This window comes from Monodon monoceros, unplaced genomic scaffold, assembly GCF_005190385.1.
Source record: "Monodon monoceros isolate NGI ecotype Baffin Bay Population unplaced genomic scaffold, NGI_Narwhal_1 Super_Scaffold_17, whole genome shotgun sequence".
NCBI lineage: Eukaryota > Metazoa > Chordata > Mammalia > Artiodactyla > Monodontidae > Monodon > Monodon monoceros.
Genome location: NW_021703773.1, coordinates 9,135,473 through 9,207,561, shown reverse-complemented (window position 1 = coordinate 9,207,561; position 72,089 = coordinate 9,135,473). Strand labels below are relative to the sequence as shown.

Here is a 72,089-nt window from a genome sequence, read left to right as displayed (position 1 = left end):
AGATTAGGGCTTGTCATAACTCCCCCACAGAGGGTCATATGAGAAAAAAAAAGTTTGATGAGAGGGTCATACGAGAAGCAACATGTTTGAAAAATGCTTCACATGTACCCGGTCCATAAAAAGCCCCCAATAAATGTTCATTATTATTATCATCGAACTATATCATGAAGCATCATGGCTCAGAAGTTGCACTGGGCCAGGAGCCAGCACCTGTAGTGTGGTAATTAGGATGCAGACTAAGCTACTGTGGTGGGTTTGAAAATATGTCCACACATTTTTAGATACTCCTCCCTTCAAAAGGCGGAGCCTACTTCCCATTCTCTTTCATGAGAAGAGGTTGGGCTGGACTTGCGGACCCTTCTAAGAAGCTGAGTGAAGTGGAGGTGACAGTGGTTGATTTTGGAGACTGGGTCATAAAAATGCATTGTGGTTTCCTTCTCTCTCTCTCCCTCCCTGCCCCCTGCCCCCATCAGTCACTTGCTCTGGGGAAGCCAGGAGCCATGTCACAAGGACACTCACCTGTGAAGTCACATGGCAGGGAACTGAGGTCTCTGCTAGCAGCCGTGTGAGTGGAAGTGGATATTCTGGCTTTAGTCAAGCCTGGAATGACGGCAGGTTCTACCAATGTCCTGGCGGCAGCCTCTTGAGAGACCCTGAGGCAAAACCACACAGTTCAGCTGCGCTTGATTTCTTGACCCACGGGAGCTACGAGACAACCGATGTTTGCTGTTCTAAGCCACTGAGTCGGCGGGTAATTTGCTATTGAGCCATAGATAAACACTATAGTCACTGTCACAAAGAGACAGAGAAGTACAGAGACGGGACTTCCCTGGCGGTCCAGTGGTTAAGACTCTACGCTTCCAATGCAGGGGGCGTGGGTTCGATCCCTGGTGGGGGAACAAAGATCTCACATGCCATGCAGTGTGGGAAAAATTTAAAAAAGGACAGGGGCTCCAACCATCCAGTTTATTTCTGTCTCATGAATATTCCAAAGAAAGGAGGTAGGTTCCGCTTCACGAGGCCATCAGAGACCCGGGTTCCTTTCTCTCGCCGTTTGGCCACGTCCTAAGATATGTTCCTTGTTCATATGGGGAAGCTGACTTACCAGTTACACAGCTGATGTTTTAACCCCAAGGGAGGGGATGAAAGAGTGGAAAGACAGCATTTCCTTGCAGGAATTCAAGTTTTAACTTTTGTTCCCATTCCATTGGTGAGAGCTTAGTCACAGGGTCACACCTATTTGCAAAGAAGCCTGAAGAATGGAGGCTCCCGCTGGACAGTCGGGCTGAAGCTCGGGCAGGTCTGTGATAACAGGAGAAAGTGGAGGATGGAATGTGGTGGATGGAGGCCTAGGAACATCTCCACCCCCAGTCCCAGTGTTGGCACATTCTCTGTGGCTTGCAGTGACACTTTTCCAAGGCTCAGTTTTCTCATTTATAAAATGAAGGATTGGGGACTTCCCTGGCGGTCCGGTGGTTAAGACTCCACGCTTCCACTGTGGAGGGCTCAGGTTCAGTCCCTGTTTGGGGAACTAAGATCCTTCATGGTGCCGCCAAAATAAATAAATTAAAAAAAAAAAAGATTACTCCACATGATGTTTCTAACCTACTTTATTATTATTATTTTACTTTTCATTTTATGTTGGAGTATAGTTGATCAACAATGTTGTGTTAGTTTCAGGTGTACAGCAAAGTGATTCAGATACCCATAGACAGGTATCTATTAGTTTTCAAATTCTTTTCGCAATTAGCTAACCTACCTTAAAATTTTTTTTTGAATACAATGAAGGATTGGATAAGCTCGGTGGTTTTCAATTTTGTGTGTGTGTAGCAGAATGTTGTTTATTAAATAATTTAAAAAAACAGACACTGCATGGATTAGAGATATAAAAACAGAGCTGATCTGTTTGAATCATGTGGGGTTTCTGTCTCTGCTCTCCACTCCCCTCACCCCATCAGTGGCCCCATGGAAAGCTATTTCAAGCACTAGAGCTCTGTGAGGCAAGATCAGGCTCACCGAGTGAGAAGTTCTCCTGGCTTCCTTCCAGTTATGGTATTTTTGAGGCTCTGCGCACTCACCTGTGTTCCCTGCCCTGGGCTGGTGCACAGCTCTGTCTTGCTTGGCAGCTGGGGGCTCGTACCCAGCATGTATTGGTGGAGGAAGACGGAATGAGCCCTTGCCCTGGGTCTCCAGCCTCACCTCATTTCCTTTCATCCCTTTTCTGACCTTGCGACATATCTCTCCTTTCTCCTAAGGCAAGGGAGAGTCCCCCGTCCCTGGACCAGGGGTCTAGGTGCTCGCCGTGGAGCTCAGAAGGCGTGTTCCGAGGTGCCGGGACACTAGCGTAGGTGGCCTCGTGCTCCACCCCTTGGATGGGGACGTGGAAATTCTCAGAGCACACGGGCTCCCTCCCCAGGCTAATACTTTTGCTAACCCTCTTGTCTCTTCTGGGCTGCCACTGGCCTCACCTGGATTAGGAGCTCAGGCTCTATCAAGGTTATAGACCGAGAATGTGGACATGCTCAGCGCTGACCAAGTTTGTGAGTGACCCCCCAGGGACCAAAAGGGAACACCCCTCCCCACTCTGATTTTTCCCTACCCCAGTTATCCTCAGAATTCTCAAGAATACAGACTGCCATAGGGAAAGTTACCTAGGGGGAAGAGAGTTCCTTTTTTTTTTTTTTTTTTTGCGGTACGCGGGCCTCTCACTATTGTGCCCTCTCCCGCTGCGGAGCACAGGCTCCGGACGCGCAGGCTCAGCGGTCACGTCTCACGGGCCCAGCCACTCCGCGGCATGTGGGATCCCTCCCGGACCGGGGCACGAATCCGTGTCCCCTGCATCGGCAGGCGGACTCTCAACCACTGCGCCACCAGGGAAACCCTAGTTCTCAATTTTTAAAACGAAAGTAGAGATTAGTCCTGACATTTTTAACCAGTATTCATGGCATGTCAAGGGGCTTTGATCAGTTTCCTATTGCTGTTGTAACAAATCACCACGAACTTAATGGCTTGAACAATGGAAATGTATTATCTTACAGTTTTGTTAGATCAGAAGTCTGACATCAGTTTGGCTGAGCTAAAATCAAGCTCGGTCAGCGAGGCTGCCTTCCTCTCCGGAGGGTCTAGGAGAGAATCCATTTGCTTGCCTTTTCCAGCTTCTAGAAGTGCCCGCATTCCTTACCCCATGGCTCTTATCCTTGTCTTCAAAGGCAGCAGTGGGTACCAGTCCTCACGTCAAATCTCTCACCCCAGTTTGCATATGTTCTCTGCTTTTAAGGACTCATGTGACTGGGCCCATTGGATAATCCAGTGAAATCTCCTCACTGAGAGGTTGCAGTTTTCATCACATCTGCAAAATCCCCTTTGTCATGTGAGGTAACATGTTCACAGGTTCTGGGGTTTAGGGAATGAACAGGGCTCTTCCCTAAACTTTTCGATCTTTTGCTCCTTCCTTTATCTGACACAAAAGTTCTGAGGACAGAAACCTACGACAAACAGCGTTTATCTTTCCTCATAACCTGGTCCACTCTTTCTCTGTTCAGGCTTCCTTTTCCTTAAGGGACGTTTCTTTTTTCCGTGTTTTCTTTTTTAAAATTGATTTACCATATTATAAGTTTCAGGTGTACAACATAGGGATTCATAATTTTTAAAGGCTATATTCCATTTATAGTTGTAATAAAATATTGGCTATATTCCCTGTGCTATACAATATATCCTTGTAGCTTATTTATTTTATACATGGTAGTTTGTACCTCTTAATCCCCTACCCTTACCATGTCCCTCCCCGTTCCCTCTCCCCACTGGTAACCACTAATTTGTTCTCTATATCTGTGAGTCTGTTTCTGTTTTGTTCTATTCACTAGTTTGTTTCATTTTGTATTTATTTAATTTATTTATTTTTTATGTTTCATTTTTTAGATTCCACATATAAGTGATATCACACAGCATTAGTCTTTCTCTGTCTGACTTATTTCATTTAGCAGAATACCCTCCAAGTCCATCTATGCTGTTGCAAATTTCATTCTTTTTCAATGGCTGAGTAATATTCCATTGTATATACGTGCCACATCTTCTTTATCCATTCATCTGTGGATGGACACTTAGGTTGCTTCCATGTCCTGGCTATTGTAAATAATGCTGCTATGAACATTGGGGTGCACGTGTCTTTTTGAATTACTTTTTTGTATTTTCAGGTAAATACCCAGGATTGGGATTGCTGGATCATATGTAGTTCTACTTTTAGTTTTTTGAGGAACCTCCATACTGTTTTCCATGGTGGCGGTACCACTTTACATTCCCACCCACAGTGCACGAGGGTTCCCTTTTCTAAGGGGTCTGTTTGGAGCGATGGCCCTTGGGTGCGTGTGGAGCCCCCTCCAGCCAGCGATATTTGTAGCTGTCTGTCTGGCTTCTGGCTCCATCTGCTACCTTGGGGCCCGGGAGCAGCAGTTTTCTCTTTGCTGTTGCTCGCTCCCTGTGGAACTTCTCAGCTGGAATGAGTTACAGGGTGAAGGACTGGGCTAACATTCCTCCCTCTCCTGGAGTTGTCAAAGGCCCTGGGGCCTGCCCGGAGGGTTTGAGTCAACATCAGGAGACCAGGGCAGGCAGGCAGAGAGGATGATGAGACAGACTTGAGTTGCAGCTCCCCAGGAGCATGAGGCTTAGCCAGCTGGAAGCACAGGCTGCAGCTAACAAGAGAATATTTATTCTTGTTCATTTTCAAGTCCTTGGCGTGGGTCCAACTGGTCCACTGCCCAAGAACTGGATGCAGGAGGAAGGCTTTTTTTCAAAGCATCTTTTTTTTAAAAAAGATTATTTATTTGGTTGCACTGGGTCTTAGTTGTGGCAGCAGGCTCCTTAGTTGTGGCATGCGAACTCTTAGTTGCGGCATGCATGTAGGATCTAGTTCCCTGACCAGGGATCGAACCTGAGCCCCCTGCATTGGGAGAATGGAGTCTTATCCACTGTGCCACTAGGGAAGTCCCAGGAGTCTGGACTTTTAATGCCGGTTTTGGAAGGTGGGAGCGAGACCCACCTGTGACAGGTGTCACCCTCATTCCCCTTGGAGGGTAGGAGGACTGATTCCATCTGTGTGATCACCAGGCTGTGCTCTTTCCTTCTCTCCCTTGACCCCCAAGACACACACACACCCTTAAATGGTGGAGGTGGAGGGAGGTACAGCAGTGTGATGGCTACACACACAGATTCTGGAGCCAGAGCTCTCATGTTTGAATCTGAGCTCCTCCGCTTACTATTTGTGTGTCTTTGGGAACATTTCTTAACCTCAGTTTCCCTGTTTCTAAGCAATGACAGTGACACCACTTCACAGGGTTTTAAATGAGGATCAAATGACTTAATATCTGTAAAAACAGAAGAGTGCCAGGGCAGAGCCATAATATGGCTTTGTTAAATAATAATAATAAATGTATATATATATATATATATATATATATATATATATATGAATGATCTGCTCTATGAGGATAATCTGGAAAGCTGTTCTTTGGTCAGATAGACTTTGGTAGCTATACATCTGTACTAGAAGTTAGAATTAAGTTCTCAAGTTATTCAGTTTGCAAGAAGTCTGAGGGATTTAGCCGAGGCACATTCAGACTACAAAAATAGGTCTGCGGCTGTGGGTTATATTAGTAGTGATATACTTACTAGGAAAAAGGAGGTGACAGCTCTGTTGTAGCCTACATTGGTCAGATCATAGCTATAGTCAGTCCTTCTAAGAGCCTGAGTTATTTCTGTGTTCTTCTTAGTTATACATAAGTTGCCTATGGTTCTGACAGGAAATCAATGCAATCTGTCAGGTTGGCCAAAAGGTTCGTTCAGTTTTTTCCGTAAGATGGCTCTAATAGCACTTAGTTGTCTTTAACGTCATTCAAAACAATTTTGTTAGATTGTATCGTGACAGTTGTCATATCAGTGTACATTTAATAAAAGACTTATCAAAATTGGTGAATTTTTCTGTAGCCATTTTAATATTGAAGATGGAAGAAAAAAGGCAACATTTTTGGCACATTATGCTTTATTATTTCAAGAAAGCTAAAAACGCAACCGAAATGCAAAAAAAGATTTGTGCGGTGTATGGAGAAGGTGCTGTGATTGATCGAATGTATCGAAAAGTGGTTGGTGAAGTTTCGTGCTGGAGATTTTTCGCTGGTTGATGCTCCACGGTCAGGTAGACCAGCTGAAGTTGACAGCGATCAAATCGAGACCTTCATTGAGAACGATCAACGTTATACCACGCAGGAGATAGCCAACATACTCATAATATCTAAATCAAGCACTGAAAATCATTTACACCAGCTTGGTTATATGAATTGCTTTGATGTTTGGGTTCCACGTAAGTTAAGTGGGAAAAAAACCTTCTTGACCCTATTTCCTCGTGCGATTCTCTACTGAAACGTAATGAAACATTCCGTTTTTAAAACAAATTGTGACGGGCGATGAAAAGTGGATATTGTACAATAATGTGGAATGGAAGAGATCATCGGGGCAGGCGAAATGAACCACCACCAACCACACCAAAGGCTGGTCTTCATCCAAAAAAGGTGATGTTGTGTCTATGGTGGGATTGGAAGGGAGTCCTCTATTATGAGCTCCTTCCGGAAAACCAAGCGATTAATTCCAACAAGTACTGCTCCCAATTAGACCAACTGAAAGCAGCACTTGAATTAGGCACTTGAAAAGCATCCAGAATTAGTCAACAGAAAACACATAATCTTCCATCAGGATAATGCAAGACTGTGTGTTTCTTTGATGACCAGGCAAAAACTGTTACAGTTTGGCTGGGAAGTTCTGATTCATCTGCTGTACTGACCACACATTGCACCTTCGCATTTCCATTTACTTCGGTCTTTACAAAAATCTCTTAATGGAAAAAATTTCCATTCCCTGGAAGACTGTAAAAGGCACTTGGAACAGTTCTTTGCTCAAAAAGATAAGAAGTTTTGGGAAGATGAAATTATGAAGTTGCCTGAAAAATTGCAGAAGGTAGTGAAACTAAAGCGTGAATACGTTGTTCAATAAAGTTCTTGGTAAAAATGAAAAATGGGTCTTTTATTTTTAGTTAAAAACCGAAGGCACTTTTGGCCAGCCCAATAGAATCAACATTCATAGCGAAGCCCTCACTCTTTCCCTTATATAAAATTGTCTCTCGATGATAATAAAAAGGTGAGGCCCCAGCCAACAGATCAGGTCTTGCCTGAAACATTGAGACCAGTTCTAATTTTGGTTGCCACAATTAGAAAGGGGTACCAATACTGGCAAGGCTGGGGAGGAAACTTGAAATATGACAAATTCGGACTCTTAGAGACAAGCATAGCTGTTAGGCTGAAGGTGAGGGGACACAGGAGAGTCACAAGAGCTGACTTCAAACCATGGGAAGGGCTGCCATGAGAGATGTAGCAAGATAAAGAACACATTAAGTACTGAGTGTGCTCAGAGCTTTTCATCGCATACCCAATTAAATGCCCACAGCAACCCTGCGGAAGTAGACAGACTATTGCATGTAACCAGGGGGAGAGAGGTAAAGTGACCGTTGCCAGTGCCCTGATGGATATGTGCCAGGGCCAGGGATCCTAGGCCGTCAGATCTTTTGGCCTCATCTCACCACCACTGTAACGTGATCGCAGGATGCAAGTGTAATATTAGAGCTTTCTAATACTGTGTGTGGGAGTTATGCAGTGATTCCCGACCATCAAAGATGGCCAAGCAGGGACTTCCCTGGTGGTGTAGTGGTTAAGAATCCACCTGCCAATGCAGGGGACATGGGTTCGAGCCCTGGTCCAGGATGATCCCACATGCTGCCAAGCAGCTGAGCCCATGCGCCACAGCTACTGAAGCCCACACACCTGGAGCCCGTGCTCCGCAACAAGAGAAGCCACCGCAATGAGAAGCCCACACACCACAACGAAGAGTAGCCCCCGCTCACCACAACTAGAGAAAGCCCGTGCGCAGCAACGAAGACCCAATGCAGCCAAAAATAAACAAAGAAATAAATATATTTTTAAAAAAAGATGGCCAAACAAATTAATGCTTGATAACTATCGTCAAGTGATTTATTGAAAAGGCGATTTATTTATGTCCTGTTGGAGAGTGGAAATCGTTAATCTGTGAAGGTGACTTCTGGCTTTGAGATTCTGAGTTTCTGTACTTTGGGGTAGAATATACACTTTACATATATTAAGTGATTTTTTTCCCCCTGTATTTTTCACTTCCTCTTACATCCCATCCCCTTCTCCCACTCATGCGGATATTCTGTTCTGGGAACATACCTCTTTTGTTTTATTTATTTTATTTATTTGGCTGCACTGCGCGACATGCAGGATCTTAGTTCCCGGGCGGGGTTAGAACCCGTGCCCCCTGCAGTGGAGGTGGGGAGTCTTAACTACTGGACCGCCAGGGAAGACAACCCACCCTTTTCAAAAAGAGGGGTGTGGTGGCTGGCTGTTTGACAGTTGGGATGTAAGATCATACTATTCTCTCTGGTGGCTGAGTTTATTTTTTTACTAAATTTACTAAGGAGATTATGTTACACTCCTCAGAGGAAAACTTGGAAAGATTAGAAGAGGATGCGATCACATCACCTCTCCTCCCCTCCCCTCCAGTTTCTTGGTACCAGGCAAAACCCAAACCCATGAATGTGGGATTTAGGGCTGGGATTGATTTAAGATGAATATTCTGCTCTTCTCCTAGCATGGGGGACTTGATATAGAAATCAGGTTGACTTTTTGAAAATAAGTTATATTTCTTACACACCTGAGCTTGTGAAGAGACCTATTTTAAGCTTGGGAGATGCAGGGTGTGCTCTGAGTCCTAACACAGTTTGCAAATCTGAATTTTTTGGTCCTCTGCTTCCCCCGTGTGGACATAAATGGAAATAAATTCAAGATACCCCTTGCCCCAGGAGTGTGAAAATTGGACTGGGGAGAAACCTCCCCTAGGAACTGGTGGAGGTGTGAAGGCCGGTGAGGGCTTACGACCCTAGGAGGGAGTCAGGAACTGTTCTCAGGGGACAGGTTCCGACCTCGTACAAGCTGTCAGTGATTCAAGAGGCTTGCTTCGTATTCACCATTTTTATTTTTCCTGGAGACACTTGGATCCAGTAAGCGAGGGATTATCTGTAGGCTCCCAGTCATGCACCTCTGCAGTTCTGGGCCACGACCAGCACCCGTGGGTGCCGCGCCAAGCCTCCCACGCCTCTTCTTCCCGGGTTTGGAGTAACAAGTCTGTGGGTTTCTCCCTTAGCTTTTCACACCCTCTCTTCACCGTCTGTCCCTGAGCTACCACCTCCACACAACTCGACACCATCACGTTTGTGCTCGCCGCATCCCTGATTCCTGGCAGAGGTACGGGGCAGAGATGGTCCTTTTGTTCTGATACGAGGACAAGGGGAGCACTTGAGCACAAAGAGGGGCTATGAATCGCCGGGACCCCCCTGGCTGGGATCCAGGACTGTCTTCTACCTGTAGCCTACCTGCCTCCTTCCCTGGCCAGCTCCCTCCTGGGTGACTGTCACGCTGCCCAGCCTCACCCCATCCCCCCTCGATAGACAGCAGCTGTGGCCTGGGGCCACGTCCCAGCCCTCTCAGGAGAGAACGGGTTCGCTGGGCCGCCTCCAACCTGTCCCCTGGGCCTCCACTCTCCAGCTGGGATCCAGGGACCCACAGGCCTGGCCTGACCTCCCTCCCTCCCTCTGCCCCCTCACGCCTCCAGTCGCTTCCGCAGCCTGCGGTCCAGGGCCAGGAGCTGCCTCAAGAAGCCCCTATTGGGGATGATGCCTCGGTGGTCCTTGACTTTTTTGATGGCCTCCACGAGGGTGAGGCTGTGGTACAGCATGAGGTAGGCCAGCACCAGAGTGGCCGAGCGGCTCACGCCCACAGCACAGTGCACCAGGATCCTCCCTGTGAACACAGACACGAGATATTGCTGGGGACCTCGCGGCGGGCTGGAGGAGGCTGGGGAGAGGGCCCCGCGGACAGGTGGGGAGGTAGACAGGTAAGCAGAGGTGCATGGACGCACAGACTGCTGACGGTAAGAACCCAGGTCCTGGCCAAGGGTGGAGCCTGGACGGGATGAGATGGAGAGCCTTTAGCAGCGCAGCATCCATAAGCCCAAAAGGGGCTCGAAGGGAGAGGCTCATCACTAACGCAAAACCGAGCTTTGCACCGAGCTGGGCTTCCTTCTGTGTGTGCTGAGTGCGTCCACGGAAAACCCTTTATGTCTAACTGGGTCCTTCCTCAATCTCCCAGTCACTTTGGAGTGGATGATTAATATATTTTTTTCCTATTATAAATTAAAAAAAAATTTTTTTTGGCCATGTTCTTTGGCATGTGGGATCTTAGTTCCCTGACGAGGGATCAAACCCACGCCCCCTGCATTGGAAGTGTGGAGTCTTAACCACTGGACTGCCAGGGAAGTCCCAATATATTTTATATATATATATATATATATATATATATTTTTTTTTCCCTGATCACTAAAGCAAGACAGGTTCAAGGTAGAAATCATTAGAAAGTATAGAAATATATAAAGAAGCCAACAATTGAAAAATATATCACCCATAATCTCACCACCCAGGTGCAACTTTCCACTCTCTCAACATTTGGGATTATTTCCTTCTTTTTATGGACTGCTTTGAAAAGACGGTTGAGAGAATAATTTCCTTTCCTGAGCATTTTATCACATCATTCAAGTCTCTCTCTCTCTCCACACCCAGACCCCTGGGCTGTTCTCTAACCCATTGTCTGTTGGTCCTTCCCTCCTCCTTGCTCCCCTCTTACCTCCTGGCTGGCTCAGTGCCCGGTGGATGAAGTCGGCGGCCGCCTGGAAGTGGACGCTCATATCGAAGGCTGGCGAGTCGTGGGCCTCGACACCCAGGTAGCGGATGCCCAGCCCCACGTAGGCCTCGGGTGTCCCTCGCCACCTGCTGTGAGAGGCGTTGAGGACGTGGCTGATGCCCAGGCGACGGAGCTCCCGGTGGTTGTTGGCTATTTCCCTGCATTGAGGAGTGGAGGTTAGGGGGGCGCGGAGCTGGGCGGTGGGGCCCCGACCTCTGCCCGGCCAATGTCGTTGTCTCCAGGCCTCCACCTCACTTCCTGAGGACCCGAGATAGGCAATGAGCCAGAGTCTCATCCTGGAGCAAAGGTGGGGAGTCCTGGGGAGATTTTGCCTGGAGGAGAGGAGACTGAGAGATGGGCAAACAACAGCCGTGATAACATATTGAAAGAATGCTCTGAGACAGAAGGACTTTACTTGATCCGAGAAAAGGACTGACAGGGTTTGTGCTTCATGTAAGGAAGTACCTACCAACGGTGGAATCTAGCCGGAGAAAGATTGGGGCGCCTTGGGAGAGAGGGACTTTCTTCACACCAGGGTATTCAAGTAGAGAGAGGAAGCCAATGGATAGGGGCTGGACGTGGCAGAGCGAATCTGAACATTGGATGGGTTGTTGGACTAGCTCACATTTAATGTCCTGCTAACCATTTTTTTTTTCTTTTTTTTTTTTTTTTAAATTTAATTTTAATCTTAATTTTTTGGCCACGCTGCACTGCATATGGGATCTTAGCTCCCTCACCAGGGGTTGAACACGAGCCCCTTGCAGCAGAAGCGTGGAGTCTTAACTACTGGACCCCCGGGGAAGTCCCGCCCCCCCGTTACTTGAGACTCTCTCTGATGCCCAGAATCTTCTTGTGTTTTGCCAGTTACTCCACGCTCATGGTTACCCTGTGGTGGAGGTCACCTTCAGATGTTCCTGTGGCCCGTACCCCTCAGCTCAGCCAACATGATCATATCAAACGTCCTGTCCAGCGCCAACTCCTCAAGCAGAAAGAGCCCTGAACTTGAACCTCCAAGTCCTGGCTCTGCTACTTACGACCCGTGTGACCTTGGGCCAGTCCCAACTTCTCTGAGCTTCCGATGCCTCCTCTGTAACCTGGGGATAGTGGTACCTACCTCACAAGGCTGTCGTGAAGATCAAGAGAGAAAAGGCATGTGAAAAACTCCTTGTAGCCTCTAAAGCCCTTGGGAGAGACAAGTGGGGCCTCCTCTTCCTTTGACGCCCTTCTCTCCATCGACCCCACGCACCTGAGTGAGCCTCTGCACACTCTGTGGCTTGGCTTGGTCAACCTTTCACCTCACTAACCACTGTTCCTGGCCCCAGTGATGGCCTTTGCTCAGGGCACAATAGGTGGAAGGTCAGAGAAGTCATCTAAATGTCCAGCCCTTAGCACTGGCACGCAGTCATACATTTTACTAAATGAACGATATGATTACTTGAACAGAGCCTGTCTGTCCAGAGTTGAGTCTATCAATAATCCCGTCCAAACTCCCCCAAACCCTCCTCCACTCTGCCCAGGCACCCCGTCCCCTCCATCCTCCACGTGGAACCAACAGCACAACTCAGTGCCTCTCTGCCACTCTTCTGCTTTCTTTTTGCACATACACACACACACACACACACACACACACACACTCAGCTGTGGTACATACTGGTCTCCGAGGTAGAGGCCTGGCCAGACCTCGTCGGCGTGGTTACAGGCCGTCTTGCCCGTGTAGAGAAGCCTCTCCAACTCAAAGACGTTGAGGAAGGGATGCTGGACAGCTGGTATCTCTTCCAGGGCCCCTCTCGTGCGAACAGGAGACCTCGAGCCACTCCGGGAGAAGCGGGCCATAAATGTCACTGAGGCCCAGAGCCAGTTGCCGGGGCACATCTTAGAGGCGGCAGGAACCGTGGCAGCCACGGGGGTGGCTGATGAGGGGTCAGTCTCCAGGTAGCTGCTGCTGGGAGAGGCAGGGATGTGAGACACACCAGAGTGAGTCTGGAGCAGCTACTTCCCTTCCTGCCAGCTGGGCTGGCCCCTGGGGAGAAGATTCTCCAGGGACGAAGGTGAAGTCTGGCCCCCTGGTGTGGGAAGTGCTCCGGATGGTCTTCTTTGAGCTGCGGCAGCTCCTTTTCCCTGCTCTTTGGCTCTGCCGGGCAAGGAGGTGGGAGAGTCACATGTTCCTGTTTACGGGAGAGGGAGCTGCCGGCTGCTGGGTGTCTGCCCCGCCACTCCACCCCAGCTGCCAGCGCAGACGTAAACACGCACGCAAACATTTGGTATTTGGGTGGCAGGGCCCGCTGCCGGAGCCCTTGCCAGCCAGGATCTGGGTCTCGTCTGCCTGAGGCTACAGGCGGAGAGGCTGGGGGGCTGGCAGGGGGCTTGGGGGTGGCTTTGGACCCATTCAGAGCGAATTAGCATGAAGACAGTGCATCAGGGCTGTGACACAGCACGCCTGCCTCCTCAGTGCCAGAGGGACGGGCTGCTTTAACCCGTTCCTGCCCTCCCTCTGCCTCAGCGATGAGCCTGCTCTGGGAAGTCTATGGTGGGGATGGGAGGAGTAGGGAATAGTAATAAAGACGAAGTGTCGGTGTTTGAAAACTACTTGCTGAAGGCCCTTGCTGATGGAGGGAAGCGCCAACCTATGTGCGCAACAGGCAAAGCATCCTCCTTTGATCAGCAGACAGATATCATTGATTAAACGTCATCTCTCTGGGTCCAGGCAGGGCTGGAGCATCGTGTGTGTGTGTGTGTGTGTGTGTGTGTGTGTGTGTCTGTCTGTCTGTCTGTGTGTCTGTGTGTATGAGTGGGTGGGCAGAGGAGGAGGGAGGAAAGGGAAGAAATTAGGGATCCTTCCAGGCCCAGGGGCTCAGAGTCTGGAATTAGCATCTGTGTTGCTGGTGGAGTTCAAGTGGCCCTACTTAGCACATGGGGTCCTCAATGAGGGGCCTTAGCGGAGGTGCCTCTGACTCTCTGTGGACAGCTGGGCCTCTTGAAAGTGGGACCATGTGTTGAGCTGCAGAGCTGGGAAGGGCCAGCCTTTGAGACTTGCCCCGAGAACTTCAGGGCAAGAGCCACGCCCACTCCCCCCTTCCTCCCCTTCCTCCTCCTCCCCTTCTTCCTCCTCCTCCTCCTCCTCCTCCACTTCCTCCTCCTCTTCCACTTCCCCCCTCCTCCTCCCCTTCCTCCTTCTCCTCTTCCATTTCCTCCTCCCCTTCCTCCTCCTCCTCTTCCATTTCCTCCTCCCCTTCCTCCTTCTCCTCCTCTTCCTCCTCCTCCTATCCCTCTTCCTCCTCCTCTTCCTACCCCTCCTCCTCCTCCTCCTCCTTTCCCCCTCCCCCTCCACCCTTCTCCTCTCACACTGTGATCCTGACCCTCTGAAAACGTGGGCTGGTCTGAAGGATCCCCCTCCCACTCCCTGTCCTCTTCTGCCCCAGGGACTGAATGGAAAGTCCACAGTGAGAGGCCATCTTTGTCCTGCCCCCAGCCCGCTTCCCCACCCACGCTCTCAGCCAGGGCCCAGCTCTCCCCATCCCCCCATCCCCCGGGCCAGAAGAGATCTAGCGCTCACAGGGCAAAAGGAGCAGAGGTCTTAGGATCAGGACTGGTGAGGGGAGATGGGATCTTGGGGTGTTTAGGGAGAGAGGTGGTTTTCCCTGGCGGGTCAGAAGGAGCACAGAAACAGAGCACGAGAGCCGTCACCACCACCACAGCTATCAGCTTCAACGTCATCACCACCGTCATCTACTTTTCCTCCGCAGGCCTGAAGACCCCACCATCTGGTTCCCAAACAACCTTTCCTGGAAACAGATTCTGCCGCCTGTGGGAAGCTGAACGGTGCAAAGAGAGCGGGAAGCAGACCAGGTGTAGCAGGAGCTCCGTGTGACTCTATTTCTCCCCATTCCGTCACGGGGTGCCCCCCTGGGCACCCTCCAAGCCCATCCGCAGGCTTCTGGGGGCCCTGGTCCGCCTCCCCCCTCCCTCCCTCTGCTGTCGCGGTTGTAACAGGTTCGTGGCTGTCGCCCAGCCCTCGCCAGCCCAGACAGCCTGGCGCGGAGGGCGGAGGGAGGGAGCCCAGGCGGGCCCCGCAGGTTCGCTCCCAGGCCCCTTGCCCTCGCCTCGGCCCCCAGCCCCGGTCCCCGCGCCTCGCCCACCCGCCCCGGCCCCGCTACCTCGGGAGGCGGCGCGGGTCTCAGTCCCGGAGGCAGATCGCCGGCTCAGACAGCCCCACGGCCATGACTCTGCCGCCACCGCCGCCTCGGCTGCCAGCGCCAGACCGGCTGATGGATTAGCATCTATTTTTAAGCCATGACACGCACGTCGAAGCAGGGCTGGTATCAGTGTGCGTGTGTGTCAGCGACACGCAGGGACACAGCCTCACACCCGGTGGCCCGAGTGGACACGCGGCGTGGGCCACGCAGCCCGCACCCCCTGCGGCCCCGCCTCGCAGACATGCTAGTGTGTTTGTGTATTTTCGGAGCTGCGCCAATGACAGGCACTTTGCCTAAAGCTGACATTATGTAAGTCGTCCCAGACTGTGTCTTGAGCACACACGCTCCTCCCCAGGCAGCGTTAATTAATTACACAGACACGAGGATGATTCCCACTTACTTGTACATTTCTCCTTCTCCGAGAACACCGTGGTACAGAGAACTATTGTTCGTAACCCTGATCAGTATTTACTATATACCACGTGCTTCACATATCTTAGCTCATCTTATCCTCACCACAAGTCTGTGACCGAGGTGATATTGTTATTGTACCCATTTTAGGGAGGAGGAGACGACGAGGCCCAGAGAGGCTAAGTGATCTGCCCAGGGCACGCTAGGCATCGCCAGAGCTGAGCTTCACACCCTGGCTGCCTGGCTGGGAAGTTCAAGTCCTTAAGGGCTTTCTGAACAAGTGTCCCCCGCACAATGGAGAGGGCACAGTGGATTTCTATCCGGAAAGCCATTTCGGGCAGCTCAGCTCCTAGTGAATTTCCCTTTCCTCCACTCCTGAAGAAATTCATGTGCTGCTTTTTGGGGATATTTAGCTTCACTTGCCTTTCTACCGTAAGCACCCTGTAGGCTCCAGTATTGTAAACACTTGGAAGGCAAGGACAGTGTTGTGGTTCCCGGTGCCCAGCTCACTGTGTGATGGGGAGGTGGGGGCAGTAATGAATGTTATCAGGTGACACTTTGAGAACCAAGAAGACTCGGACTCCAGGAGAGCTGCCTGACAGGAGGAAGCCAGGAAGAAGATGAGGTCATGCTGGACCTGGCTTAGGATGGGTAGGTGGTATCTACTGTAGCTGAAATCAGGATGGACTACATTCCCAGAGGGATGGTAGATCAGGCTTTGAAATCCAAGTCAGAGAAAGTGACATAATCCCCAGTTCAGTTCCATCACAGGGTGTCATCGAAGAGTAATTCCCCCCTCCACCCAACCTTTTTCTCTTTAGAGAAGCAAACACAATTCCTCTCTATTTTCCCTGCGCCTTCTTGGTATGGCAATTTACCTGAAGACATGAAATCCTCATCATTTAAAACAAAAAACCCTTCTGGGGTTCCCTGGTGGCGCAGTGGCTAAGAATCCGCCTGCCAAGGCGGGGGACACGGGTTCGAGCCCTGGTCCAGGAAGATCCCACATGCCGCTGAGCAACTAAGCCTGTGCACCACAACTACTGAGCCTGTGCCCTAGAGCCGGCGAGCCACAACTACTGAGCCCGTGTGCCACAACTACTGAAGCCAGCGCGCCTAGAGCCCGTGCTCCGCAACAAGAGAAGCCACTGCGATGAGAAGCCCCCACACTGCAATGAAAAGTAGCCCCCACTCGCCGAAACTAGAGAAAGCCCACGCACAGTAACAAAGACCCAATGCAGCCAAAAATAAATAAAATAAAATAAATTAATAAACAAACAAAAACCCTCCTGGGAAATTTGAAATGTAACCACGGAAGCCCAAGTTCATAGGGTTTTTAAAAATGTATTCTTGTTATTAAAAAAAATTTCTTTTAGTCAATAGGCAGTTTCTCTAAGACTTAAAAAAATCTATCTTTGTTGGAATAATATATCTTTACATATAATTCTATTTTAAGTGTAACTCATAAACTATAGCCAGATTAAAAATTAATCTATATTTTAATCAGTGACTCTCTTTTTATATTTATTGTGTTTACTAGTATTTAAAAAAATGATTTCCACATCTTCTTTTGTGTTTTCTATCTGTTGTGCTTTCTCTTTCTTCTTTTGTCCTTTTCTTTCTTTGGGTGAATTTATCTAGTGTTCTTTATCCATGTTACTGAGCTCTGTTGATTTGAAAGTTAACGTCTACATTTAATTGGTACTTTTATGCTCTCCCTGAATAAGACGAGGATTTTTATTTTAATTTCCCTCAGAAACACTTTCTTTCCCATTTTCTTTATTATTATTATCCACTACTTTGAAACCAGCTTTAAAAAAATTTCTTTGTTTTAGTCATCAATCACATAAGGCGCGTAATTTAAAGAAACAATGCATTCTGCAATACTTATACAAAAATAGCGACCTTCTACTTATTGTCTTCCATCCATATCCCAAGGAAACATGTTGAACAATTTCAGGTATTAAAATTTTTATACCTCTCAATATGTTTATGTTGCTACTTCTTAATTTTTCAGTTTTAGGAATTATCTGTTAATTTCTCACTATGAATGCTGAGGGTTTATTTCTCTTCTATTTCATACCTCCAAGATATATATAAACATTCCCTCTTTATGCATTTTTTATATGTACAGCTATATCATAATTTTGTTATGTAAGTATTCAGTATTTAAGATATTACAACTATATAATCCTTATTCACAGTTGAATCGTGTTGTTTGTTATGATTACTTCTTTTTCTTACATGACTTTGTTTTCCCTTCAGTTAATAATTATTTTTTTGTGTTTCATTGCTTAATTTTCAATGGATGTGTCACTAATTCAGCCCCACACTTTTCCCCAATTGCCTAAATTTCCTGTCAGTAAACATTTCAGTTATTTTCTCAGTATCGTTTTTTTCCATAAGTCTTTTCTGGAGCCTTCTGACTTATCCCCATCTGGATAGGTTGCTCTCAACATTAGTGAAGAGCTGTTACCCTGGGATCGATCTCCTTTTACTCTCATGCTGGGAATTCCCTTTGCTTCTGGAAGCCCTGTTTCCTGGGCATCCTCTGTTCTTCGTATGATACCACCATACTCAAATATCCCTGATATTGCCCCAGTCAAGAAAGGCTCTGTTTTACTTCTTTAGAGAATAAGGTTTATTTCTACAGGGAAGGAGCCTGATTGCAGTGATTGGAGGTCTGTGGAGTTTAATTTATTTTAATTAAATTAATTAAATTTAAACAGACTTCCAATGCAGTCTATGTTTTTATTTATTTATATTTTTTTAAACATCTTTATTGGAGTATAACTGCTTTATAATGATGTGTTAGTTTCTGCTTTATAACAAAGTGAATCAGCTATACATACACATATATCCCCATATTCCCTCCCTCTTGTGTCTCCCTCCCACCCTCCCTATCCCACCCCTCTAGGTGATCACAAAGAACCTAGCTCATCTCCCTGTGCTATGCAGCTGCTTCCCACTAGCTATCTATTTTACATTTGGTAGTGTATATATGTCCATGCCACTCTCTCACTTCGTCCCAGCTTACCCTTCCCCCTCCCTGTGTCCTCAAGTCCATTCTCTACGTCTGAGTCTTTATTCCTGTCCTGCCCCTAGGTTCTTCAGAACTAGTTTTGTTTTGTTCTTTTTTTAGATTCCATATATATCTGTTAGCATACGGTATTTGTTTTTCTCTTTCTGACTTACTTCACTCTGTATGACAGACTCTAGGTCCATCCACCTCACTACAAATAACTCAATTTTGTTTCCTTTTATGGCTGAGTAATATTCCATTGTATATATGTGCCACACCTTCTTTATCCATTCATCTGTCGATGGACACTTAGGTTGCTTCCATGTCCTGGCTATTGTAAATAGAGCTGCAATGAACATTGTGGTACATGACTCTTTTTGAATTACGGTTTTCTCTGGGTATATGCCCAGAAGTGGGATTGCTGGGTCATATGGTAGTTCTGTTTTTAGTTTTTCAAGGAACCTCCATACTGTTCTCCATAGTGTATCAATTTACATTCCCACCAACAGTGCAAGAGTGTTCCCTTTTCTCCACACCCTCTCCAGCATTTATTGTTTGTAGATTTTTTGATGATGGGCATTCTGACTGGTGTGAGGTGATACCTCATTGTAGTTTTGATTTGCATTTCTTTAATGATTAGTGATGTTGAGCATCCTTTCATGTGTTTGTTGGCAATCTGTATGTCTTCTCTGGAGAAATGTCTATTTTGGTCTTCTGCCCATTTTGGATTAGGGTGTTTGTTTTTTTGATATTGAGCTGCATGAGCTGCTTATAAATTTTGGAGATTAATCCTTTGTCAGTTGCTTCATTTGCAAATATTTTCTCCCATTCTGAGGGTTGTCTTTTTGTCTTGTTTATGGTTTCCTTTGTTGCACAAAAGCTTTTAAATTTCATCAGGTCCCATTTGTTTATTTTTGTTTTTATTTCAATCTCTCTAGGAGGTGTGTCAAAAAGGATCTTGTTGTGATTTATGTCATAGAGTGTCCTGCCTATGTTTTCCTCTGAGAGTTTTATAGTGTCTGGCCTTACATATAGGTCTCTAATCCATTTTGAGTTTATTTTTGTGTATGGTGTTAGGGAGTGTTCTAATTTCATTCTTTTACATGTAGCTGTCCCATTTTCCCATTGAAGAGGCTGTCTTTTCTCCGTTGTATATTCTTGCCTCCTTTATCAAAAATAAGGTGACCATATGTGCAGTCTATGTTTTTAATTCATCTTCCAGAGATACCTAGAGTTGGCAGTTCCTTGGCCTTTTGGTTGCTCTGATGTGTAAATCAGATTGATCACCAATGTTCCCCAACTGACTTGCCTTCTGCTCTTCAGCATCCAATATTTTGTTGTAAGTGAAATAGTTCCTGTTCTTTTCATTCTGGTGGGTTTTATGTTTTTTAAAAGAGTCTTTCAACTGTCATTTTTGTGGGGTTTCAGGAAGAAGTAGAATTAATTTTTTTTTAATATGCTATCTTTCACCAGGAATGACAGCTGGCTTTTGAAAACACACACAAAAAATGATTGATATTCTAATTTTTTTCACATGCCATATTTATCTAGCTTTACCAGCATGTTTTAACAATTCTTTTGCCTACTCTTGCTTCTTTATCCTGTTCATCTCTTCTAGGTCCCTTTTTCCCTTATTTTGTAGTTCTTTTTGTTAGGGACTGTTAATAGTAAATTTCTAAGTGCTTGAATGTCAAAAAATTTCTAATTTGCCTCAACTTGTAAATGATATTTTGCCTGACTTTAGAAATTTAGGTTCCCAATTGTGTTTCCTCAGCACATCAAAGATATTACTTCGTTGTCTTCCAGCAGTTATTTTAGCTGATGAGAAGTCTTTTTTCTTTCTTTTTTCTTTGTTCTCATCATTAGTTTATTGTAATCTGCCTTTTCTCTTCGTTGGCTTTAAGTTTTTCTCTTTATCCTTGTAGAATGCTGGCTCCCCAGTTAGTACCCAAAAAGCCTCTTGGTAACACAAAACTGAGTTTATTGCTTATTAGAGTAAGGGAGAATTCTAACTTGACAGGTAGCATCTCCTAGAAGGAGCTATAAGACCTGATCTATTGAGCCTTTCAAGTCTGGTTTAAGGTGGGTCTTTTATTGTAGGGACTTGATTGGATTATCATGACATAGGAGTTTAGGATTTGTGGAAACAGCACAGTGAAAATTTTTGTTGTTGTTATTTTTGTAAAGGAAAGTACAACATGTATTGCAAGTGTCAAGCAAGGAGAATGGGCAACTCATGCTCCAAGATGAAGATTTTGAGATGAGGCATTTAGAGTCTTGGAATGTAAACTGTGTGTTGATCCTTTCTGGAGTTGCTGGGCCTTTTGACAAATTTCTATGATGAGCTATAAAGTTATTTGCAACTTTCATCTTCTTGGGCAAGAGTCACTTGGGATAGCAAAATGATGCTAATTAATAAAATAGTAAAGTCATGTCAGTGCAGACAACAAACTGTGTGTGGGGTCCATTGCTTTGGTTTTCATTGTACTACCTTGTAGCCATTTTTCAGCCTGAGCTGAAGCCATTAGTATCCGGGCATGTAATCAATCTAGATCGTCTCTGCTATTGGAGGTATCACAATCATGTATCAAATTTCTGGGAATGGTTTGTTCATTTGCAACTTTTATGTTTTTGACAAGAGTCACCTGGGAAAGCAAAGTTATGCCAATGAAGAAAATGAAAAGGAAAGTCACCTTGTTATTATAGAATTAATTTGTGTGGAAGAGATGGTTTAGCTTCTCAGTGGCCAAGTTATATGGAAGTAGATTACTTTATTTCTCACTCTTAATGTTCTGTAGTTTTATGAAAAGTATTGAAATGTGATTTGACACAGGCTTGGGTGTCCTCAAGATGTGGTTTCCTGTAGAGGAACTGGTGAGAGAGAGAGAGAAAGAGAGAGAGAGAGAGAGACCCCCAAATGGAAGCCATAGTCTTTTCATAACCTAATATTGGAAGAGATATCCCCTTACCCTGGGGTATTCTATTTATTTTGAAGAGCGTCACTTAAGTCCAGTCTACACCGAATGGGAGGGGAATTAATTTCCACCCCATGGAGGGAGGAGCATCAAATAATTTGTGGACCTATTTTCAAAACCACCACATTCAGGGAAGTAGTCTGGCTTCTATCCTCATTCCCTCCCCATTTTGCCTTCTTCCCATTGTGTGTAATGATGTTAAAAATTATGCTTTATTTTTCATTGTTTAGTATAAGAAAAAAATGATCTTGCCCATCTTTTTCTTTGATGGCTTACTGTTTATACTTTTCTCCAAAATATTTTTTCTTAAACTTAACAATGTTTTTTGAAGATCATTTATTTGCAGTATAAAAAATACTCCTCATTCTCCTGTATAGTGATACCATAGGATATTCAACCAATACTCCACTGATGGACATATGCTTTGGTTTCAATCTCTTTTTACCATAAATAGGGTTGCAAGGAATATTCTTTTGATATTATTAAAAATTCTGGATAGTGGGCTTCAGCCCATTGAATTGTGGAATGGTAGCTTAGTTTACTTTAGCCAAAGCCCTGTCTCAGGATTTTGTTCTCAGAAGACAGTTCATATCTGAGTCCAGGACCAAATGTGCTATAAAAACTCAGGGTTCATGTTTTGTGTGGATACTTCTGTTTTGTTTTTTTTAAATCTTGTTCCCTACATTTTATTTTTATTTATTTATTTTGGTCGCACCGCACGGCATGTGAAACTTCCCCAATCAGGGATGAAACCCATGTCCCTGCAGTGGAAGCGCAGAGTCTTAACCACTGGACTGCCAAGGAAGTCCCAATGTAGCTTATTCTTTTAACCAGTGACCCATTCAAGGTTCACAGATTACATCTGGTTGCTTTGCCTTTTGAACACCATTACATTGGCTTATGAGACATCCCTGGCCGGTTGTCTTAAAGGATGTCCCGCATACTGGACTTGTTTTATCATAGTGTCATTTGAATTTTTCCTTTATTCCTGTATTTTCTGTAATCTTAGAGTTCTGTCAAAAGCTGTGGGTCTTTAAACATTTTGACAAGAACCCTCATACATGGCGGTGTGTACTTCACATTAGAAATGGCACTGTACTTTTCAAGTATAATTTTATATTCCTATTTTATTAAACATTTTTATGTGTTTTCAGCTGGGACAAAGCACAACAATAGTGTTTTTTTCTTTCAGTTTAATTTTTAAAACTTTTTTGCAGAGTATATTCCATTATAGATTATTACAAGATATTGGATATAATTTCCTGTGCTATATAGTAAATCCTTGTTGCTTATCTATTTTAGGTATAGTAGTTTGTATCTGTTAATCCCATACTCCTAAAATAGCCTGGCAGTCCAAATATTGAATGAATGAATGAATAAATACAAATTTAAAAGTTATGCCCAATGCTGGTTTGCATCAAGGGGAGTGTGGTTGAGAGACACCATGAGGAAGATCATCTTGACATTTTTGTCATAACGGTCAACAACCCCCCCGCCCCCCGTGTTTAATTCAGCATTAGCTGAAACACTGGAAGTCTATTGTGTGCAGGGCACAATGCTTACCTGTCAATCTTCTTTATTCATTTTAGCAACACAGATTCCAGAGATGAGAAAATACAATCACTGAAGAAAAAAGCTTAAATGATCTGTAATTCGGCTGCAGAAGGGAAGATTGAAGAGAAATTCAGAGATTTTTTTTTTTCATTTTATCGACGTATCCTCCATCCTTTATGAGGTCTGATGTGCTTCCATATTAGAGCATAAAAGTAGGTTAAAAGGACTTCTAACCATGTGTGTCTGTTACAAAGTGTTGCCAGCAATACATACTTGTAATGAATAAATAAATAGTACAGCTTTAAGCCAGGATTAATTTCTTCAACCTGAAATGGTTTAAGTTAACTTCTATAGTACATCAGGTTGAGGCTCTCAGTGGTATTTTTAGGGCTTTTCTGTACTTCTGATTGCAGGTTCAGAATAAGTAACAAAAATTAACTTAGCTGAATCTTAATTATCCATGGGGGGCGGAAAGTTGGGAGCTTAAATGTATGACTGACTAAACACCTATAATGGCCACAATCTTTACCAGTGATCTTGAGCAATTATAGCCAGTGAATTCACTGGGAATTCCAGCTAGAGTTAGTGAAATCTTGGTGACGTGTATATAAAAATTCCTTGCACTATTCTTGCAAGTTTTCTATAAATTTGAAATTATTTCCACAAAAAATGTTAAAAATAAGGACTCTGGTGCCTAAGATGAAAGAAATAGATATATTGAGTATATTTTTATCTAGGTATCACACATGCATTATTGTTAATATATTTTACTTTTATGCCCTTATCAAGCATATTTACCTTTCTCTGGATATAATTACAACACGATTGGTGTATACTTCTAAATTGGTAGGAAATTAAAGGAAGCAAATCAGAAATCCAGAGTGGTGATATTTAATAACTTAAAAGCAATGGAGGTACAGGAAAAGGGAAAAATCCAAGAACTAAAAAACATAGAGGCAAATAGTCCCTCATACTTCAATAGCCCCTTGGGCATTGCTGTTTTGCAACATTGCAAAATAATTGAGGGAATGAGTTGACATTGATGTATGAATTCATGTATGTAAAGCAATTAGAACAGTTCTGGGCACATGGCAAGCTTTGAATAAATATTAGCTCTTGTTAGATTGATCACGATATTCTTGTGTTGTCACACAAAGGGTAAATTCAGCTGTATTATTTCTAGGAAGGCAAGACACTTTGCAATAGATTGTGTTGGATGAACGGGTGAAGGAAGTGATGAAACCTCAATGCCTCCCTTGTGCTGTTTTTTTTGGCTGCTCGATGTAGCATGTGGGATTTTAGTTCCCCGCCCAGGGATCAAACCCGCGCCCCCTGTGTTGGGAGCGCAGTCTTAACCACCGGACTGCCAGGGAAGTCTTCCCTTATGCTGTTGAGAAATGTTAACCCAGTTTTCCCTCCTCCCTGCACCCAGGTTGGTATAACTCATGTACATAGTATGTTCTTCTTGGGAACTTGCCCCAGTGGCTATCGCAGCATTGTGGACGTTGGAAGGCAGCTGTATATAGACTATCCCAAACGGTTTAAAAGAATTGAGGGGGACAGAGGAGAGGAAGGGGGATAAAGGAAAGAGGAAGGTGTGAAAATTGGTGATAGGGCCGCCAGCAAGCTCTTGGCTCTCTAGAAAGCTCAGCTGTTCACAATGAGTCATTTCCTTCAAGTTCAGCTGGCATCAAGGACTTCTTTTTAATGATGGAATGAAAGGTTTTGTGTCTAGGAAGGGACTTTCAGAGCATAGGAGAGCAGGAGTAAATAAAGGGATGCAGTGTTTGAATGTTGGTTCTAGGCCTTTTTGCCTGTGGCAAATCATTAATCCCATTGAGCTTTAGTTCCTCGCCTGTAGTTTGGGGTAAATAGCTCCACCAGGCCCTGTTGACCTCATAGGGCTATTGTGGGGCTCATAGACGCCACACACACACACACACACACACACACACACACACACATGCACACATACACATAGAGTGTGATGCAAATTGAAGGGGTTATTTTCAAGTTGAATGGTGGGGCTCAGGAAGCCTTTCCCAGACCTCTCCACAATCACCCCACCAGGGCTGAGAGCATATTTACTAAGGAAGACCACGGGCTTTGACCTCAGATACCTGGTGCGAATCCTGGCTTTCTGCCTGAGTGATGTGGACAAGTTACTTAAAAGTTTCTAGGGCTTCCCTGGTGGCGCAGTGGTTGAGAATCTGCCTGCCAATGCAGGGGACATGGGTTTGGGCCCTGGTCTAGGAGGATCCCACATGCCACGGAGCAACTAGGCCCGTGAGCCACAACTACTGAGCCTGCGCTCCGCAACAAGAGAGGCCGCGATAGCGAGAGGCCCGCGCACCGCGATGAAGAGTGGCCCCCGCTTGCCACAACTAGAGAAAGCCCACACACAGAAATGAAGACCCAATACAGCAAAAATAAATAAACTAATAAACTCCTATCAAAAAAAAAAGTTTCTAAATCTCAATTTGCTCATCTATAGTGCGACTTGTTTGGTTGTGAGGATTGAACGAGATAAAGCACATAAAGCATGTCACTCACTCCTCAGCAAATAGCTATTGTTATTATTCCTGTGTAAATCATGTACTAACTCCTCGCCCATAGAGAATTTATTGGTTCATTCATTCCTTTATATATATTTCACATATGTGTGTGTGTGTGTATCTTCTCTCATTTAAGTGGGCACAAAGAAGCAAGAGCAGGTTTAGGGATCATTTAAGGAGGTCATCCATGGGGACCACATTGTTGGAACCAAGAATCAGAATGCGTGATCAGGCAAAGTCTGAGTAACATTAGGACAACATGGGACAGGATACCTGTGATTGGGTTGCCTCGGAAAATCTGGAATTTGTTGGAGGGGGTAAATGAACTGGGACTAAAAATACCAAAAAGCAGTGGTTTGCAGTTGGGAGAAGGAAAAGAGACCTGGGAGGAATTCACCTCTCCAGCCACTGGAGGCTGCTCTGCTTGTTCTTATCAGTAGCTCCATGCAGCCAACAGACTTTACCAGCCAAGGAATCTCACACTGAACAGGGAAGAGTCAAGATGGGAAGGAACACCATGGACACAGAACTATTCATCCCTGGCAGGAGAGGGACAAGTCATGAAAAGCGGGTCTCCTTTGAGGACAAAACAGCATTATTTATGAAAGTCTGGTGGGGAGGTAGGTCAGCTAAGCCACATGACATCTGAACTTTATACAACTCAAGATTTCCTCCTAATTAGAGAACATAATGGGAACGTAAATACCTCTGAGGGAGAAGTGTCCAATTCACACTGACCAACATCAAATTCTTTCCTGACAGCAAGTTTTTGTGAGACACAGGAAGGAAATAGAACTGTTTCCTCTTAAAACCTGTTTCTAATTATAAACTTTTCCATCATGGGGAAAAAAAATGCAAAAAACTAGAAGGAAAATATATTACCCTTTTTCCCACAATCCAAAGATAACTTCTGCTGATGAACTAAATTTGTTTTTAGTTTTAAGATTTGCCACTGTAGGTATAGAATAAATTTAGAAGACCAAACATTTGGGAAACAATATTAATTTTTAAGCTCTAGTATATTAAATCTTCATCATTTTGAATTTGGCAAATGTCTGAAGTCACAATAAGAAAATGAAAAAGTCATTCCAAAATCCCAACACTCAGAGATAGAGTGAATAATATTTGGGTCTTTTGCCTTCCATTTTTTACCCTGTGTATAGATACACAGATATTTTAATGAAAATCAGAATCATATTGTACATACTGTTTTGTAAATGGCTTTCCACTTGGGGGTATTTTCATAATTATTTCCCCATTCATTAAATATTTTTTAATATAAACCATTTTAAACGGTTACACCGTATTTTACTGTGTGAATGCCGTCACTGTGTAACCAATTAGAAAGAGACATTTTAAGAAATATGCAGGAAAAGAAGTTTTCTCGTACCTTTAAACATTTTGGAAATAACCATTTCAATCCAATCAATTCGAAAATTCTTACATGTTTACAAAAGAAGATTCAGTAAGACAGGTGAAATAGGAGAGAGTCAAAATAAAAACAAAATAAAAAAATCATCATAAGAAAATAAAGCAAAACAAAATGAAAACACAGTCATAACTTTTGACATAAAGTCTATAATTTAGTTTTCTATTAACTCAAATTAGCCTCTGCCCAGTGAGCCCAAACTAATGAGGGGCTTTTTCAATTAGTGTTTATCTTAGAAGCACTCAAACCTGATATACTCCAAACCAAACTGATTTCTTCCTTCTCCCCTCTCCTTCTGCTCTATTTCTTGTCTTATTAGGGTGCCGCTCCTTTTTGGTCCCTAATCCTCAAACCTAAACTCCTCAGGCTCCCTTGGTTCCTTCCCCACCCGCACCTGACTCAACAGGTCCCAAATTATGCCACTTCCGCAGCGTTAATCTTTCAAAGCACCCCTCCTCTCTGCCATCACCGTCACTCCGTGGCTGGGTCCTCCTCAGTTCTTAGTTGGACCACACTAAGAGCCTCCAGACGGCTCTAACGCTCTCTACTTTACCCTGCTGGGGAGGAAGACATTCCCTTCTACCCTTCTAGGTACTCTGGCTGGTCTAAGAATTAAATGGACATGAGACAGTTAAACAGGAGAAAGTCAAACAAAAGTTGAATAACATGTATCCATGGAAGAGATCCAGGAAAACTGAGTAACTCATCAAAATGGCCCAAGCCCTCCACTTAAATACCATCTTCAGCTAAAGACAAAAGAGGATGTTGGGAAGTAGTGGTTTGGGACTTCAGAAGGGAGGAAGGCAATCCACATGGAGACGGAAAGCAAATGTTTGGTAAATAAATGTTTGCTGAGCCTGCAGAGACAGTGGGACCCAGAGTGGACTCTGATCTCTAGGATTTTCCCCATCACACCTGGTCCATATTCTTTTTTTTTTTTTAATATCTTTATTGGAGTATAATTGCTTTACAATGGTGTGTTAGTTTCTGCTTTATAACCAAGTGAATCCATTATACATATACATATGTTCCCATATCTCTTCCCCATGTTCTTTGCAGATGTCTCTGGTGACAGCTTTATTCCAGGAACAGTCCCTCTATTTAAATTCTTTAAGCAGCTAAGGGGAGAGGTCAAAGTTTATTCCTGAGTCTTTTGGGCTGCAGAAATAAAATTCGTATTTTGTGGCAAGACAAGGAAAATGTAAACATAAAAATTTTCTCTGCCTGTTGGAGCCTCCTCCCTGCATTAACCAGACCTCCTTAGGAGATAACATTCCTCCTTAATCTTGTAAGGGGTCATAATGTCCCACTCTTCCTTTGTACATGCAAATATGGATGGTGTAAACTGTCATTGTATCCTTTGATGTATAACCCTTTGTCTCAAGAACATATATAATGGATGAAACAGTCCTCAGAGCTTTCTGAAAGACTGTCTCCCTGGTTATAATCCTCAGGTTGGCTTGAATAAAATTTCCCATTTCTTTCTTAGATCGACGATTGATTAACTTTTTTTGTCAACGGGGCCTTGCTTGTTTTCGGCTCAAAATAATCTGCATGCCAAAGAGACCTGTTAGGGTGGCAAACTTTGATCCCCTACAACCTCAGATATATTTCTACATTGCTGAGTAGCGGTTTTTGTTTTTTGTTTTTTGGCCGCACCGCGAGCCATGCAGGATCTTAGTTTCCTGACCAGGGATCAAACCCGTGCCCCCGGCAGTGGGAGTATGGAGTCTTAACTACTGGACCTCCAGGGAAGTCCCCGTAGTAACTTTTTGAAGTGCACATTTCATGTTGTCCCTGTTGCTTAAAGTGGTTCATCGTTCCCCACTGGCTTTAGAGAAAAATCCAAACTCTTCAGCAGGGCAGCCCCTGTCTAACCTCATTTCCTATTTCCCACTCTATTGCACACCAGTTCCAGGGAACCATGTGCAAGTTCCAAAATATTCCATGTTCTTTTTCATCTTCATACCTTTGTAGGAGCCTAGGATCTCTTAGCCTGTTTTCCCTCCTTTTCTACTTGGCTCTATCTACCCATCATGTTTTTTTTAAAAAAAATTATTTATATTATTTATTTATTTTTGGCTGTGTTAGGTCTTCGTTGCTGCACGCGGGCTTTCTCTAGTTGCGGCCAGTGGGTGCTACTCTTCATTGGTGCACGGGCTTCTCATTGTGGCGACTTCTCTTGTTGTGGAGCACGGGCTGTAGGCGTGCGGGCTTCAGGAGTTGTGGCACGTGGGCTCAGTAGTTGTGGCGCACGGGCTTATTTGCTCTGAGGCATATGAGATCTTCCCGGACCAGGGTTTGAACCCGTGTCCCCTGCATTGGCAGGCGGATTCTTAACCACTGCGCCACCAGGGAAGTCCTTTCTCTCTACCCATCATTTAAAACTCAACTCCAAGGTGATCTCACCCAGTAAGTACTTCTCTCTCTCTTCTTACTATCCAATCTGGAATAGTTATCTCTTTTATGTGCTTTTGTAGCCCCCAGAAGCACAATTCTATCATAGTGCTTATCACACTGAATTGTCATACTGGTTACTTATTTCTCATTTACACTCAACTTGGGGCCATCTGAGCCCGGGACACAGTCTTTTATTGCTGCATTTCCCTGTAGCTGAGAAAGGGCTCACACCAATCTGAAATGTTAAAGTCAAGCATAACTGATGTGTGGGAACTTCTCAGGACCTGGGACCACTTGGGGCACTTCACTGAGAAAGGTAAGATCCTCACCAAGGGGAAGGAAGAGGTTTGTGTTTTTAAATTAATTCTTTCTTAAGTTGATAGGTATGATGGTATTAAAATATATCCATGTTTTGTTTTTAGCTATCCATACATTTTTTTGGATAGTTTTTCCTTTAAAAAGTGGAGCCTAGGGGCTTCCCTGGTGGCGCAGTGGTTGAGAGTCCGCCTGCCGATGCAGGGGACACGGGTTCGTGCCCCGGTTCGGGAAGATCCCACATGCCGCGGAGCAGCTGGGCCCGTGAGCCGTGGCCGCTGAGCCTGCGCGTCCGGAGCCTGTGCTCCGCAACGGGAGAGGCCCCAGCAGTGAGAGGCCCGCGTACCGCAAAAAAAAAAAAAAAAAAAAGGGGGAGCCTAATCTCCTCTCCTTGAATGTGGTCTATACTTACTGATATTTAAGAAAACAATGTGATGAAAGTGATGGTGTATGACTTCTGAGACCAGGTCATAAAAGGAACTGCAGCTTTTCTGCCTTCTCTTTCTCAGATAACTTGTTTTTGGGAAACCAGTTGCCGTCCCCAAATCTGTTCTTGATTTTGAATGTTAAATTGGTCTAAGTTCACCCAATTATTATTTTAAAATTTTCTTTATTGTTGTAAATATATATGTATATTTACCATTTTAACCATTTTTAAGTGTAAAATTCAGTGGCATTAATTACATGCACCATGTTGTACAACCATCACCAGTATCTATTTCCAAAACTTTTCCATTACCCCAAACAGAAACTCTATAACCATCAAGCAATAATTTCACATTTCTCCTTCCTCATCCTCTGGTAACCTCTAATCTATTACACCTTCTGTGTCTATGAATTTGCTAATTCTAGGCATCTCATATAATGGAACCATACAATATTTGTCCTTTTGTGTCTGCCTGGCTTGTTTCACTTGGCATAGTATTTTCTTTTTTTTTTTTCCCCGTGGCATATGAGATCTTAGTTCCCTGACCACGGATTGAACCCGTGCCCCTTGAAGTGGAAGTGCGGAGTCCCAACCACTGGACACCAGGGAAGTCTGTGGCATAATGTTTTCAAAGTTCACTTCTGTTGTAACATGTGTCCAAACTTTATTCCTTTTTAATGGCTGAATAATATTCCATTGTATGGGCAAAATTAATCGTCAGAATAATGCTTATCTCTGCGTGGGAGGGTATTGATTGGGAAGGGCCATGAGGAGGCCTTCTGGGATTTTGGAAATGTTCTGTATCTTTTTTTTTTCTCATTTTTTCCAGTTTTTTTGAGATATAATTGACATATAAGGAAACGTTCTGTATCTTGAACATTTGTGTTCCATTCTGCTGTGCACGTAAGATTAATGCCCCTTACTACATGTATCTTATACTTCAGTCAAAAACAAAAGACCTGCCTTCTCGCTTTAGAGCTCCCCAGGTTCCCTGGCTGGCTTTCTTAGGGACCATGCCAGTCCTTAAGACTCAGAAGAATGATACTTCCACAGGAGGGAGTACTTCTCTCTTGAGAAATTCTCCCTAACAGAAGTGGCAGCTAGGGAGGGTGGCAGGGAAGTCCTCATGGGGAGGGGCGGGGGTGACCACTTGGGTGCTTGGTGTGTTAAATCTTCCAGGTATTGGGGTGAGGTGATAATTCTGAACAATTACTTAATAACTGTCCTGAACTGAGTCATCTCTTTTTTAAAAAAAAAAAATTTATTTATTAAAAAAATCCCATTGTATGAATTTACCCCATTTTGTTTATCCATTCACCTGCTGATGGACACTTGTGTTGCCTCCGCCTTTTGGCTATTGTGAATAATGCTGGTATGAACAGTGGTGTGCAACTGTCTGTTTGAATTCCTGCTTTCGATTCCTTTGAGGAGTGGAATTGCTGGATCATATGATAATTCTATGTCTAGCTTTTTGAGGAACTGCTAGAGTGTTTTCCACAAAAGTCACACAATGCTATGCTCCCACCAGTAAGGCACACAGATTCAAAGTTCTCTCCATCCTCACTGACTTTTGTTATTTCTTGTGTTTTGGATAATAGCCATCCTAATGGGTGTCGAGCAGTATCTTACTGTGATTTTCGTTGGTATTTCCCTAATGGTTAGTGAAGTTGAACATCTCAGGTTTTGTGGGTTTCACAAACATTTTCTCACTTGGTTCTCCAAACCATGATTAGTATCATCATTTTGTAGATATTGAAACTGAGTCTTTTATACCTTGTGACTTGACGAAGTTTCGCAGTTTTAAGAGTCCAAACCAGGAGAGATATTCAGGACTTCTGACTCCAACGTGCCTTCTTGTTTTGTAAATTCTTAAACATCTTACAGTGCAAGGCAATCTTAACACTCTTTTTACACGGCAAGGTATAAGTCAAGGTTCTGGGCAAGCCTTTCTGTTTCAAGCATGAATATTTTGGGCACATGAAAAGCAGTACCCTTTTATCTCTTAAGAGTGGACAGTAGTTCCTGCTACCCACACTTAAGGTCATGGAGAACACAGGTGACTTATCGGTGAAAAATGTAACCATTTATTGATCAGAAAGGATCAGGGAGAATCTCTGCTCCCCATTCAGTATTGACAGTTCCAGGGAGAAAACAGAAGGCAGAAGTCTGGCCAAAAAAAACCCCAAAACAGAAAACGCTTCCATAATCTTGGACATGAATTCAGATTCTTTTTTTTCTCGGCTTAGTCTCACATTCCTAGAAAGTTCCTATTTGTACTTGGAAGGAAATACAAGTCGCTTACGCAAAATCTTTGATATTTTGTTTTTTCACAGTCTCAGCAAGCGCCACCTGGTGGAAAGATTCTGAAAATACAAGACTGCGTTTTTCTTCCCTTTAGGATGACGTTTGCTCCAAGTCCCTTGGTTACTGTCTTCCTGCATGTGAAGTACCAGAAGGTGGCAAGAGTCAGTGTTTTCTTTCTGGTGACTGTTTATTCCTTTGTTAATCTTTTTCAATTTTACGTTCACGACATTGAATTTGGGGAAAGGAAGAAGTCGTGAGTATATGGAATCGGGATATCCTTTTGTCTTTCAAATGGAATTGAGATCAAGGTTCCAATTGCCCTGAAGTTCTGGATCTGGTTCTGAGGCATCAGAAGTCCACCACTACTGCTGGGGGCGGAGGTGTGTGTTGGAAATGGGCGTGGAGATGACCACGGAGGGCTCAGTGTTCAGAGCACCCGTGGCAGATCCTGAGGTCCTCAGAGTAGATCACTTTCAGAGGGGCAGAGTCAGTGTGCAGCCCGGGTCCTGATCAGACTGCAGCCACTGGGCACACACACTCCGTGATCCTGCAGTTTCCCGCTGGCTTTGGAGAACCCGGGAGATGCCACTTCTTCCAAAGTCGGCATCCTAGCATCCGAATACATCGCAGGCAACACACATTCTCAGGACTATGTGTTTTCCACCTGGCAGTCAGGCTTGGATCTGCATGGCCTTCTTTCAGGCAGTTTTCATCCAGTTTTCGGTGGATGGCTTTGCCCTTATGAAACAGTTTGAGGCTGTAGCAGGGTTTCTGATGCTGGAGATGGGCCCGAGAGATTCTAATTGCCTCTTTCCTTTGTGAGGTTCTCTCTCAGCTTCCTTCATTTTCGGATCCAACTCACCAGTGTTGGCTCCATCAGCTTCCAGCCATCAGGGCATTATTCCGCTTCTTTTCATTTCCCACGTGTAGGCTGCTTGAATTGATCTGAGCGTCGGGACATGTAGAACTCGTTTTCCCCGTCCTTTCCCCGCTGCTGCCTGCAGTCCTGAGCCTCTGTGAACGTCTGTGGGCTGTTTAAAGTGCTCTCACTTGATTTAGTCATGATTAACCCACAGATTTGGGACTTTGTTTACATCTGCCAATCCCTTCAGAGCTGCATCTCAACTAAGGTTTGGCTGGCTAACTGGGAGACAGGATGCTATGGACCATCCAGGGAATAATAATTATAACCCAGCCCAGATAATCACAGAGCTGTAATTGAAACAATTCACAAATCCAGAGTATAAATAATATGTTTATGAATTTAACTAAACGACAGACTGGAAATGTTTTCACAGGCTTTGCTTTTGCTAGTTTACTTACCTCTTTATATGGCAAGAATGATGCCGTATTTTCTGTAGCATGGATAGAAAAGTAATTCAGCCTTTCCTCCAGCACAGGTGATCCCAGTGAGTTTTTTTTTTCTTACATCTTTATTGGAGTATAATTGCTTTACAATGGTGTGTTAGTTTCTGCTTTTCTGATTTATAACAAAGTGAATCAGTTATGCATATATATATGTTCCCATATCTCTTCCCTCTTGCGCCTCCCTCCCTCCCACCCTCCCTATCCCACTCCTCCAGGCGGTCGCAAAGCACCGAGCTGATCTCTCTGTGCTATGCGGCTGCTTCCCACTAGCTATCTACCTTACGTTTGGTAGTGTATATATGCCTATGCCTCTCTCTCGCTTTGTCACAGCTTACCCTTCCCCCTCCCAATATCCTCAAGTCCATTCTCTAGTAGTTCTGGTTCTTTATTCCTGTCTTACCCCTAGGTTCTTCATGATAGATCTCAGTGAGTTTTCTATGGCTGATCATTTAGAAAAGCTCCTTTCAGCTTCTCAAGCCCACCCTGGCTGGTCCCCTTTTTGGGTTTCCCCACAGTTTCTGGTCCAGCAGGTGCCACCTGCCAGGGGATCCTCTGGCAGCCCTCTCTCCCAGTTATGGAGAAGAATTTATGTATGTGAGGGCCCTTGGGTAGGCTGAAAATGGTCCCTCCAAAGATAGTCATATCTATTCCATGGAACCTGTTACCTTGTATGGAAAAAGGATTTTGAGAAGGGGAGATTATTCTAGATTATCTGAGTGGGCCCTAAAAGCAATCACATGTATCTTCTTCTTTTTCTTCTTTTAATATTTATTTATTTACTTGGCTGCACTGGGTCTTAGTTGCAGCATGTGGGATCTTCGTTGCCGTGTGCGGGATCTTCGTTGCCGTGTTCGGGATCTTCAGTTGCAGCATGCAAACCCTTAGTTGCGGCATGCAGGATCTAGTTCCCTGACCAGGGATCGAACCTGGGCCCCCTGCTTTGGGAGCACGGAGTCTTAATTGCTGGACCACCAGGGAAGTCCCCACATGTATCTTCATAAGAGGGAGGCAAAGGGAAACTGGACCCAGGATGAGGCAATGTGACCATGGGGGCAGAGATTGGAGGGATGTGGCCACAAGTCAGGGAGGGCTGGGAGGCACCAGAAACTGGGAGGGGCAAGAACAGATGTCCCCTAGAGCGTCTTTGGGGAGCACGGTCCTGCCGACACCGTAATTGGGGCCAAGGATACTGGTTGCAGACTTGTGGCCTCCAGAATGGTGAGAGAATAAGTATGTGCTGCTTTAAGTTTCCAAGTTTGTGGTAATTTGTCCCAGCAGCACAGGAAAGTAATACAACCCTGAGGCTTAAGTTTGATTAGCTTCACACCAAACCCAGCTGTTTTGATGTTTTAGGATTTGGGACAAAGGATTGAAGCCAGGGTCGGGGGGAGAATCCATCTTCAGAAAGGTGTTTTGCAGATTCCATGTATCTGCTAAGAAGGGCAGTCAGGTTATCGCTGTGGGACTCTGGGGGGCTCTTTGAGATTTCTCAGTTCCCTGATGTTGGCCCCTTTCTGTCACTGCTCTGCTTACTTTCATATTTAGCAAGAATAGAAGGGCTGTGTTGTTTTGGTAGAGACTGTAACAGGGGCGCTGGATGGGAACAATGACTTCTTTTTTTTTTTTTTTTTTTGCGGTACGTGGGCCTCTCACTGTTGTGGCCTCTCCTGTTGCGGAGCACAGGCTCCGGACGCGCAGGCTCAGCGGCCATGGCTCACGGGCCCAGCCGCTCCGCGGCATGTGGGATCTTCCCAGACCGGGGCATGAACCCGCGTCCCCCACATCGGCAGGCGGACTCTCAACTACTGCGCCACCAGGGAAGCCCATGAATTCTTTTACATAGGAAGTCTTGGGAGAACTAGGAATAGAATCCTATGAAATAAAATCAAGGTGGCAGTTTTGAAGAGGGACTGGAAAAGAATATGTCAGGCTCAACACAAGAAGATGGGAAATCTGGGATCGGGAGTATGAGATTAGCAGAGGCAAACTATCATATAAAGGGTGGACAAACAACAAGGTCCTACTGTACAGCACAGGGAACTATATTCAATATCCTGTGACAAACCATAATGGAAAAGAACATGAAAAGGAATATATCCATGTCTGAGTCACTTTGCCGTACAGAAGAAATTAACACAACATTGTAAACCAACTCTACTTCAATAAAATTAAAAAAAAAAAGAAAGAAAAAAAAAAGGGAAATCTGAAGCTACTGCTTACCCAGAGGTGGGCGTCCATGGGTTCTGCCCCATCAACACTGCACAACCATACACAGACTTAATTCCTACTAGTGAAGGTGCAAGAAGAAAGCTATTGGTCTGTAGCAGATTGCGTTATTGTTCCCGGTTATTTTCTCTTCCCATCCATGTAAGAGGAGCCTACATCTCTGCCTGTTGTCATGAGATTTACTGTGTGTGACTTTTGGAAGAGGATGCTTTTCCACCTCACCTGTATCAGGCTTAGCATATGCTTTGAGTTGGCTAATACGATTGGAGAGAGCAGTGTGCCAGTTCCCTGGAGAAGCTTTAGGAACCATCAGAATGTATTTCCAGTTTTCCTGCTTCTCTCCCTCTCCCAAGGGATAAGTAAGTCCCTGGTGGGGACTGTCCCTTTGAGCCAGACCCCCAAAGACAAGGAGGGAAGCCACGGTTGACCCTCCACGGACAAGTAGTAAGAACGGTCTCTTTGGTTTTCAGCCTTTGAGATTCTGGGGTTGGTTTTCTCACATAAACCCATGATTAAGTGGAGGTTGGGGGGATATGAGAAAGGAGGCACCCCTTACCACATCTCCGTTACCTTAAGTGTGAAGGCAAGAACTATAGTGGTGTTGTGAATGCATTTTCAGAAAAGGAAGCATGAGTGGGTGGAGGAAAGAGTCCTTTTGACCAGGGAGGTTCCTGGTAAGAGTGAACTTTGAACTTGTAGAAGGATATGAAGGTGTTAGCTAAGTGGAAAAATAGGGAAAACACTCCAACAGAGAGTGGGGGACACATCCCAGGAAAAGTAGAGAACTGCATGAGAGAATGGTGCCTGCAGAAAGCCTGGGTGGGGACTTCCCTGGCGGCGCAGTGGTTAAGAATCCACCTGCCAGTGCAGGGGACACGGGTTCGAGCCCTGGTCCGGGAAGATCCCACATGCCGCAGAGCAACTAAGCCCGTGCGCCACAACTACCGAGCCTGTGTGCCACAACTACTGAAGCCCGCGTGCCTGGAGCCCGCGCTCTGCAACAAGAGAAGCCACCGCAATGAGAAGCCCGTACACCGCAATGAAGAGTAGCCCCCACTCTCTGCAACTGGAGAAAACCCGCGCGCAGCAACGAAGACTCAACGCAGACATAAAAAAAAAAAAAAAAAAAATCCGTGGGTGGGACGGCTGCGCTTTGGTTGTGTGTGTGTGTGGGTGTTGTGAATTTCTTGCAAAGGGATTTGAACTTCATTTCCAAATCTCTGGAGAGATAACAAAAGATTTCAAGCAGGAACAATAGTATCACATTTAGGTTTTATAACGGATTGAATGGATGATCTCTTAGGTAACAGGTTGTGCTCAAAACAAGTATTGAAGGGCTGAAAAGAACCAGTGAGTTCTACCACATCCTAAGTGTTCCAGGTGCTTGGTTTGTAAAGGTGTTCTCCAGCGACCACCTCACTAAAGGCAGCAGTAGTGGGTTTCAACTTCTACGAGCAAATACACATAATAGTATTTGAACATTCTTGGCCCTTTAAAAAGGGAACAACATGAGATCTTGTGAGTGTGTGTTAGGTGAGTGCCTTGTGTTTCTCCCACTTGGCAGATGGGCTGCTCCTCAGCTGAATGCCCCTGGCTATTTCACTCCCAATGATTGTTTACTCCATTCCTAGAATGTGCCATTGGTTGAAGAAAGGAAGTGTAAGGAACACAGATTTTAAAACATTACAAGTTAGGAGTAGAGATTGAAAATATTTCTGTAAATTCCCTTCAAGTAGATCTTTATCATCAGTCTGAGTTATCTCCCATCGAGCAAATGTTTTAGAGACACATTAAATGTCTCTGGCCTAAAACATAGGTTAAAAAGAGAAAACAGAGTGGTGGGTATATAGCAGCTCTCCTTTTCATTAAATGGGAGTAAATGCTGTTCGTACCAAAGATATGTTATTTGTGGAGAAGTACAGTTGGCCCTTGAGCAGCATGCATTTGAACTGTGTGGAGCAACGTATACGTGGGCTTTTTTAAATAGAAAATACTACAGTGCTACTCGATCCTCGGTGGGTTAAATACAAGGGTGCAGAAAGTCGGATATGAAGGAACTACGAATATAGAGGAACCACAGATGCAGAGGGCTGACTATAAATTATACACGGAGTTTTGACCATGAGTAGGGTCAGGGCTCCTAACCCACAAGCTGTTCAAGGACCAACAGTACTTGTAAATATCATGTTCTCTCATCTTGTCAATTAGGAATAAAACATACAAATATTAAACCCCTTCATATTTTAATGCAAAATAAATGAATGCAGACATTTAGGGAGTGCAGGCAGTTTCTGCCTGGATTTGATGGCTTTACATAGGGTTGATCTGAATACATATTTTGACATAAATTCAGTCTTCAATGTAATTTGGTGTCAGTTTAGAATTTTTGACAACAAAAATATTTTAACTTAAAAAATTTATTTATTTTATTGAAGTATAGTTGATTTACAATGCTGTGTTAATTTCTGTTGTACAACAAAGTGATTAAGTTATACATATATATATACACACATTCTTTTTATATTCTTTTCCATTATGGTTTATCACAGGATATTGAATATAGTTCCCTGTGCTATACAGTAGGACCTTGTTGTTTCTCCAGGACATACTTTTTATTTTTTTATTTTAATTTTATTGGAGTATATTGATTTACAATTTGTGTTAGTTTCAGGTGTACAGTGAAGTGATTCAGTTATACATAGACATATACATATATTCATTCTTTTTTAGATTCTTTTCTCATATAGGTTACCACAGAATATTGACTATAGTTCCCTGTGCTATACAGTAGGTCCTTGTTGGTTATATATCTTACATACAGTAATGTGTGTATGTTCATTGCCAAAATATTTTTTCTATATAAAAAATTTAAGGGAAATTAATGACATATCATTTACTAAATGAGGATCAGTTAACATGTGTCTATATGAATTAGCACAGTACCTGGCACACATCAGGGCCTCAAGCCATATTTATTGAATAAATGAATATATATTGTTAAGATTATATTAAAATAAATTTCATAATACAATCTTTCAAGACATATAGATCTAAAATATTTTTCTACATAAAATTGCTTCCATATCGTAGATTAAGTAAAAGGGTGAAATAATTTTAGAAAATCTAAAGAAAGTTTGAGGTTCTGTATTACTGTTTAAGGGGCAGGACCACGAAGTGGCTGTCTCTAGGGGGCGCTATTCACACGGACCATAATGTGAAAGGCACTAGAAATGAATTCAGAAAGCAAGGAGATTGGGAACTTCCCTGGCGGTCCAGTGGTTAAGACTTTGTAGTCTCAATTCACGGGACACGGGTTTGATCCCTGGTAGGGTAACTAAGATACCGCAGGGCCCCCCCCCCAAAAAATAAAAGAAATCAAGGAGAATGACAAATATCTCTCTACATAGGTTTCATCACATCCTCCCACCATCCTGCAAAGATGGTGTTATATCCTATTTCAGACGTAGGGAAACTAAGCCTAACAAGCTTATTGTCTTGTTCCAGGCCACGTGGCAGGCTAGTGGAAGGGTTCGGATCTAAGCACAGGTCTCCCGGGTCAGAATGCCTGTCTGTCTGCCTCAGATCCTGCTTTGACGGGTTATTACCGAGATCTTAAAGGGCAACGAGGAAGACCTGAAAAGACGAAGACCTGAAAAGGTGGCGGGTCAGAGAAAGGGACGAACAGTCCGGAGCATTTAGGAGGTGGTCCGGGGCGGAGCTTGCCGCTGGGTGGGCGGAAGCAGGTGGGAATTGTTGGGGGCTGGGCTTCGGTTTGGGACACGGTGTTTGTGAGTCGCCGGGACACCGACACGCACGGGCCAGGTGGGTAGTTGTCCATGTTTACCTGGAGCTTCGGAGTGTTGTCTGCGCCCCAAGACGCTTTTGGGCAAAAGCTATAGAGGAAACTACCAAAGATAATGTTGACTTCCTTCTAGATTTTGTCGGGATGGCGCTGGTCAGGAACCTTGACTCAGGGTTTACCTGCAAGCGGATGCAGCTGGGGCCCTGGAAGTGCAGGCGGGCACTTCACAGTCTCACCTCCCTCCCCAGCCCCTGTGGTATCTTTATTTTATTTTTATAAATTTATTTTTTTCTATGCTTTTTCATCCCCCTCCACTCTTCTCTCCTGGTAACCATAAGTTCATTCTCTAATGAGAATTACTTTACTATGTTACTGTGTTATCTTTACTATGGGGGGGGGTTAGGTCAGGCCCTATGTTACTGTATTATCTTTACTATGGGGGGGTTAGGTCAGGCCCTATGTTACTGTGTTATCTTTACTATGGGGGGGTTAGGTCAGGCCCTACGTTACTGTGTTATCTTTACTATGGGGGGGCAGTTAGGTCAGGCCCTATGTTACTGTGTTATCTTTACTATGGGGGGGGTTAGGTCAGGCCCTATGTTACTGTGTTATCTTTACTATGGGGGGGGCGGTTAGGTCAGGCCCTGTGTTACTGTGTTATCTTTACTATGGGGGGCGGGGTTAGGTCAGGCCCTATGTTACTATGTTATCTTTACTATGGGGGCAGGTTTGGGTCAGACCCTCAGCCCTGGGTGCTGCAGGCACCGTCCAGACTTTACTGTCTGTACAACCCAGTATTGCTCTAGGTCATGGACACCGAAGGACATCGCTGGGCCAGGAGCTTCACTCTGCTGCCACGGGCCTGAATTGAACCTGTGATCGGACCCTAGCCCGCCCTTTCCCTGCAGACCTGGCCTGAGCCTCTCTGCCTGTGCCTGTGGCTGAGGCGGGGGGCCTGTGATGCTGAGAAAAGGTGTGACGGGAGAAGGTGTGTGTGCTTCAGCTCGGCCTCAAAGCGGGGCTTGGAATGTTACCACGGGGTCTATTATAGTACAGTCAGTTTCTGACTTTCCGTGGGAACACAAAAGCTGCTGGCAGCTATGGCTTCTCCTTCCTGAGCTGCCCTGGTGAGCCTTTATAGGTCGGTGTGTGTGTGTGTGTGTGTGTGTGTGTGCGCGTGCACGCGTGCATGTAGGTGGGTAGGATGGGGGGTTGGGCACAGGGGAAGGGCATGAGCTCGTAAAGAAAATGAAAAGAATAACAAGGATCGGAGAGAGAGAAGGAGCTGGGGAAACAGTGACTCCTACCTACGTGAACAATGATAATTTACGCTAGGAAAGGGCAGGAGGCATAGTGAGATGAGTAGCCTTTCTGGAGAGCGAGGGAATCATGCGGGAAAGCGGAAGGAGAGGCACTGTTCTTGGCGATGCCAGGGAGACTGTGGCTTTTATTAAAATAAGAAAGGTCGGCGGTTTGTAGTGAGGTGGATGGACCTAGAGTCTGTCATGCAGAGTGAAGTAAGTCAGAAAGAGAAAAACAAATACCGTACGCTAACACATGTATATGGGATCTAAAAAAAAGGTCATGAAGAACCTAGGGGTAGGACGGGAATAAAGACACAGACGTAGAGAATGGACTTGAGGACACGGGGCGGGGGAAGGGTAAGCTGGGACGAAGTGAGAGAGTGGCATGGACATATATACACTACCAAATGTAAAATAGATAGCTAGTGGGAAGCAGCCGCATAAGCACAGGGAGACCAGCTCGGTGCTTTGTGACCACCTAGAGGGGTGGGATAGGGAGGATATATGGGGATATATGTATACATATAGCTGATTCACTTTGTTATACAGCAGAAACTAACACAACAACGTAAAGCAATTATACTCCAATAAAGATGTCAAAAAAAATAAATAAATAAAAAGAAAGAAAGGGCGGCGGAAGACAGGTGCTGAGAGCAGGCAGAGTTGTAGCGGAGTTGCTCACAGCGCCCCGAAGCGGAGGTCTTAGCTATCGGCTGTTGGCTTCTGCGGCCGCCACCGCTTGTGGGGACAGCAGGTAACCCAGCTGCCCTTCCCACCCAGCCTCTTTGTGATGGGTAAGCAGCTGAGCACATGTTTGGTCAGAAATATGCCGCCCAAACTCTATCTGGTCTCTGGGAGAAGGAGCTTTAGGTAATTACACGTATTCAGCTCAGACAGTGAATTCCACTCGATCAAGAATCCTCATAGATACCGTGTCTCTACACAACCTGTTCATTCGAACAGTGCTCTGTGCACTGTTTGCACCAGTGGACCAGGGAGGCCAGTTTCCAGTTTAGGGCGCTAAGGAGACTCAGTTCACAGCTCTCCTTTGTAAGCTGCTAAAATTCACTACTTGCAGTGCCTTTCTCGGCCAGAAAGACTAGAGTGAAAGGACAGCTCTCCAATTTCTTGCTGCTTCTGAAAAACAAGCCAGGTCTTGCAAGGATTTTATTGTTGCCTCTTATGGGTTGAATTATATTCTCCCAAACTCATACATTGAAGTCTAACCCCCGGTAGCTTAGAATAAGATCTTTTGAAAAAAAATTTTATTGGAGTGTTGTTGACTTACAATGTTGTGTTACTTTCTGCTGTACAGCAATGTGAATCAGCTACACATGTACATACATTCACTCTTTTTTAGATTCTTTTCCCATATAGGCCATTACAGTGTATTGAGTAGAGTTCCCTGTGCTTTACAGTAGGTCCTTATTAGTTATCTATTTTATATATAGTAGTGTGTACATGTCGATCCCAATCTCTCATTTATTCTATTCCCCCTTCCTCCTGGTAACCCTAAGATTGTTTTCTACACCTTTAACTCTATTTCTGTTTTGTAAATAAGTTCATTTGTAGCATTTTTTAAGATACCTATAAGTGATATCATGCGATATCCTATTTGTGAATAGGACCTTTTATGGAAATGGGGTCCTTGCAGATATAATTAGTTAAGATGCAATCCTGCTGGAGTACGGTGGTCCTTTAATCGAAGGACACCTTTTATTAAGTCCTTAATAAAAAGGAAATTTGGATACAGACACGCACACAGGGAGAATGCCATGTGAACATGAAGGTGGCCGTCTACAAGCCAAGGAGAGAGGCCTAGAACAGACGCTTTCCTCAGTCCTCGGAAGGAACCAACCCCGCTGACACCTTGATCTTAGACTTCCTGCCTCCAGAACGGGACACTACCTTTCTGTTTAAGCCACCCAGTCTGTGGGACTTTGCTCTAATAGCTCTAGCAAATGAGTACACTGACCATTGGTGGTCACCAATCAGAAATAACCAATGTGCACACACTGCAAAAGGAATTAAGTTTCCAGAATCGTAGAAAACCTTTACCATTTTGGTGGGGTCCAGGTTGCCTTCTGGGGGTTCTCTGGCTTTTGCTTTCAACTAGAGCCTAGCATATCCCTTTTGAAATTACTCAGTCATTCTAATAGGTAATAGCATGTGCTATTTGTTCACATTACTTATTCTCGCTCCAGCCTTGCCATATCTCCCTGGGCAGAACTCACGTGCCCATCTGACTGGCTTTGGTTCCGGCCTTATAACTTGAGTTGGCTGGTGGAGCATGGGTGAATGTAATAGCCCCACTCCCTGCCAAACAGAAGCTTTTTTTTTTAACTTTATTTATTTGTTGATATTTGTTTATTTTGGCCATGACATGCAGCATGCGGAATCTTAGTTCCCTGGCCAGTGATTGAGCCTGTGCCCCGTGCATTGGCAGGCAGTTATTTTAAACTATTCTAAAAAATTAATTTATTTTTAATTTATTTTTGGCTGCGTTGGGTCTTCCTTGCTGCGCGCAGGGGGCTACTCTTTGTTGTGGTGCGTGGGCTTCTCTTGTTGTGGAGCACGGCTCTAGGCACGTGGGCTTCAGTAGTTGCAGCACGTGGGCTCAGTAGTTGTGGCTCGCGGGCTCTAGAGCACAGGCTTAGTAGTTGTGGTGCACGGGCTTAGTTGCTCCGCAGCATGTGGGATCTTCCCGGACCAGGGCTCGAACCCGTGTCCCCTGCATTGGCAGATGGATTCTTAACCACTGCGCCACCAGGGAAGCCCCAAAGCTAGTTTGTTTGTTTGTTTGTTTTGGCCACACTGTGCAGCATGCTGGATCTCAGTTCCTCGACCAGGGATCAAACCCGTGACCCCTGCATTGGAAGCGTAGAGTCCTAACCACTGGACAGCCAGGAAAGTCCCTATACTATTTTTTGGGTTTTTTTTGGTCAAAAGGCTATTGGACCTCCCACTCCATCTTTACACCCAGGACTGGAATTCGATTACTGGAGTTTGACAGGATGTATCTCCGGCTCTCCTTTCGTAAGTTCCCAAACAATCTCTGTTTTTCTTCCTAAAACTTCTTTCAAAGCTTCCCATTCTCTTGAAGTCTTTTACATCACCACTTCCTTCTCAGTCTTAGCAAATGAGCTTGTGTCTTACTTTAAGAGTTACTCTCAAACTTGAGCGTGTATCACAATTGCCTGGGGGGATTATTAGACATAGATTTCTGGGCCCTACCCCCAGAATTTCCGATGAAGTTGGTCTGGGGTAGCAGGTTAGAGTTTACTTTTCTAGTAAGCTCTTTGGTGATGTTGATGCTACTCGTCCAGGGAGGACACTTTGAGAACTACTGCTTTATTTATTTATTTTCTTAAATTTGGCCACACGGCGCAGCTTGCGGGATCTTAGTTCCCCGACCAGGGATAGAACCCGGGCTCCCACAGTGAAAATGCTGAGTCCTAACCACTGGACTGCCAGGGAACTCCTGAGAACTACTGCTTTAGAGAAAATAACAGTGATTAAAAAAACTTCCTTGATGACTTGCTATTACTGCCACTTCTTGACCTGTGTAAGTTCCCTACACTTTCCTCCTTTCTACCTGTAACATTAAGCAGAAGACTAGATGTCTCCACCTATGATCTGGGTCTCAGTTCTGTCTACCTCCTCAGAGGTGGTTCAATCAACTTTTCATTTTTTTCTCCTCTATTTTCCAAAGTTTTCTCTCTACTGGCTTTCCCTTCTGAATAGGCATGTATCTGAGTCTCTCTCATTTTATATATATAAAAAAAAGACAAAAGCAAAAAACAACTTCTCCTTGACACGATGTTGCCTTCTGTCTGCTTCCAGAACATTTATAACCCATCTTCTTGAAAGAGTTGATATGCTCACTGTTGCCACTTGTGGTAGGAAGAATCCTAAAGATGCCTCCCCCAAGATTCCTGTCCCTAGGTTTCTCAATCAAACACTAATCTAGATACTTCTGTGAAGGGATTTTGCAGGTAGAATTAGGTAATTAATCAGCTAAATTTAACATAGAGAAATTATCTGAGATTATCTAGGTGGACCCAACATAATCACATGAGCCTTTAAAAGCAGAAAAGGAAGGCAGGAGAGATGATCCAGGTGGAGAGGTCAGGGAGATTTGAAGTGTGATCAAGATTGGACCAAAGTCAGCTATATTTGACTTTGAAGATGGAGCTGGGGAATGTAGACCGCCCCTAGATGCTGAGAACAATCCACAGCTGGCAGAGAGCAAGAAAATGGGGACCTCAGTCCAACAACCATGTGGAGCAGAATTCTGCCAACAACTGGAAAGAGTAGATTTTTCCCCAGTCTCCACCAGCCCACACTTTGATTAGCCTGGTGAGTGACACCTGAAGCAGCCCTCTTGGCTTCTGACCTACCAGCTATGGCATAATAAGCTTATGTTGGGTTAAGTCACTACATTTGTGGTAATTTGTTATGACACAAGTAGGAAGCCAATACAGCACTTCCTCATCTCCCATTCGCTCTTCTGCACAGTGTTTTCAACTTTCTCCTCTTCACTCTACTGAAACATTTATGATTAAGTTTTCAGTTATATTTTGTTGCTAAATCCCATGGATGCTTCTCAGGCCTATCTAACTTGATGCCTCTGTAGGATTTGATGCTGCTTCTGCAACTCTCACCTCCTGTGAATTCCATAATACTGCTCTCTACATTTTCCTGTCCTCTCTCTGTCACTTCTCATTTTTCTTCAATAGCTTCTTTTCCTCTGCTGTCACTGAAATATTTAAATTCCCCAGAGTTCTATTTTTAATTCTCATTTTATTACCTTCCCCTGATTCCTCTTTTTTTTTTTTTTCATGACTTCTACCACAGAATGATGGACAAAGTTGTCAGGGAGGAAAAACTTCCCTTCTACACTGTTTGGTTCATGGTCTAGGGGCCTGTGAATTAAACTTATAGAAGAGAGATTAACAGGAGAAAAGTCACATGATTTTTATTAATGGGAGGTTGGGCCATTGATAGGGAACTATCAAGGGATAACAGTAAAAACATAAAAAATAGTGAGATATTATCTAACCACAATGAGCTATCACCTCACACCTGTTAGAATGGCTTTATCAAAAAGATAAGAAATAACAAGTATTGGAGAGGATGTGGAGAAAAGAGGACCCTTGTGCACTATTGGTGAAAATGTAAATTGGTGCAGCTGCTATGGAGAACAGTATGGAGGTTCTTCAAAAAGTTAAAAATAGAATTACCACATGATCTAGCAATTCCCTCCCTAGGTATTTATCCAAATAAAACAAAAACACTAAGTCAAAAAGATATAGGCACCCTTGTGTTCATCAGAGCATTATTTACAATAACCAAGATATAGAAACAACCTAAATGTCCATCAACAGATGAGTGTTAAAGAAAATGTGATATATATATATATATATATATGAATATTAGTCAGCCATAAAAAAGAATGAAATCTTGCCATTTGTGACAACATGGATGGACCGTGAAAGTATTAAGCTAAGTGAAATAAGTCAGACAGAGAAACACAAATACCCTATGATCTCATTTATATGTGGAATCTAAAAAGCAAAACAAATCAAAATGAAACAAACAAGCTCAAAGATACAGAGAACGCATTGGTGGTTGCCAGAGGTGGGAGTTGGCAAAATGCGTGAAGCGGGTCAAAAGGTACAAACTTATAGTTATAAAAGAAGTAAGTCATGGGGATGTAATGTACAGCATGGCAACTATAGTTAATTAATAATACTGCATTGCATATTTCAAAGTTACTAAGAGAGTAGACCTTAAACGTTCTCAACATGAGAAAAAATAATTCTGTAACTATGTATGATGACGGATGTTAACACTGTGGTGATCATTTCACAATATGTACAAATATCAAATCATTATGTTGTATACCAGAAACTAATATAATGTCAATTATACCTCAATAAAATAAAAGAAGGAATTTGATAAAATTGTTAATGACTGTTATAGTATTATATTTTTGGCCTTCTGATGGTATTTCCTGTTGAATAAGAAGAATTACTTTCAAAGGAATGAATATCTAATGGAATTTAAATGATGATAATCCGAAACTACCAGCCCTGTTTACCAACTTAAATTGTATCAATAACGCAACTATCTTTCTACCTTTCCCAGAAAATGATCTTACTTTTCCTGATCTTTTTCCTCTCACTTCCACAATATGTATTTTCCTTTTCATCTTGTGGTTTCTCTAGGGCCTCAATAATCAGTAAGCTTCATCTCATAAATGAACTCTATTCTATTGAGAGTAACTGGAGCAAAGTCTTGTATATACTGTTTCCTGGATTAGTGAGAAATAGAGCCAAGATGAGTTAGTAATATCTACAATGGGAGTGGTTGTTCATATACAATAGATTTGCTCCTCCAAATTTAACCAAATGTTTGTATGATACCATTAGTATTATTTGACTAGACTGTGTGTCTACAGTCTTCAAGTGCTCAGAACCAGAAATTAAAATAGGAATTAGAAATTAAAAAATCTTGAACAGATTTTTTTTTAATTAAAAAAAGTGAAACCTCAGTAACGCCAGTAGATCCTTTAAAAAAACCTTTGAATACTGTAACAGTGAAAATATCATCTTCTTGGCTCTGGACTTAAATCTGAACTTTAGCTACTACAAGTTTAATTAACTTGATGTAGTTAGAGTTGGTCAGAAAAAGGCTGATTGTCTCGTGTCTTATGGCCAACTAAATATATATTCATTAATTAGCCTTAGAACAATATTATTAACTGGAACTGCTGGGCTAAGCTCATCCTTAATCGTGTTAATGATGATGTTATGTATTTCTGTGTGCTATTACTAGATATAAACATGCCACACAGATAAAATAAATAAAAAATAAACATTTTATTATATAAAGTTTAATAAAATGTTTATTTTTTGCATGGCAGTTCACAGCAGAGAAGTGAAACTCAAAGAAGTGTTTAGACCTGGAGGCTTACATATCATTTTTAACAAAGGGAAGGGGCTTTGGGCTTTGGGGGATGATAAATCAATGGGAAGTGGCTAGGAAATCTAGGGGGGGAAACCAATGGAAGATAAAGATGATTCTAGAGGTTTGTTGATGCAGACTCATCTTCATTGCCAACTTCAGTGATATGAGTCACTTTCCTCTCCCTCGTATGGGAGAACGGGCACCTTCACAAGGAAAATTTATGCCCTGCTTTTAGGCAGACAAAAGGAGGCCAGAGAATTTCTCTTACATCTGTTGATTCTCAGTTGCCTTCAGCTCCAAGTAATCCTTATGCTAAAATGGCATATCTTGGGGTGACATATCCTGATCCCCTTCAAAATCTTTATCTATAGCTCTATGACTATTATTATTTAATGAACATTTATCCTCTACCTGGTCCCACAGACATCTTAAGAAGAACTTGTCTTAAATTGCAGTCACCTTTTCTCTCACCTTTACTGGACCGAACTCTGCTCTGAGAGGGTCCATTTGTGAATAGCCTCAGCATCTACCCTGAATTAGCTAGGATTAGGATTGAATAACAGAAAACCCCAAATAACAGTGCATTAAAATAGATGTTGGGCTCTCCCACAAAAGAAATTCACAACCAGGCCAATCCAGGCTGGTATGGTGGCTTCTACACACCTGGACTATGTCTGTCTTTCTGCCTCAATATTATAGAACACGATTTCTGTAGCCCGGGTCACCACATGGCCCAAGACAGCTGCAGAGATCCTGCCATTGTGTGGGATTCTAGACAGCAGAAAGGAGGAAATGAGGAAGGTCAGCTAAGACTGTAGGGGAGAATGACTATGGAACATGTTGCCACCTTAAATAAAGTTCTCCATTCATACATCACTTCCTACAAGAAATACTTCCTGACCTTCTCTTTCACCCAGTTTAGGCTAATTTCTGTCCCTCTGAGCTGCCCTGACAGCCTGTATAGACTTGTAAACTAAAGGGCAGTATGCACACTCTTTTGTATTTGTCTATTTCTCTGTCCATTTTCTCCCATAGTGTCCAAACTCCTTGAAGGAATGGACCATGTCTTAATTACCTTTGCATCTCTAGGACCTAACAGAGTGCTTGGCTCTCAGTAAATGTTGAATTACTGAACGTGTGTCCAGAATAAAGCAGATTCTAAATACATATCTATTTCTCTATGATTAAATCATATTTACATCAACATTTCTAAAATTTAAAAAAGGTAGTAGAAAATGGGCCCAATATTAGGGCTTTGTCATAAAACAAATGTAACACTTAGGTTTCTGGTACACTTGAGTGGAAAGAAGCAGTCTTACTTGGCATTGGAGGGGTATGGACTTTGGATAGAAGTGTGTTTTAATTTTGGCTCTGACACTTATAAGTCTTACAGCCTCGGGGAAATTGTTTCACCTCTTTGAATTTTGGAATCCTTTTCAGTAAAAATAGAGTTAATAACAGCAACCTTTTGGATTCTTGTAAGGAGCAATATAAAATATAACGTGAGCGGTCTGGTTTAACGCTTGCCACGTGGAAGAAAACCAAGGAATAATACTATGCTTAATTCTTTCTCCCCAACTTCTCTTTCTATCTCTTTGCTTGATCCCTCTTTTCTTGCTCCCCTTTTTTTCCCAGACAGATATCATGTCGATGGAATAAAGAACTCTGGGTACAAAGATGGGAGTTTGAACCTCAGCCCTGCCACGGACTGTATTTGTTATGTTTCTACACTACGTAAGCTGTATTTATTTTATTTTACATTTCTTTGTTTCACGCCCAGCCCCTACCATAGTGCTATGTACAGAGTTTATTCAGTCATATTTATTCATTAGGAAATATCCACCCGGCCCCTATGGTTTCTAGTTAAAGAGCCGCTCCTGGGGCAAGGATTTTCTTGGCAGTGGGGGGTGGACCAGTTCCGGGATGAAGCAGCAGCTGCTCACCTGGCCCATCACCACGAGCTGGCAGCCATCTGCTTGGTCAGCACTTGACTGATGGGACATAGAAAGGAATGAAAACCAATCAAGAAAGATGACCTTTGGTGGAATTAAGCAATTTGCAAGTAGCTGCAGAGATCCTGGGAACCCACGCCCTACCCCACCTGGTAAGATCATACAGCTTTGTTTTCTATTGGACTCACATCAAACTTGTTAATGTCAATAAGAAAGAAATTGAGCTAGTCTTTGTTGTGAGCCTAATGAAGCCTTTGCTGGTGCATGGAATTTCCCCCTTGGATTTTCCTCTCTTTGCCTTTTTCTGTTTCACTTGATTTAATGTCCTTCTTGGCAGTGGCTCTTTCACTTTTTATTTTCAAACAACAGAGGGGGAGATGGAGAAGGGGGAGAGAAGTTTAAAAACCAAGGAAGACTTTGAAGTGAGTGTTTACCCTTTCTCCAACGTGAGGCACTTAGATCCTCCGCAAACCAAGTCTGGGAACACTTCGCCTTAGGCTGATGAGTGGTGAGGGAAAGGTGGGGTCCCATTACGTTGTGGGTTAGAATTCACACCAAGGGAGAGCTGAATCCCTCCCTCTCTGCTGAACCACTTCTCAATGTGCTGTTTCTCAGCTGGCAAGATTGGCAAGTTATGCCCTAACTTACTTCTAAGTGGTAAGTTAGGTTGTAGATCACACGAAATCCATCTCAAACTGACTTAATCCAAAGAGAGACTTTTAGCTCATCTAGCTGAAAACTCCCAGGTGAAGTTGGCTTTAGGTGTCATCAGAAATTAGTTCCTCTCCATCTCTTGGTTTGATAGTCAGATTTATTGGCAGGCTTCATGCGGTAGTTTTTGGAAACTGCAGGATAATATCTACCCAAGGTTAAGTTCAACAGAAGAAAACAGAGAAAAAGAGAGAGAGAGAGAGAGAGAGAGAGAGAGAATGAATGAATCTCTTCCCTGTAGTTCCTGCATAAATCCTGGGGTTAACTGTGATTGGACCAATTTGAGATGACTGGACCAATCACTGTGGCACGGGAATGAAGTTTGCCAATAGGCCAGACCTGGGTCATATATTCTCACTGACCAATCACTGGACTAGGGAATTTGGGAACCATGACTGTCAAGCCTTCGTTACATACTCTACTCTTGATCTGGGGTGGATCCCACCCAGACCATATGGCCTGAGAAGAGAGAAGGTTTGTGTTCCTGCAATTAGAAAAGGAAATGTGACATACTATAGTCATTAAAAAAAGCAACAAAGAAAGGAATGACTTCAAGGCAACCAAACCAAACCAAACCAAACACTTATCCATAAAAACTGGGTGGTGGGTAGAGAGATGAAATTTCTCTTAAGTAGAATAATGCCATTCATAGCCACAGGCAATCATGATGAAGACTCTGGATTAGTGCTTTATTCTCCTATTCCAATAATTATCATAGTCATAATCAGCATTTTAGTAATTACCATAATGATATGGAATAGATAATCTTATGATACATTGTCTCATTCTATGTATATTAGTCTTGACAATTCCTTTTTACTTTAAACTTTGTCATACACTACTCTTTGGTCTCCCACAAGGCTGACAATCATATTCTTCTTTCCCTTAAAATATTTATATTTTGGGCTCACTAATTAGGAGAAAAAAAAATCCAGATCCCTTCTCACACCATAATCAAAAGTGTATTTTGGAGTATTTAAAACCTAACTATGACAATAAAACTATATGTCAGAGGAAGACATATGGCAGAATATTTGGGGGTGAGAAGGACTTTTAAACAAAACTTTTTCTATTACATCAAAAAGAGGATTTATTTTCAATAAAGTACGTCATGGGCAAAGGTTGCAGAGAGGAAAGATTCGAAGAAGATATTTGCAATATCTAAAACTGACAAGGGCGTGTTTTCTAGGATATACAAAGCACGTCTACAATTCAACCAGAAAACATCATAAACCCCAATAAAAGAAATGGGCAAAAGATATGAAAAGGCAATTTGCAGAAGAGGAAACTCTGAAAGGCCAACAAGTGTATGAAGAGACATTAATAATCAGAGACATACAATTTAGAAAAATAATGTACCAATATACTATCATTAGACAAAGAAAAACTTGAGAGCTGAATTATCGAATATTGGTGGTTGGGTCGGGCTAAGTACCAGTGTACCTGCTAGTGAAGGTATAGACAGGCGCAGCTTTTAAATGAGCAGTCAGGAAGCACTTAGTTAAATTAAATGTCTACCTATGATCTAGCAAGTCTTTTGGGGGGTAAATATGCCCAAATAAAATTTCAAGTCCATTGGGGGTCATGTATGAGGATGTTTTTTGTACTAATGTTTGGGGAGGTGATGTATCAGTCCGGGTCCAATCAGGAGAGAGAAATCACACAATAATTTGAGCAGGAAAATTGAATACAAAGAATGATTGGTTTTGATAGGGTATTGGAGTAATATGTTATTGGTTAGTGAGAAGTAAAGAGAACGCTAAAGAATACAGGAGTCGCAGATATAAGGAGTAGCCATGCCCCCTGCCCTGAAATCGGGTGCCCAACGAACGGTCTCGTCCTCTTCCAGGGTTACGGTCTAGACCTTGTTGGAGAGGGCTTGTCTGTGCCTCATTGCATGGCAGAGAAGTCACTGGGGTGCCTCGACAGTATAACTGGCTGGAAATCCATCCTCTAGTGTTTGCCAGAAATTCACCCTCTGGGGTGCTGGGCAAAGCTGTTGGTGGGGAGGGGGTCACTGCCAATGCTCTGACGCAGAACTGCATGGAGCGGGGTACTAGTGGGACCTGCTGGGGGCCGGAGGCACACTGCTGCAGAACTGCCTGATTGCAGCAGGGGGGACAGTCCTGGGGAAAACTGGTGGCCTCAGGGTGCTGTGGACTGCACGGAAGGTGCCCCGCACTTGAGACCAGCTTGCACTCAGACCCCTGATGAGAGAGCAGAGCCAGGAAAGATTTATTTTGGCTGCGTTGGGTCTTTGTTTCTGCACACTGTCTTTCTCTAGTTGCGACGAGTGGGGGCTATTCTTCCTTGCGGTGCACGGGCTTCTCACTGCCGTGGCTTCTCTTATTGCGGAGCACGTACTCTAGGCGTGCGGGCTTCAGTAGTTGTGGCACGTGGGCTCAGTAGTTGTGGCACACGGGCTTAGTTGTTCTGCGGCATGTGGGATCTTCCCGGACCAGGGCTGGAACCCGTGTCCCCTGCCTTGGCAGGGGGATTCTTAACCACTGCGCCACCAGGGAAGTCCTCCTGAAATGTTTCTCCATCTTCCTGCCTCTACTGAGGAAGCTTACCATTGTGTCAGCTGACAAAAGAAAAACATTAAAAGGGGCCATATTCATATTTGCAGGGCAGGCAATACACTGATAACAGGCACGGGTCAGGAGTGGAAGGTAATCTGAGTTATCACGGGGGGAGAAGATTAAAAGCCACCCTATAAAGCCGAGAGATGGAGAGGAACTAACTTGTTTGCTATGTGGAGGATGGAAATAAAAGTAAATATAAACTAAAAAAGGAAAGCTTTTACAGATAATTATGACAGTGTACCAAGAACTGAAGGGTATGATTAAATTAACTCTTGCCCCATGAGTCTAAAATTTTTTAAAAAACACTATTTTTTTTTTTTACCATGACAGATGTTCAGACAATATATTCTTAGTGTTCAACAAATACTTGAGTTACCTAGTCTTTTGGGGTGAGGGACATCTTTTCATTAGTTTGAGGACTAAAGGAAATATTACCAAAGCAGTGGTATAGGCTATGATGAAAACAAAACAAAAAAAAAGAAATTAAAAAATATAAATAATTAAAAAACTGTTGTAGATATAAAACTTTTAGAATACAAAAGATTTGTTTAAAAGGGGGAAAAGCCTAAAAAAAGATGATTTTCTTTGAGTCACAAGGCATGCTGATTCACCTATATATAACTGAAGTAACAAAACAGTGAGGTCATGGAAACTCAGTAAACTGTCACAAGGTAGCTGGTTAAAATAAGCCTTCTGTGACCAAAATAGTTTACAATCTAGTGTTCTAACAGTTTATTGTAGCAAATACTTTAACAAATGTACTTTCCTATAACAAATATTTATAGTATCAGAATTGTCAGTCAACAGGGCTTGGGACTATTAAAACAAACCTTTCAATATTACAGGAAAGTTCTTTGCTATTCTCAGTAAACAGTCTCAAACAGAAACTCAACTTTATGCCGACAGGACACAGAACAAGTCTACATTTAACGTGAATTTTATGATTTGTTGCCTGTGAACATTCACTAAGCTTTTCCTCGAGTCTAACCAGATGGAATATCTAGTAGAACACTTTGTCTTTTCAAAGTTCCCCTTCCACAGTCTTCCAATTCTTTTCAAGCTTCTCATTATCCTGCTAATTAGGTTTTGTAGCCTTTGGCTTCAGTTACATTTTCTAGTCAAGGTTGAATTTTAAAATCTGGGGCAACTCTGAAGGAGAAATGTTATCAGCGGGCTGTGATTTCTCTGGTGGGCGCTAGGAGCCCATCACTTACCATGACTGTGAGGTATGATTCTGGAATTATACATTTTAGCCTGATGGGCACTGGAGAAATAGGTTACCACACCAAGGCTAAGTGTTTTGAAGTCAAGCATTCTGTTCCTGTTTCTTTGTGTTCCCCGCATGAAACGCAGATGTATGATAAATGCCATGTACGTATTGAAATGGATTCTCCTGCTCTTTTGAATTCAGCAGCAAAACCAAAGAGAACATAAATAGCAAGTAAATAATGTTACAGATTATGGCCCAGATCCACACCTTGGGCTTTATGTTTTTCGGGTTCATGCTGCTGTTGTCTGAAATATTTCTGTATGCAGAGTGATGTTTTCCTCTGGGGCTCTAGAGACTCCTTGGCTAAAGCTCAGAGCACACAATTTTATTTTAACTGCATAACCGATCTTACAGGAATCCTATGTCATCAATTCCAAGTTGGTGAGCAAATGGTTATCCACCAGGGCCAAATAATGAGTGGTAATATGCCAATAATATCCATCTCCCAGCTTAGGAAAGAAAATTCTGAAATTACTCACTGCAGTATGAATTTGATAAGAGATGCCATTTACAGAACACTCTATGACATAAATCACAGAAAGATCCTTTTTGACCCACCTCCTAGAGAAATGGAAATAAAAACAAAAATAAACAAATGGGACCTAATGAAACTTAAAAGCTTTTGCACAACAAAGGAAACTATAAACAAAACGAAAAGACAACCCTCAGAATGGGAGAAAATATTTGCAAATGAAGCAACTGAAAAAAGATTTATTTCCAAAATTTACAAGCAGCTCATTCAGCTCAATATCAAAAAAACAAACAACCCAATCCAAAAATGGGGAGAAGACCTAAATAGACATTTCTCCAAAGAAGATATACAGATTGCCAACAAACACACGAAAGAATGCTCAACATCATTAATCATTAGAGAAACGCAAATCAGAACTACAATGAACTATCACCTCCCACGGGTCAGAATGGTCATCATCAAAAAATCTACAAACAATAAATGCTGGAGACGGTGTGGAGAAAAGGGAACCCTCTTGCACTGTTGGTGGGAATGTAAATTGATACAGCCACTATGGAGAACAGTATGGAGGTTCCTTAAAAAAATTAAAAATAGAACTACCATACGACCCAGCAATCCCACTACTGGGCATATACCCTGAGAAAACCGTAATTCAGAAAGAGTCATGTACCAAAATGTTTACTGAAGCTCTATTTACAATAGCCAGGACATGGAAGCAACCTAAGCGTCCATCAACAGATGAATGGATAAAGAAGATGTGGCACATATATAAATGGAATATTGCTCAGCCACAGAAAGAAATGAGATTGAGTTATTTGTAGTGAGGTGGATGGACTCAGAGTCTGTCATACAGAGTGAAATAAGTCAGAAAGAGAAAAGCAAATACCGTATGCTAACACATATATATGGAATCTAAAAGAAAAGGTTCTGAAGAACCTAGGGGCAGGACAGGAATAAAGTTGCAGACATAGAGAATGGACTTGAAGACATGGGGAGGGGGAAAGGTAAGCTGGAACGAAGTGAGAGAGTGGCATGGACATATATACTCTACCAAATGTAAAATAGATAGCTAGTGGGAAGCAGCCACATAGCACAGGGAGATCAGCTGGGTGCTTTGTGACCACCTAGAGGGCTGGGATAGGGAGGGTGGGAGGGAGACTCAAGAGGGAGGAGATATGGGGATGTATGTAAGTGTATAGCTGATTCACTTTGTTATAAAGCAGAAACTAACGCACGATTGTAAAGCAATTATACTCCAATAAAGATGTTAAAAAAAAATGCCATTTAACTTAGCCTTTGCTAGAGCTGTAAGGAAAACTCATCTGGCAAAGGGTCCTTCTACATAGTTTTCCTATTAAAGTTTAGATTTCTCTTTTTTGTTTATTTGGGGTTTTTTTGGCCACACCGCACAGCATGTGGGATCTTAGTTCCCTGACCAGGGATCAAACCCGCGCCCCCTGCAGTGGAAGCACGGAGTCTTAACCACTGGACCCCCAGGAAGTCCCAACATACAAATATTTGAGGGTAGTTAATATATTAAGTAATTAGGCATAGTAACTGTAAGGTCGGATCTTAACAAACGGCACCGCGGGGCGAGGTTCACTGGTCCGAGAGAAAGGGGCCAGAGAAGTCGCACCCGGGCGAGGGTTGGGCAAGATTTTATAGGGGAAGAAGGGAAAGGGGTGTGGTGAATCTGGGAGGGCGCAGGGTATTCCTTATTTGGTGGTCTTTTCGGGTATCCTGGGGGAACGTTAGTCCCGCCCCTCGAAAGGCGGGAAGGCTGGGCCAGGTGCAAAGTCCCCAGGTCAGTTCCTGGAACTGGGTGGTCCGGAAAGTCTCCAGGGCAGTTTCTGGAACTGGGTGGTCTGGAGAATTTCGGTCTGATGCAAACTGTGAATCTGATTGTGTTCCCCTGCCTCGGGCCAGTTGACCTTACAGTAACTTGGCTTTCAGTTTATGTGATTTGCCAGAAACAATTAACCAGATCATTCAGGAGTGGAAACTGGGGTAGTAAGTTTCCATGGGCGGGTGTGGTCAGTGGTGCTTGAGGGGGAATCAGGAAAGGTCCGAGTCTGGGAGGTCCCAGATTTTACGATAAGCTTCGTTGAGTATCTCAGAAAGATATTGGACAACTAAAGCTCACCAAAAGTTGTGGGCATGGAAAGCAAGAGAAACGGGAAAATACATCTCCAAAAGGTGAGTAGAATGCTGATCATTAACTTGGCTTATGTCATAAGTTTTCTGAAATCTGGCTCCATCTCTGTTTTGCTTAATTGTACTGAGGTCAGTGTGTGTACATTTCAGGTACAATAGAGGGTCTGAACATTCTACCTTTAACTAAATATTCTTTTAATGCCTACATATTAAACAAAGTTTCCTACTCAGTATACCTGGGTATATACATATATAAAACTTAAGAGGAGAAATGTGATGGGTGTGCACTTATTATCTGTCTCCGTTGTACTCAGGCTATTTTTTTTTAAATTGGAGGATAGTTGATTTACAATGTTGTGTTCGTTTCAGCGGTACAGCAAAGCGACTCAGTTATACATAGGTGATTGTATATCTATTCTTTTTCAGATTCTTTTCCCTTATAGGTTATTACGAAATACTGAGTAGAGTTCCCTGCGCTGTGTCCTTGTTGGTTATGTATTTTATATATAGTAGCGGTACACAGGCTGTTTCTGAGACACGAGGAGATGGTCTCATAATGGTCTTATAATGACGGGGCTCATAAATTCTGACACTACAAACAGTGTTTCGACATTAAGTAATCCATCTTGAGTAAACGAAATGAAAGAAAACAGAAAGCCTAGTTGCTGCATGAGGGGCGAAGTTTGTAAAACAATGTAGGTAAAACGGTAAGTTAGCAAAACAGCCAGTGAGTGTAGGTAAGTGGAAGGGTAACCTACTTCAATAATGTGCTGAGCTACTGGGATAACAGAATACCTAAGACAAGGAGCACACATTTGCCATGGCATCAATGATCTTTTCATTCTTTCCATCCGAGGAAAGCGATTTCACTTCCATACAGCAGGTGGCAGCATTGTGGGCCACAACCCCTGCTCAGCCATGGTTGGCTGACTTTGATGAATCCGACAAGGCAGAAATGCTTGTTTGCATTACAAGAGACTGTAGCGTTTTAGAATTTCATTCGGAAGAGAAAGACCACACTTATTGCTTTACAATCATTTAACATTTTCAATATGTCCTTAGAACAGGCGAATAAGGTAGCTGTGTTACAAGCTCCTGGGTGGCTATTTCAAAATCAGAGATGAGATTTTGTTAAATTCTTGCCCTCAGTGAAAATAGATCTGCTTTTAATTATATTTACAAAATAATATTAGTGGCTACATCTTGGTGAGGTTACAGTCTGAAAATAATCATTGTGTTGCTAAAGCCAGACTATTAGTTTTCAGCTGGAGAATTTATTCTTTTACGTATTTTATTTTCTTGATTCTGTTCATATTTTGAAGAATGCCTTCTTTAACAATAATAACTGGCAAGTTTCTACCATTTGCTGAGTTTTGTTCAGAACATTTAAATTCTTAGATTATGAGCTCCTCGAGAGTAGCCATTGTGTCTTAATTATGGTCTATTATCAACACTTTTTTTTTCTTTTTCTTTTTGGGCTGCACCATGATGTGGCATGCAGGATCTTAGTTCCCCGACCAGGGATCGAACCTGTGCCCCCCTGCAGTGGAATTGCGGAGTCTTAACCACTGAACCACCAGAGAAGTCCCTGTGGTGTATTAATTATCAATACTGATAGAATACATGTAAAAATAATGATATTTAATATTTATTGAGGGCCTACTCTGTGCCAGTCACTGTTCCAAATGCTTTACATGTATTAATACATTTAATTCTCATCACTAAGGCTCTAAGGAAGATACTGATATTATCTCTGTTTTATAGATGAGGAAAGGAGGCACAGAGAGATGGCACTAGAGGCACTAGAGAATTTCCGGGATATGATAATCTTGGTTATTTTCTGGTTTCCGAATTTTTTTTGGTTTGGTATCCCTCAGAATGCTAAACTTGTGAGTTCCTTAAAAGTTGATGCAAAACAACGTTTCATATATTTTATAAATTGTATTTTGCCATGTATGGAAATGCTGTGTGATTCCACTTATAGGAGGTCCCTAGAGTAGTGAAATTCATGGAAATAGGAAGTAGAATGGTGGTTACCAGGCCCTGGGGAAAAGGAGAAATGAGGACTTCTTTAATGGATATAGGATTTTACTTTTGAGAGATGAAAAGATTTCTGGAGATCTGTCAACACATCAGTGTGAATATACTTAACACTACTGAACTGTACACTCAAAAATTGTTAAGATGGTAAATTTTGTGTTATGTTTTTATCATAATTAAAATGAAAAAAAAAAGAAACTTGTCCAAGAGGGACAAACTAAACATCATATTTTGTCATTATGTAGTAGATTGTAGTTAATTAAAATTTCATTTGAGGCTCCTAACACATTAAAATCATATTTGTTGGACCAGGAAACAAAGTAGCATGCTTGCTTCTCTTCTTTTAATGTTCCTAACCATGAACTCTTAAAGAAAATCCATTTGAAATGCCAAAGCCCTTGATAAGGAGCTTTAATGGTATGCAAACGTTTTTGTGTGTGTAGGTGGTAAAAAACACAACACAATTTACCGTTTTAACCATTTTTAAGTGGATATTCAGTTCTGTTGTGTGTATTCACATTGTAGTGCAACAGATATGTACAACCTTTTCATCTTGCAACACTGAAAGTCTATACCCACTAAACCCTAATTTGTTACCCCCGACCCCAGCCTTTTCTGCTTTCTGTTTCTATGACTTTGACGATTTTAGATGCTTCATATGCAAGCAATTGTACAGGATTTGTCCTTTTGTGACTGGTTTATTTTGCTTGGCATAATGTCCTTGAAGTTCATTCATGTTAATGCATGTGACAGGATTTTTCTTCTTGTTTAAGGCTGCGTAACATTCCATTGTACGTATATACCACATTTTCTTTATCCATTCATCTGTTGATCAACATTTGGGTCGCTTCCATCTCTTGGCTATTGTGAATGATACTGAGAAGAACTTGGGTGTGTAGATATCTCTTCAAGATCCTGCTCTGAATTCTTTTGGATACATCCCCAAAAGTGGGATTGCTGGATCATGTGGTAATTTTATTTTTAAGTTTTTGAGAGACCTCATACTGTTTTTCATAATGGTTGAACCATTTTATATTCTCACCAACAAGATTTCCAATTTTTTCACATCTTTGCCAACACTCGTTATTTTCTGTTCTTTTGATAGTGACCATCCTAATGGGTGTGAGGTGATATCTCGTTGTGGTTTTGATTTGTATTTCTCTTGTGATTAGTGATGTTGAACAGTTTTATATGGTTATTCATATATCTCCTTTGGAGAATTGTCTACTCAAATCCTTTGACCATTAAATTGGGTTACTTATTTTCTTGTTGTTGAGTTGTAGAAATTCCTTATAGCCTCTGGATATTAACTCCATCAGATACATGATTTGCAAATATTTTCTTCCGTTCCTTAGGCTGCCTTTTCACTCTGTTGATTGTTTCCTTTGATGTGCAGAAGTTTCCAGGTTTGATGTAATACTATTTGTCTCTTTTAGCTTTTGTTGCCTGTGCTTTTGGTGTCATATCCAAGAAACCATCGCCAAATCCAATGTCCCAAAGCTCCCCCTCCAATATTTTCTTCCAGTTTTATAGTTTTCGGTCTTACATTTAAATATATAATTCATTTGGAATTAATTTTTGTATATGGTATAAGGTAAGGGTCCAACTTCATTCATTTGCATGTGGATATCCAGTTTTCTCAGCACAATTTGTTGAACAAGCTATCTTTTTCCCATTGTGTAGTCTTGGCACCCTTGCTGAAAATCATTTGCCATATATGCAGGGGTTTATTTCTGAGCTCTCTGTTCTATTCCATTGGTCTATGTATCTGTCTTTATGCCAGTACCACACTGTCTTAATTACTGTCACTTTGTAGTAGGTTTTGAAATCAGGAAGTGTGAGGCCTCCAAGTTTATCCTTCTTTTTCAAGATTGTTTTGGCTATTCAGGGTTTCTTGAGATTCCTTATTAATTTTAGGATGGTTCTAATTCTGAAAAAGTGCCATTGGGATTTTGATAGGGATTGCATTGAATCTATAGATTGCTCTGGGTAAACATTTTTTAAATGGAGATGAAAAGTGTCAATAAAGGCACAATGTGTTAATGTACTAATTACTCCTAGTTTGTAAATATTACCATAAATATGGTACAGTGGGAAGAATCCTAGACTTTGAAACAGAAGATTTGGATTTAAATAATTACTTTGCTCTGTGACCTCATGCAAATTACTCCATATCTTTGAGCCATAGTTTTTTCATCTTTAATGAGGATAATAATCCTTTGTGTCTCCTAGAATTACTGAATGGATTGAATGAGTTAATGGCAAAAGAGCACTTAGGAATATTAATGATTATAATTATAAAATTATGATCAATACTAGTAATGCTTTACATTTACATGACAAATTATATAGGAAGTCTATGCTTTATGTCAGAGTAGACTATCTTAGCTTGTAAAGTGATAGAAGACAAAGAGTAGTGCTTGTTTACTTTTTGGATGTGTCACGTAGAAACACAAACAACAAATTTCTGGGCAAGCTTTCTGGTGATGCTGCCAATGACAGTTAAGATGGTCATGGATGATATTCCCAAACAGCAAAAGACAGTTTTACTTGGGAAAGAGATAGATCTGTAGTTTGACTCTCTTAAGAGAGCCCCCTTAAGATAACCCCTTATTATAAGTGTGGACTTTTTAGAAAGTGGAATTTCTTTTTTTTTCTTGTTGTTTTGTTCATCCTACCACCTAGAGATCTAGCACCCACCGCTGTTAACATTCTGGGACAAATTTCCTTCCTGTTTTTCTATACATATTTTTACGTAGCTGAGCTCAAACTCTAGATGTAATTTTGCATATCCTACTTTTCATATTTAAAAACACACTGTAGTCATTTTCCTATGTCTTTAACGCTCCATAAAATCATATTGATGGTTGCATAATATGATACATTTAACCAATTGCCTACTGTTGGGCTTTTAATATTATTCAATTTTTAACACTAATACTAGGATTTTGTTGCTTCCGCTAAGGAAGAACTGATCCAGACCTGACTTTGTTCCTTTCTTAGGAGAACGAGCCAGATTCTCTGGGCCAAAGAACTATGGTTCCTATGAGAATTTTCCATCAAGGAGGATGTAGAGGTCTCTCTGAGATTTAATGGGGTCTTCAAGGACTCTCTGATATGATATCTGTACCCACGTTGATCCCCCAACCTTTTCTTTTGTGAAGATGGGAACAGCACGTGGTATTGCCATTTCCTCTTTTTAAACCATCACCAGGCTGTCATTTCAGCAACATCTTAACAAATGAAAATCCTCCTCTGAGTCAATAGTAATTATAGGAATTTATCACAATTGCCAATCAAGGTGTTCTGAAGAGACTCATCTTTCTTGTTAAATTATCTTTCACTGCGCGCAAACAGTGAGTTATCTTTAGGAAATCAATTGCAGGGAGATTACAGCTTTCACGGAGTGATATAACCTTGCCAACTGTCTTGTTATACATAATTCCTCTACCAAGAAATTCAGCTGGGCTCATATGACTTACTTTTTGGATTCATATTTCAATGCAGAAAAAGTGGACAAGTCAACTTCTAAAAGCCCAGGAAGGAGGTGGAGGCAAGGACCAAGACACTTGCAGCTACTTAAATCATCACCCCAGTAGAGGTCAGTAGGCTGGAGCTTGTCATCACAAGGGACTTCGATCCAATGGATTTGGGGGGAACAGTTGGTTACAGGTGGTAGATGTTATTGGCTACTCTTTTTTTTTTTTTTTTAACATCCTTATTGGAGTATAATTGCTTTACAATGGTGTGTTAGTTTCTGCTTTATAGCAAAGTGAATCAGCTATACATATACATACATCCCTATATCTCCTCCCTCCCTATCCCACCCCTCTAGGTGGTCACAAAGCACTGAGCTGATCTCCCTGTGCTATGTGGCTGCTTCCCACTAGCTAACTGACTACTCTTTACATACCTACACTAGAAGAAACTCTAGTTGGAGGATACTTTAGGCAATTAGTGAACTCTTAAAAAAACAGTAACATAGGAGGTTTTTCTGAAAAGCCATGGCGATATGGAGTGATCAGGGACCATTTCATGCAGCAGTCGGAGAAAGTTCATTTTAGCATTTAATCTCTGCTGCAGGTCCCCACATCAAATGTATGGCTCATTGATGCTATACCAAGATGGTAACTAGCATGTTATTAACCCAGAATTACTAGGGATTTACCATGGGGTTTTTAAATGAACTTGATTTAGCAATTTTTATATTTATTGGCTGTGCCCAGTGCATGTTTTTTCTTCTTGGAACATGTGTGAATATACTACGTGATGCCAGCGGTCATGAAAATCAGACAAAACCTTAGACTCTCACATTAGCATGATCTACCTTGGCTTGGTGTGTGTATAAAATAGATATGCTATTATACACTTTGGGATTGGGAGGTTATTAGCAGAAGGCAGAAGGACTTCTTTTAAGTTACGCGTCACTACCATGTTAATCACTTCTTCTGTGAGTTATCTCATTTAATGCTCACCTCAACACTATGGGATCAGACTATTACTATTCCCATTTTACAGATCAGGAAACTGAAGCACTTGCCCAAGGTCACAAAGCTAGGAAATGGCAGAGGAGGGGTTTGAACCCGGCCAGTGGACTCTGAAGTCCATGTTCAATGGCTCTTTCCTTACTGTGTTCTCTAACAAGGACCCCTGGGGGCCCTGCACTAACAGTCATGCATGAAACCACAACACCATTATCTCAGTCTGTTGGGCATTGCCTTTCTTGAGAATATCAGAGACCATTTCCCTATATGGAAGCTTGGTCTCTCCTTGGTAGATGGATAAATGCAGCTTCTGGGGAAGGACAGACTGTAAGGGCTGCACTCGACTCCTAGTTTTGCACAAACACTTGTTTGATTTGGGGTAAGTCACTTAATATTTCTAGCCTCAGTTGCTTCATTTTCTTTTTTTCTGATATACAATTTTTAAAGGTTATTTTCCATTTACAGTTACTGAAAAATATTGGCTGTATTCCCCACACTGTACAATACATCCTTGAGCCTATCTTGCTTCCATATTTGGCAATTGTAAATAAGTCTGCTATGAACATTAGGATGAATGTATCTTTTTGAATTAGTGTTTTTGGTCGTTTTTGGATATAAACGCATGAGTGGAACTGCTGGATCAGGCTTCATTTTCTTTTTAAAAGATAAAATTGCATCAGTTGAAGGCTTTGACCCCTTCCAGAAACTGGGTTTTTAATTCTATGGAACTAATCGTTTTAGACACCTTCCTGAATTCTCATATAGTTTCAGGGCTCTGTAACATAGTTCTAAAATCGTGAATTCAGACAGAAGGCCTGGTTAGGAGCATGATGACATTATTCTCAAAGGGCCACTAAGGCTGGAAGAAGGAAGGTGCAAGGCAAGGAAGACAAGGCTCTGAGGGAGGGTGGCCAATGCAAGAGGATCCGATGGGGACAGTCGAGGAGAAGGGAGTAGGGCTGGCATTGTCAGGGGTCAAACACAGTGGAACTTGCAAGGGAAAATGACTGAACATAAGAACTGTTGATGGTGGGACCTAAAAGGGAAATCTGATTTGAAAGTTAAATGAAGCCTAGGGTAGTTTGTCGGTGTCTAAAGAATTTTTAAAATAGAGTGGAATGGAACAGAATAGAATTGAATAGAATAAAGTAAAACAAAATAAAACAAAATAAAGTAAAATAAAATAAATAAAATAAAATGCTAAGCTTCTCTATCTGGACAGTCGATGCCCAGTTTTTAGGCAGATTTCTGTGGTATTTGGATATGGGACACACACACGTGTTGGATGGCTTTCTGGTTTTGCACAGGTAGGGCTGTTTCTGTTATATTCGGTGCTTTGTGTGGAAATGGTCCCCCAGGGTAGGCATAGCCCCTTAGGAATGTGGCTTGGGAGCCAGTCATGTGTTTGTGAGAAAGGTGCTCCTTCTTGCAGGCAGCTCTCCGTGTGCCAGGGACGTGACCAGGTGCGGGGTCCAGATGCTGGAGGTCACCCCGCTTTGCTGCTTACCCAGGCACCTTTGTGTGTATTCAGCTTGCACGCTGACCCGCAGCGCCTCCAACTTGGGAACAGGGGTCCTGATGCCGGAAGAGTCAGAGGCTTAGCCCATGTCTCTAGGGGGTTAAATGTTCTCTGTCTATGTGACTGGCCTTCTGTCTGCAGAGTGAAATTGAGATGTCTCCCTGATCCTGTTCCTCCTGTTTATAGGCTGCGGCTTCTGATGGATGTCAGGGGTGCTAATACTCGTTGGTTCTACAGGTTGATAGACTGAGATAGCACAAGGGCATAAAATCAACCTGCCAGTCCTAGTTTCTCTCTTTGATCTAGTTATGAGCTTAGCAGCCAAAATAGTTTATGACCCTCTCCTGTCTGGAGAGGATGTTGGGGGCAACCCTGCTCCGAGAAATAATGTCCTTGCACTAATTCAGCCAGCAACTGAGCAAATCAAAATGAGGGTCGCAAGCATTTGGAGTCAGTACCTTTTCTTTCAGAGTGGGAAGGGTGAGGGCCTTGGAAACAGCAGCCTTTGAATCAAAGCCCAAGGCCAAACACAGTTTGATGGCCCTTCCCGCGCCCTCAGCATCCTCTGGAGCCCTGACTCACAAATCTATGGAAGGCGGCAGCTCTTTACCCTGAAGGGGCCTTGGAGCATCCTCCAGTTCTGTGCAAGCTTCTGTCATTGCTAAAGCAAATGCTACCCTCTGAGCCTCCAGGGCTTAATGGTACAGGACCTCCGAGCATCTTGGAAGCTGGTGGGGGCAGGGATTGTGGGTAAGTAGTCAGCAGAGAAACCAGCTGATAAACGTTTACGAAAGGAATGTACTACTTTTTCTCTTGTCCACCTTTGTTACGGCAAAAACAATAAAACAATATAAAATGAAATTAAAAAAAATGTAACCCACAGCCCCCCATCTCTACACAAGTATTTTCCCTTTTGCACATTGACTCCCGTTCTTGTATCGGTATAGTTACACAGTTCTACATCAGCGATGCAATTTGTAATATATTAGGTGAAGGTAGTCAAATACTAAATGCCTTCTCCTATTTCTTCTTCCTATCTTCCTGTTTCTCAATTTTAATAGGTGGATAATATTCATATGTTAAAGTAAGAACATACTTTCAAAACCTTGCTCTTTAACCTTTATTCCTTCTCTGCCCTTACCTCTTTCTTAACTTCATCCTGCATGGACAGGAAGGAGTGCATATCATGTTTAAACTTTAGAAAATATTCTGGGCTGGCCAAAATCGAGATAATGGAAACATGAAGGTCTTGCCTTCAATAATTATACTTTATATCACTTGTCATCAGTAAATTTATATTGGAAAATCCTCCTGCAGTTTGTAAAACCATTTCAGGCATGTTATCTCATGAGATCCTCACCACAAGTGTATGGTAGATCTTTTCTCACTTTTATAGATGAGGAAAAAGAACCACATAAAAGGAAGTGACAGTTCCAGGACGTGAAGTCAGACTTCTGACTCATTGTCCAGTGAACTCCTATTCGCCCTTCAAAGCCCAGATCACACATAATGATTTCTCAGTAACTTTTATTATCAGTGTTCTTCTAAATTTCATTCTCGTAGAGTGAAAATTTCCCTTCCTTGCTTTAAAAAAAAGTGTGGTAAAATGGACACAACATAAAATTGACCATCTTAACCATTATTAAGTCTACAGTTCAGGGGCATGAAGTACATACGCTCTGTTGTGCAGCCATCACCACCATCCATCTCCAGAATGTTTTCATCATCCCAAACAGAAACTCTGTACCCATTAAATACTAAGCTCCCCATCCCCTTCAACCTCTGGTAACCTCCCTTATTCTTTCTGTCTTTTAGGAATTTGCCTATCCTAGGTACCTCATAAAGTGGGATCATACAATATTTGTCCTTTGTGACTGATTTACTTTGCTTAGCGTGATGTCCTTAAGGTTCTTTTTTTGTTTGTTTTTTTTTTGCGGTACGCGAGCCTATCACTGTCGTGGCCTCTCCCGTTGCGGAGCACAGGCTCCGGACGCGCAGGCTCAGCGGCCATGGCTCACGGGCCCAGCTGCTCCGCAGCATGTGGGATCTTCCCGGCCTGGGGCACGAACCCGTGTCCCCTGCATCGGCAGACGGACTCTCAACCACTGCACCACCAGGGAAGCCCTAACAGTTGTTTTTGATAATAAGCGTCCTAATGTGTGTGAAGTGGTACCTTCACTGCCTTTTAAACATCTATTAAACATGTCTCTATTGCCCACTCCACGCCACGTGCCATCTTGCGTGGTTTACGTGCCTGAATCCTGTGGGAGACGGTGAGGCGTCTGAAGATGGGAACGGCATATCCCCAGTCCCTAGAATGATTTGGCAGAGCACAGGTGCTCAAGAAAATGCTTGTTGAGTTGAATTCTGACTGCTCACTAGCTCCTCATTCTGAGTTGCCCACTGCCATTTCTTTTTCAGAAGTGCCCTTTCATTGTTTTGGCATATGAGGGAATGATGAAGATGAAAAGGGTTTTTGTCCCCTGAGGAGCCTGTGTGGAATAATGAACCATTGCTGGACATCATTTGGCCTTTCCATTTCTTCACAGCTACCAAGAGCCTCACAACTTCACTGCACCTTCCCTGGTTTTTATTGAATGAAACGCTTGAGAGCACCTCTTGTATGATAGACAGTGGGTTGGCGCTCAAGATGCAAAGTTGAACAAGACACAGTGCCTGCACTCAAGAAGTTCGTGGTCTGTTGGGTGAAATACATATAAACAGAGCAATAAAACAGCGTGGAAAGGGCACTGTATACTATGCTATGACAAGAACGAGGAAGATGGAACTGACCGTGTGGGGGAACTGGGGGCATCTAACAGAAGAGTTAATATTTAATTTGTCTCTTAAGTATGAGTAGGGAGACATGGGGAGAGGGGTGATCCCAGGAAGTAGTACCAGCCGTGCAAAGTCAGGGAGGGAGGTGAGAATGAGAATCTCGGAGTAATGGAGTATTGGGCAAGATTGTAAGCCAAAGGGAAGTCATGGAAGAATTTTAAACAGGAAAGGGAAAGGTGGATTAGAGGAGGCTGAGGTAGGAGGCAAGGAGACCCATCGGGAGGGTCTTGTCATCCACAGTCTTGGAGAGAGAAGATGAGGGCTGGAGCCACAGCATTGACCATGGGGGTGAGAGGCAGGGAGAGGGGCTACAGGTATTTCTAGGTAGTGGCCAATTGAATAGAGGGGAAGAGAAAAAAAGTGATGTAGCAGGCTCAAAAATTTCTGCACAGGGTAATTCCTCTCTCTTCATCAATGTTTTAAGAGTATTTTATACTGAACACCGTGTGATAAGTCTTTTACCAGACTTTTGAGTGTGTCTCAAAATACCAAAGGTGCATGTATTTATTTATTTTTAGTTCTTTAGAGGATAATGTTTGCATGTGTCTGGCTCATCTTCCTTGTCACATCTTCATATAACAGTATCAATTTTTAGGAGTCCCTTTATTATGTGCCAGGTGCTTTACATATATGCATCCTGCCCAAATTCCCACAGGGTAGTTTATCACTTTTCCCAGGTAACAGAGAGACGCATTTGTTATGTCATAGACAGTGGTGTTGAAGAAGTCATATTATTAAATCAACTCTATTCCAATACAAAATAAAAATTTAAAAAAAGAAGTCATATTATCTTATCTTAATGGAATCAATCTAACTTCATGTATCCATTGGAGGGGCTGGAAATTCAATCTGTCATTACTGGAGTTATTTTATCACCCTCTCCCTTGGGGCCATGCAAAGGTCTTAAGGCTCTTACCTCAAACAGAAGCTTTGGAGAAAGCCCTTTGGTTTCCTGTCCATGCTGATCACAGCTCATTTGCTCATTGCCAAGTCCACATGTTTTTTTAAAGGCATCCTTGTCAAGACTGGGCATAAAGGTACTCATGGTGTTCACTTCCCTGTGAAACTATTCAGCCATCCCCTCTTATGTACTGCATTCTCTTAGGCATCCTGCCAGGTTAGGCTCTTTGAAAACAAAAGCCAAGAGAAAAGCTGTCTTCAGTCATCATAAAGCCCACTGAGTTGAGGGAGGCCTAGATACCTTCTTAGAATGGGAAGGTCAAAATGCAGCAATAACAAAATAAAACAAAAGAATAGTAATTCAGTAAAGCATCCTGCCTTTTAGAGTTGAGGATCGTTACTCAGGTGATTTGCCAAAGTCATTCTCCAACATATAATAATAATGGCTCTACAAAGGTGTCCACGCCCTAATCCCTGGAAGTTGTGAATATGTTACTTTACATGGCACAAGGGAAATTGCAGATGGACTTAAAGGGAGAATGATTCTGGATAATTTGAGTGGGTCCAGTCTAATCACATGAATCCTTAAAAGTGGAAGAGGGAAGCAGTAGGTGGGTCAGAGGTGAGTGAGGACTTGACTCCATATTGCTGGCTTTGCAGGAATATGGCAGCCGTTAGAAACCTCTAGAAGCCGTGAACAGCCCTTAGCTACAGCCAACAAGAAAACAAGATCTTGATCCTACAGCCGCATAGAACAGAACTCTGCCAACAACTGGATGAACAAGGTAACGGACCCTCCCCTAGAACTTCTGGAAAGAAACATAGCCTTGTCAACACCCGAGTCTGTAGGTATGACTTAAGAACTTAAGTTCTTAAGAACTTAAGAATTGTAAGATAATAAAGTTTTGTATTGTTTTTTTGGCCGCAGGGCATGTGGGATCTCAGTTCCCCGACCAGGGATTGAACCCATGTCTCCTGCAGTGGAAGCGTGGAGTCTTAACCACTGGACTGCCAGGGAAGTCCCTAAATTTGTGTTGTTTAAACTGCTAAGTTTGTGATAATTTGTTATGGTAGCAGTAGAAAGCAAATATAGTCACAAAGCTAGTAAAAGCGAAGATTGCACCTGAGGTCTTATTCCAAAGCCCATGTTCTCTCCATTATATGATGTTTCAGGTTAAAAATGTTTCCAGGTCCAGCACTATCCTACACTAAGTTAAATTAGAAAACAGAAGATGTGCTTTTTCTTTTTTTCTTTTGTTGAAAAAACAATAGATCTTCTTTAAAGAGAGTCAAACAATACATGAAAATACACAAAAGAAAGTAAAAGCTCCCAGAAATTGCATAACCTAAAAGTCATCGCTAACACCATTTTCACAAACATCTTTCCAGAAAAGCTGCTTTGCATGTGTGTATGATATTTATGTTTTTATATATGTTTCTGTAATGGCTTTCTTTCTTTTTTTTTTTGGAATTTTAATTAATTAATTATATTTCATTTTTGGCTGTGTTTGGTTTTCGTTGCTGTGTGCAGGCTTTCTCTAGTTGCAGCGAGTGGGGGCTACTCTTCATTGCAGTGTGCAGGCTTCTCACTGTGGTGGCTTCTCTTGTTGCAAAGTGCAGGCTGTAGGTGCTTGGGCTTCAGTAGTTGCAGCACGTGGGCTGAGTAGTTGAGGCTCACGGGCTCTAGAGCGCAGACTCAGTAGTTGTGGCACACGGGCTTAGTTGCTCTGCATCATGTGGGATCTTCCCAGACCAGGGCTTGAACCCGTGTCCCCTGCATTGGCAGGTGGATTCTTAACCATTGCGCCACCAGGGAATTCCCTGTAATTGCTTTATTGACTGGACAATTTTTCATCGATATCTTTGTGTCAGTAAATATAGATCAACACCATTATTTTAGGTGACTGAATACTATTCTATTGGATGGATGTTTCATAATTTATTTAAGCAATTCTTATAAATGGACATTTATGTGTTTATAATATTTTGCTCTTAAAAACAATACTGTGATTAATGTCTTTTAATCTTATCTTACTCATTTAAATATCCCGTAAAGGTAATTCCTGGGAGTGGAGATTTTCAAGGAGCATGCATAAATTACATTTTTATATATTTTGAAAAAGCTACCTTCCAGGATGATTTTATAACTGGCATGCTCACCAACACTGCATAAGTGAGTTAGTGTTTCCATAGAGTCATTATCACTAGGCTTTGTTAATCTTAATCTTTGTTTACCTGATAAGCAAATAAATTCATTATTATTCTTTTGGTTTAGACTTTTTGGTTACTATCACAATGAAATGTTTTAAAAATGTTTTTTGGTCACATACTTCTTTCTTTCTGGGCCGCCTGTGAAAAATTGATGTGACATAGTGTAAAAGTACAGACTTTCAACAGACAGACCTGGTCTGAATCATTGTTTCATCATCTGCTAGTTGTGAGAGCTTGAGCAAGTTACTCAAATCATCTAAGCCTCAGTTTTTCCATCTGCCAAATGGGTATAATATTATTTACCTCCTAAAGTATCTGAGAGATTTAAGGGAGATAATTTAAAGCTTTTAGGCTATGCCTGGCATGTAGTAAGGTTTTCATAAATATTAGTTATTATTAATGCTTATGCTTTGTGATTTGCAGGAGCTTAGCAACTCTTTAATTATTAAGGCTATTTGTCCTTTGACATGGATGTTGCAAAATGTTTTGTGCGAGTATATTTTAAACTGGTAGAAATGGAGAGGAAAAACACACCTGTACAGTCATATACACGGTGGAGGGCCACACCATCAAAACTTAAGCTGTACCCCAAACAAAACCTGGTAGTCTTCCTAGCAGGTTAGACCCGGCCTCACAAACCCTTTTATTAGCATGATATTAGCAGATCTAAATTCTTGCTCTTTAGGGGGCCAGGAGCCCTGCCCTCTATGGCTTCTTCTTGGCTATGAGGCCCTATAGGGGGGTTTCTGGTTGACCTTTATGTCTCTAACTGGTGTGCATCTCCTTGGGGCCTTGTTGCTATGCTGAGTCCTCCTCTCCTTCCTTGTAGGCGGTAGCTGGCTCAGG

At 42.9% G+C, this 72,089-nt stretch overlaps 1 protein-coding gene and 1 long non-coding RNA gene across 5 annotated transcripts; one reads left to right on the top strand and one right to left on the bottom strand.

Moving 5' to 3' along the window:
• Positions 1-9,070: 9,070 nt before the first annotated feature.
• On the bottom strand, positions 9,071-15,213 carry DUSP26 (dual specificity phosphatase 26). Of its 4 annotated transcripts, XM_029226196.1 has the most exons (5): positions 15,005-15,213; positions 14,404-14,662; positions 12,502-12,792; positions 10,794-11,008; positions 9,071-9,914 (listed from the first exon to the last, which is right to left on the bottom strand). In XM_029226196.1, the coding sequence occupies exons 2-5, from the start codon at positions 14,574-14,576 to the stop codon at positions 9,715-9,717; spliced, it is 879 nt and encodes a 292-aa protein (XP_029082029.1). In that variant the 5' UTR covers positions 14,577-14,662; positions 15,005-15,213; the 3' UTR covers positions 9,071-9,714. The 4 variants fall into 4 exon arrangements, with proteins under 4 accessions (XP_029082029.1, XP_029082031.1, XP_029082032.1 ...); XM_029226198.1 differs by lacking the exon at positions 14,404-14,662; XM_029226199.1 differs by lacking the exon at positions 14,404-14,662 and having other exon boundaries at positions 12,502-12,789.
• A 41,712-nt stretch (positions 15,214-56,925) lies between these two features.
• Positions 56,926-70,623, top strand: LOC114897573. Its single transcript, XR_003794223.1, has 4 exons — positions 56,926-57,293; positions 62,799-62,892; positions 69,693-69,817; positions 69,961-70,623. It is a non-coding gene; the product is annotated as an uncharacterized LOC114897573 (long non-coding RNA).
• The last annotated feature ends 1,466 nt before the right edge of the window (positions 70,624-72,089 follow it).

What these genes read in the sequence shown, in the direction of transcription:
- DUSP26 (XM_029226196.1), bottom strand. Translation starts at nt 14,576, where the DNA reads ATGACGGTGGTGATGACGTTGAAGCTGATAGCTGTGGTGGTGGTGACG. An exon ending in ACCTCTGCTCCTTTTGCCCT is followed by an intron (nt 12,793 to 14,403) that starts GTGAGCGCTAGA and finishes TGCCTCTCCCAG; the next exon opens with CAGCAGCTACCTGGAGACTG. An exon ending in GGCCTCTACCTCGGAGACCA is followed by an intron (nt 11,009 to 12,501) that starts GTATGTACCACA and finishes TCCTCAATGCAG; the next exon opens with GGAAATAGCCAACAACCACC.